This window comes from Varanus komodoensis, unplaced genomic scaffold (assembly GCF_004798865.1).
Source record: "Varanus komodoensis strain SLA01 unplaced genomic scaffold, ASM479886v1 scaffold1, whole genome shotgun sequence".
Classification (NCBI taxonomy): domain Eukaryota; kingdom Metazoa; phylum Chordata; class Lepidosauria; order Squamata; family Varanidae; genus Varanus; species Varanus komodoensis.
The window spans coordinates 4,487,554-4,559,642 of record NW_025335268.1 but is presented as its reverse complement, the minus strand read 5'-3'; the positions used below and the strand labels follow the sequence as shown (position 1 = coordinate 4,559,642).

The 72,089-nt window shown below is 43.4% G+C and overlaps 1 protein-coding gene across 2 annotated transcripts; it reads right to left on the bottom strand.

Moving 5' to 3' along the window:
* Positions 1-35,285: 35,285 nt before the first annotated feature.
* Positions 35,286-63,551, bottom strand: LYPLAL1 (lysophospholipase like 1). Of its 2 annotated transcripts, none has more exons than XM_044427721.1 (5): positions 63,458-63,551; positions 58,212-58,311; positions 47,890-48,059; positions 38,666-38,781; positions 35,286-37,038 (listed from the first exon to the last, which is right to left on the bottom strand). In XM_044427721.1, exons 1-5 carry the CDS (start codon positions 63,549-63,551, stop codon positions 36,814-36,816), a joined length of 705 nt encoding a protein of 234 aa, XP_044283656.1. In that variant the 3' UTR covers positions 35,286-36,813. The 2 variants fall into 2 exon arrangements, with proteins under 2 accessions (XP_044283656.1, XP_044283740.1); XM_044427805.1 differs by lacking the exon at positions 63,458-63,551 and adding an exon at positions 61,719-62,015.
* Positions 63,552-72,089: the final 8,538 nt, after the last annotated feature.

Below are 72,089 nucleotides of genomic sequence, written 5' to 3'. Positions count from 1 at the left end.
GAGTACCCACACAGAAAATAAGAGGTGGCATGCTTGAGTATCTGGTGAAGCTCTCAAATTCCTCAGCTTAGATAGATAAATCTTCCCTATATTCAAAAGTGTCCCATATCTGGTTCTTTCTATTTCATTTATGAAGCCATTTGTGAATTTTGGTAAACTCAAATCAAAAGACGGGCTCAGCAGAATTCTCACCCAGTCCTAAACTTAGGTTGTGTAACCTTGGTCACTGGTCATCTTTCTTTCTCCCTCTGCCTTTAGTATATTTTTGTCACTTATGTTTCTTAGCTTTGTCACTTATGTTTCTCCTCACTAAAGTGTGAGCTTACTGGATATGGGGACCTGTTAAATTAATGATGGTGAAGATGAGGAGAACATTTGTAAGAAGCCATGTTCACTGATTTTTTTTTAACTCTTTTGTCCTTCTCTAGTTTACCCGCAGACTGTGTCGCATTGTCAGGCTTTCCAAGCATCTCTGCTCTTTTCACAAAGTTGCTTATCGTGACTCAGATGTGCTTTGGCTTACCTCAGTGTGTTTCTTATATTTATAGCCCACCTTTTTTCCTTTCAAGGAACTCAAGGCAGCTTACATCATCCCCCCTTCTCTTAATCTTATCCCCACAACAACAACCTTGTGAGGTAGGCTGGGCTGAGAGTCTGTGACTGGTCCAAAGCACCCAGTGAGCTGCATGGCTGAGTGGGGACTAGAGCCCAGATCTCCCAAGTCCCGGTCACTCACTCTTAAGCACTACACGATGCTGGCTCTCTTTAATTGTATTTTCCCATTTCCAGTGTATTACATTGCTCATACTCTCTCCAAAATACAGAGTGCTTCCCTTGAGATTTGCATGTGCCCCATGTTACATGTGTAATCTTATTTTACTGTGAGAAAATGCAGTGTTTGTCCTTGCCAAAGGACATACTTTATGCTTTTACTTCATCCATGTCCCAGGAAACAATTCCTGAGCCATCTGATGGTTATTTATTTGCATCTGTGAGAGGGAATGAATCCTGGGTAAAGCATGCATTTAGGGACAGCTGACGAACGTGTGTCTTATAGGGTTGCGGAACTTTGGGTAACAAAAAGGCCATTGGGATGACTTTATTGGAGTAGGGAGAAGTGCATAAGTTGAGAGGATGTAATGGGTTCTTTGGATCATATTAGCCACACCTCCTTTGTTTAGAAACTAAACTAAGCTGGGCAAATACTTTGCTGATCACAAAATCTACTGGCAGAATTATTGTGTCCTTAATTTTGTACAAAAGGGAAAACAAAACCTGGCAAGGACTGCAGCTGTGGATATTTTATGTCAAGGCCAATAAAATGAGTACACATCAAGGCCTAGACTATACAAATAACAAACTCACTTTTGGTGGAAGTTTGAAAACACGTGAAGACTGGCCCACTCATCAGTTCTGAACTTCTGACAGCTGAAGGCTGGGCTCTTTAGCTCTTTAAGGTAGTAGCAGATGTGGCTGGAAGAGCAGCCCAGAAGAGTAAGCCCATCCCTACTCCCAGCTTACTATCACTACTACTGCTACCACCACCACCACCACCAGAAATCCAAACAACTGTTTACCATACCTTTGAAAAGATGGTCACTTGTAAATTGTCAAAAAAGAGAACACACATTACCAAAAAGGGGAGGAAGAGGACACCCATTTGTATAAAATGTATACATCCTAATTCATATGTATAAATGAAAAGGTAAATATCATGGCTATGATCTGATAGAAATATAGCAGGGGAAATGGCAAGCAGGTATCGCTGTCTCAGTCAGCATTCAGGAGCTTCTGGTGGCAACTTCAAGGCCCAGCTCTTTCTTTGGATGGTTTTCATCTTGAAAGTGGCCTTGTCCAGAGCAGCCCTCCAAGCAGAAGTAGGGGCAAGTCCTCTGGCACCCCTTCAAGCAAGGTTTCTCCTGGCTACCTTACTTGTGAGAGATGTTTAAGGGTGCATTCTCATAAGTGTCCATGCCAGGGGGTCATTTGATAGCTGTGGGAAACAATTGCAGTGTTTTCCTAATGGCATGGAGAGGATAACCCCAAGAGGGTGCCTCAATCTACCTGCTGTTCAGCACACTGCTGCATTTAATACAGGGTAGAGAGCAATTGTCTGGGGGCACCGGGGAGCTGCCCCAGCTGGGCACTCCCTCCAGCCTTGCCCCCCAGTGGCTGCATGCCTGGGGACCATGTGCATGGGGCACCTCTGGGCATGCAGCTAGAGGGGCAAGCCCCACCTCTCTGCACAGGGGAGGCCTGAAGCCAAAGACGCAGCTGCTGTGGGACTCACAGGGAGCACGTCCAGCTGTGTTCCCTGCACTGCCAGGATCTACACACTTTGAACATAAAAGTAGGGCAGTATCTGGGGCCATTCATTTTATTTTGTCTGTGTTTAAATAAACCCACCTTGCACTGAGTTCACAGCAATAAAGGTACAACTCCGATTCAACAGTACTTAAACATAGTAAAACACTATAAAAACAAGCACAATAAAACAGTCAGGAAAGTTAACATCAGTAGAACTGCTCAAAAACTTCAAGGAATAAAAATCTCTGCCTTCCTAAGAATTCAGGCAGAAAGCTAAACCCCAAAACAGTGCTCTGCTGTTGCCTGAACATTTCTTTTTTTGTGGGGGGAGATTTGAAGCTCCAGTCCTCTGCACACTTAGCTTGGAACAAGTGTCACAGTCCTCAGTGGGGCTCAAGGAATTGCATTCTAAGTGGCTTTAAGGTCCCAACTTCAGGCTGGCATCCTGGGCACCCTACAAGACACCTGCTCTGTCCAAATTAGCAGGACTTGTACCTCGATACACAGACAGAGGGTTGTGCTATCAGAAAGTGCTGAGCCCTAGAGCAATGACATGGGTCAAAATGACATCCCAGAAAAAGGAACAACAGCAGATTTCACTTAAAGCTCCTTATATTTCTGTTAGCCCGGCTGACCAAGCTGAATCCAAGATGTGACTTCATGCAGCACTGTGGCCTTTTCAAGAATGTGCTAAGTACAATATGAACTTGGGTGAATAAACAGTGACACACTGAAGGTCCAAAACATATTGAATAAGAGAACCTGGGACACAAGCTTTTCCCCAAACATGCTGCATTGCTCTGTGCCAATTAGCAGATACGTTACATCATCTTTTGAGCACAAATTCCTTTGTGCTTAGTACACTCACATACACACACACGCCCCTCCAGAGATGCACATTATACCCTGACATCTGTGGGTCATATATTTGCCTACTGAAGGACTTGTTGGTGGAACAAATTAATCATGTGCCAAATCATGCTGGTCCAATTCCAGTTTAAAAAGAAAGAACCACTGGAGCCTCTGTCCATCCAGAGTTAGCACCTGGAGACAGCAAACTGGATAGGTAGGTATGCAGGTCATCCAGTCACAGCCTTCCACAGTATGGAGACTTTGGCCAGCTGGCTTAAAAATGCAGGCCAAACCAATTTCTCTGCTATGCCTAATCCAGACTGAAACTGACAGCTAAATAAGTGCTGCCATATTTTTATGGTCTTAGTAATAAAGAGACTCTTCTTGGCATCCAGTTGGGTCCTCAGTTCACTTAATTTTTGCTACCAATTTGCCAAAATATGGAAGTTTTGTTCCATTTAGGAGAGCAAATCAGATAGAGCTGCCCATTCCTGAGGGGTCAAATGTGCCTTCAGGGAGTTTATTATTTATTCAGAACTGCCCCCCCCACCCCCATGCAAGCTTGGATGAGAGTTTTCCCTCAAAGTGAACTCCTATTCCTTCCAAAGAGCTTCTGCAGCCATGATGTCCAAGTGCATCTTGGGAGTGGTAGCCTGGAACTGTGCAGAGTCCCTGCAGAGCCCAGCAGCAGCAAGAGCGAAGCTGCTAAGGAGAAGGCAGGGTGCCTAAAAATGGAGGGCGGCGTTGTGGTGTCCTTCTTCTCATGGAGCCAGAGCAACCATGGTGGCAGCCACAGGATGCTGAGAAATGGAGAGAGGAGAGGAGCTGCTCAGGCTTCTGCGTCCAGGATCCTGAGTGGCAGAGATGGCAAGGAGGGAAGCACCAGATTAGGTCGAGAAGGACTCAAGCAACCAACAGAGCACATGCGCAGAAAAGGGATTATTTAGATGCATGCTTGCTAACTTGCTCCCATGCCAGCAAGTGCCAGGTCCAAGGAAAAGTACTGTTGAAAAGGAGCCAAAGAGGAAATCCAGTCCAGAGGTCAGACCACGGAATCCATCATGCCAAGCATACGGGTTCAGGAAAGGCTGTCCATGAAGTTGCTTTGGGGATGATGGTGGGGGTGGCAGCAGGTCAAAGAATCTGTTCATTCCAGGAGATGACGGCAAAGCACTGAGTTGAAACCCCGTCATCTGCAGCAGAGGCCATGCTCCAGCTGGGCTAATGTATAGCTGGCCATTGAAAAGGTAGCATTGTAAATGAGAGTAGTTCATATACTAGAGCCAGTGTGCTATGTGGTTAAGAGCACGGGACTGGGACTCAGACGATCTGGGTTCTAGTCCCCGCTCAGCCATGGAGCCGACTGGGTGACTTTGGGCCAGTCACAGACTCTCAGCCCAGCCTACCTCACAGGGTTGTTGTTGTGGGGATAAGATGGAGGAGGAGATGTAAGCTGCCTTGAGCCCTTTGTAGGAAAAAGGCAGGATATAAATTGAAAATAAATAAAAAATGTATAGTGAGCCAACTCATTACGAAATTTGGTGGCAGCACTACTTGTGGGTTGTTCCTCCCTTCTCCTTCCATCCACACTCTTCCAAGGGGTTTCTACTCCCTAAAATTGCAATATATCTAAAAATAAAAATCTAATCTAATCATCTATCTTTTTCTGGGCTTTTCTCCATTTGCTAATCCACAGTGTGTGATGGCTATTTTCTTTGAGCCTACATGGATAGCTAAAGCACTAGATATTCAACATATTAGAAATGAAGTGAAATGAAAAAAATAAGTCAGATGAAATGGGAAGGACTGTGGTAAAAAGTCAACTGTCAGGACCTGAATTTTGTTTCTGTGGCCACAACATTTGGCTAAGCTGAAACAGCACATGGCAATGTGATGTGATCTTGTGGTAGCCCTAGCTGTCGGGGCCAAGGAAAGACTCAGGGGATCTGGCCCATTGATCTGCTGGTAAGGGAGACTTCTTTGTGATTTTACCATCCTTCTTTTGTGTGGTTCAATGGGTCAAAGAGCCACTGAGAAGATGTAAGCATCTTAACAGGACTTAAGAGTGACTAAATATTCTGGAAGAAGGGTCAAGAGGAATCCAATTGACCTCTGATACTACAGAAGGAGACATATGGAACTGCAAACGTGGAGAATGGGTTGCAGTGGAAATAATGTTAACAGGGAATTCCTGTCTTGATGAGATTAAATAATGAACATGGGAAGGGGAAACACAGTTTTGGTAAATATTCCCTACGGTGATGAGATCAACTTAGAAGGAGCTGGAAGCAATAAGTTCATTGAGATGGTATCCTGAATTCTTATTTGAATTAAAATAGGAGGCACAACACAGTAGATCAACAGTGATGAAGTAACGGTATGTAGAGAGTTCTACTCACTCATCCAAGTGACTGCTTCTCTCTCCATGAAAGAAACTAGGAAGTCAAAAGGAAGAGAAAGCTCAGTCCCAGCATGGGCACCGGCTCACTGATCACCCATCCACTGCACCTGGAGGGTCAGCGAGAGCTGAGCCTCCCTGGATGAGTGATGAGTATGGCCTTAAAACTCTCTTTCCTTCCGTTCACATTGGGTTGCTTATCCTCTTTCAATGGGCTGTGTAGGTCATCAGGGTTTTGTTCTCTTGAGGATCCCCAGGTATGAATGTGTATGGATTATGTTTTGTGAATGGGTATGATTTGTGTTTGGCAGCATGGAATGGCAGCTGGAGAAGGGTGAGGGACAGAGAAATGCTAGCTGTGTGTAGGGTTGGCATGCATCCCTCTAGCATCTGTGGCATTCCTCTTATGCTTGACCTGGTCCTGCAAAGGGAGCTGAGCCTAGATTGGAAGTCCATGGATGCTCACAGACCCACAGTGGTACAACTGGCAACCTCCCCTGTCAGCAGCAGCTGCTGCAGGATGTGGGAGAAGAGCCCTGCGAATGGGTGCACCAGGACCCATTCCCTACAACCAACCCCCTTGCTTGCTCGCTGCTGCCAGTGGCGGCATGCATGGAAAAGGGGTGCAATGAGCAGGTGACTGAATCTCGGTTTTCAGTTTGCGAGGAAACGAGCACTTGGGTCTGTGGGAAAGATCAAATATTTGAACCTCTGCTGCTTTATTGATCGGTGCCCCAGCACCTGCAGTCATTAACAATAATGTATCACCGGGTTAAGGCAAACTCAACTACAAAATCACAGCCTATGTACAGACATTTATGACCTGCTATTCACATACACCAATCAGTTTAAGTTTCCAGATAATGTTGGTACAATAGCATCTTGATGTCTTTAGGCATGACATAATGTTCTAAATTGATCAGAAATACTCGGAACAATAGTATGGAAAACATTACTGATTTCTGTATTGATAGGTCAGTCTAGCAAATTCTTGACAGTTTAGGTCAGCCAGGTCTGTCTGTTTAAACATGCAGATGTGTCTGATGGAGGAAGCATTCAGGAAGTCTGGTTTGACAACTACACTCAGCAGGGGCTTGCCTCTGTGGGACTAGATGCTTAGGTGGGTCAATTCAGAAACAAATGAACAGCATTGTTTTAGTTTTTCACAGATATTACCTCATAAACAGTATTAGCCTCCAGAAGCGGCTCAGTCTGGCTAAGAATGCCATCTTCTTAAGGCAACAGCAATGCTAAACAGTGACCTGACTTGAAAAACTGGTGCCTTCTGAGAAAGGGGTGTAGATTTGATTTTATAATACAAAGGCACATATAAGCAACAGGATTTATCTGGCATTTCCCAGCAGGGGCATGTCAGCCTCTGTTCCTGGCCACCAACTTCTTCCTCCCCTACCCTGGTGCTGGCAGCAGTGCAAGCAGGAGAGGGGCACTCCTTTCACAGTGCATGGGGGCTGATTCCTGGGGAGCATCCATGGGCACTTGTGCACTTGCCAAGAACTTGGACTGTGACTAAGAAGTGGACTGGCATCCAGTGTGCTGAGCTCGGTGGATTTGACAGCGTGGAATGGCAGCTGAAGGAGGGTGAGGGAGAGGGAAATGGGTGGATCCAATGGGTTCCCCCTCCCAAGCAGATTCTTCACGTTTTGCGGGCAGTGTGCTTCACAGCAGAAGTGTATGTGTGACCCTCTGGAAGAGCTGAACGGTGCTGTCACAGACAGGGGATTTTGGAGGGGTTTATTCATGGCGTCGCCATAAATTGGAGACAACCTGATGGCACAGAACGCACAAAGGGTGCTCCCAGGAAGTCCACGGTCGGAGGCTCTCTGGCTGCACCACTCAGCAGACTAGCAGGTCCTCTAGTTGCAACCCTCTGGCCCATGGTGGGACATATTGTATGTCTGTCCAAATTATAGCCATCATTTCTACAGATTAGCATCTGCAACCTTCAGGCAAAAGTGTTCTCTTTTGTTGTGCCGTGCAAGTGGCCATGGTTGCCCCAGCTGGCCATGGGGACTGGCTCCTCGGGGCCTACCATGAACAGAACTGGCAGCCTGTGCAGAGCGACAGAGGTGCTTTTGCTCCAGTTGCACTTCTTTGAAAATCCCCTCCCTCCAGTATCATTGCAAGTAAGTGTGTCACAGGTAGAGCTTATTGTAATGGAGGTGGTGGGGCACCATTTTAAATATACTTGTCCAACAAGTCTTAGTAATCAGTCAATGCATGTAGAACAGGAGAACCTCCTATTAGAAGAAACTTAATAATATTAGATGGAGTCACTGGGGCAGTGGGTGTGAGCTTAGGTGGACTCTGAGGGATGGTGGAGGACAGGAGAGCCTGGAGGAATGTTGTCCATGGGGTTGTGATGGGTCGGGCATGACTTTGCGACTAACAACAACAAACCTGAGGCATTGGGAGTAACAATATTAGCACAAACAGGTAGCAGAAATAAAGGTAAGTAATGATCTTATCAAGGAAACCTCAAATGTTTGTGCTTTTAAAACAGAAAAAAGCACAGCCAGTCACCCCATCCTCTACAGCAAGTGTCACGGATGAGATGAAGGTTCCTCACCCACTCCAAGCTGGTCCCATTTGTTCATGTCCCCCTCACATAGGGAAGATGTAGCCAGTGTTGAGCCCATTTCTGCCTCCCCCTTCCATGCACCCCTTCAATCTACCTTTTCCCCTGTTGTAATGAACAGATCTAGATCCACTAAAAATCCTTAGTAACACTCTCCCTTTAAAAAACAAACAAACAACCAAAACAAATTCCTAAAAGAGACTTAATTTTTTTTAAAAAAACCCAAAGGATCCCTGGAGTCTTCCCAAATGGCCAGCATGCTTAATATCTTTCACGTATTCCTTTTTATATTGCAAGGTACTCTATATTTTCGTTTTATGGGGAACACTGATGTTTAATGACGTGCTCTTGAGCGCAACTTTGTCATTATTAAGCAGAAGATAATTCCCCCCTTGTCAAAAGTAAACAGGATCTTTCTCCGAAAGTTCCCCCTCACCCCCTGCAGCCCCTGCCCATCAACCCTAATATTAAAGATGATTGCAAAGGCATTTCTAGGGAGCGCGGATTTTCTTTTACAGGAGCCAAGAGTTAACAATGCTGTAGGGGGAACGAAAGAATCTATATGACAAATCTTGTAGTACAAGTTTTTGTGGTTAACCAGGAAACGTGCTATGAGTCAATCCTTTGGAAAAGGTTTAGTAATTAAAGACAAATGCTATGACATAATCATTTACACGCAGCAGAGAGATTTTTAGATTAAATCTGGCCTGACCCCATTGCTCAGCAAGTGTTATCTAGTATTCTGGAGAGTCACCCATTTATTTACATTCTAATTTGGCTCACATGTTGTATTATAAACAGGAGGCTGCATTTGCTCAAAGGAACCTGCTCCGGAGTCCGGACCAATTCTTGTTAATGAGCTCAGCTGACCTAGATCTGTTCCAGTGGAGAAACCCATAAAATAACAGCTCTGGCATTTGGTTATTTGCAATAACTCTCCCTCTGTCTTCCTCTCTCTCTCAAGGTGAGGTCAGTCTGCATGCATCATTCCAGATAAACAAAGCAGGAAATTGAGCTCTTGTGTTTAATAAGACCAGTTGCTGCATCAGCCCCATCTCATTTCACTGGCCTCTGTATATTAGCTTACACTTCTAACGTCTGATGGTTTGCTCTGGGAACAACACCCCCTGTCCATGCACACGGCACAGGACTACAAAGCTGCAGTCTTCCGATCTCGGATTGGTTTGCGGGCTAAGCATGGCTGGGACAGTTAGCAAGTCTGGGATGTGTATGGGTATAACTGACTCATATGGAAGGGAAAATAGTCCCTGACAGTCAAATATGCTGATAGAAATTTTACAGGGCCTTCCTGAGCTGAACAACACCATGGAAAGGGATTATTTTCTGTGGGTTCAATCCAGAAGCATTAAAATCAGTTTTGGATATAGCTGTAGCTTCTAAATTCAGCAACAAATGGCAGTTACACTCCAGGCTGACTCCAAGGGGTTTTTTATTTTATTTAATTTTTTATTTTGCAGGGAGATGGCAGACTAACTTGTCCAAAAGTGGACACAACTGCCAAGAAATGGTGGAAGCACGGCAGTGCTAAAGCATAAAAGATCACCCCAGATATCCTTACAATTTATAGTATCACAGGGGATTCTGGGAAGCACCACTTTCCAGCCAAAAAAGGGCTTTCCAGGAGGTGATTCACAGCAGTTCAAATTAGGCTAGGAACAGAAAGTCACTTGCAGTTCATGTTGTCTACGGCTCTTTGTAATGTCTGAATTTGACCTTGTGGAGCCCTATCCCTTCCAGAGAGGTGCAGAAGTTGTCCGTGTCCTGGAAGAAAACTCAGGGAGAGGAGCACTGGATGCAGTTGGATGTTACGAGGTGCCACAGGGAAGAGGAAAGGGGGCTTGTACTTCGTGTCCTCTTCTTCCACCCAACCCTTGTCACCTTGTGTTGGTCCAAAGCAGTCCTGCTGCTGTTCCTAATGCCAACATGAGCACAACAAGAATTAGCACGACTTGATTACAAGAGGAATGCATGAATGCTTCAGACCACTAGGAAGATTATCTCCTTCTGTATTTACCAGCTGCGAACCTGAGCTGAGGACCTTCACCAGATGAGGCAAGGCAGGTGGCGGAAAGGAGAGGCGCTTCTACTATGGATGACACCTGATCTGCCGCATGCTCTTCCCAGAGAGGCTCGCCTGGCATAGAAACTGTGGTCTTTTCAACACCAGATGGAGACTGCTTCATTCTCCAAGGTTTTTGAGTCATTCTGTTGAAAACCAGACCTGCAGGGTTCCAATTTTAGATCTGTACACTGTTGCTTAATTTTCATTTGTTTTGTTTGCAAGTTTAAAAACAGTTTTTCTAGTCCTTTAAATGTTTAAAGTCTTTTCTATTATGTGTCCTTATGCACTTGAACTTTATTGTTTTAGCTCTGCCAATTACCCTGAGAACTTTGGCTAATGGGAAGTACAGGAACTGAATAAACGAAAAAATATACTGAAGTCAGCTCAAGGAGGATGACATTAGTGTAAAATGGGCAAATATGAAAGATCATTGTCTGGACTGTACCTACACCAGCTGGGCTGGTCATAGGTTCTTAGTCTGTGTTTTGCTTTGGTTCATGTCCAGTGCATGGCTTTTACTGTATTGATTACAACTATGGCAAACCTAGACAGCATAGTGAAAAGCAGAGAGATCACCTTTCCAACAAAGGTGTGTATAGTCAAGGCTATGGTTTTCCCAGTTGCAAGGTATGGCTGTGTAAGTTCGACCAAAGGAAGGCTGAGTGCCGAAGAATTGAGGCCTTTGAATTGTGGTGCTGGAGGAGACTCCTGCAAGTTCCTTGGACTGCAAGGTGATCAAACTGGTCAGTCCTAGAGGAGATCAACCCTGACTGCTCTTTAGAAGGCCAGATCCTGAAGATGAAACTCAAATACTTTGGCTACCTAATGAGAAGGAAGGACTCCCTGAAAAAGAGCCTGATGCTGGGAACAATAGATGGCTGAAGAGGAAGGGGACGGCAGAGGATGAGGTGGCTAGATGGAGTCACTGAAGCAGTTGGTGTGAGCTTGAGTGGACTCTGGCGGATGGTGGAGGACAGGAAGGCCTGGAGGAATTTTATTTTATTTATTTTTATTTATTTATTAAAACATTTTTATGCCGCCCCATTCGCTGAAGCCTCGGGGCGGCTTACAACAATAAATAAATGTTGTCCATGGGGTCGTGATGGGGCGGACACAACTTTGCGACTAACAACAAGATACTTTGAGGTCCTCAGTGGAAAAGTGGGATCCAAATTCTCTGCACAGATGGATGGATGGATTGCACATCCCCTGTGAATTGGCTGTATGTGCAGTCATAGGAAAATGCCTTATGCAAGGTCAGGCTAGTTGTCCATCTAGCCCAGTATCGTTTTAATGTGCCCCATAGGCTCTCAAGCAGAGCTCAGTCACATGGTTGATACCAATCCATTTAGAGCACAATCCTGTGGCTATAAGGCAGCGACTAGACAGCTACAGGGACGCTCGGAGCCCAGCTCCAACCTTGGGGTGGCACTCTGGGGCTGGAACTGGGTGTCCAGATTCAGCGCCCCCTCTTCCACCTTCACACCTGCTGCAGATCCTGTGCTGGATTCAGTTCTGAAGTCACTGGGGAGACTTCAGCGCTGGCACTAGGGGGGGTTATATGGGGAAGTACGGAGGGGAGCAGAGAGGCTCTGCTGCAGCATGAGGAACCCTGGTGGTGTCTCAGACCCTCCTCCTCATGAACTGGGGTGAAGCAACAACATGTGCAACCCACACAACGTATAGTTCACCTGTGGAATTCACTGCCGTGGGAAGTGGTGATGGCCAGCAATCTGGATGGTTTTAAAATGGGATTGGACAGATTCATGAGGGAGGAGGAGGAGGAGGCTCTCCTTGGCTACTAGCCTTGCAGGTTATGTGCCACCTTCTTTACCAGAGGTGGCGCACCTGCACACACCAGTTGCTGAGGACCTTGGGCAGGTGGAGTTCTTGCACCCATCCTGTTTGAGGGATCCTGTGGGTTTGTTGCTGTGTGTATGGAGTGCTCAACTAGATGGACCTCGGGTCTGATCCAGCATGGCTTTTCTTATGTTCTTAGATTTATTTATTTAATGCACGTATTTGCAGGCAGGCCACCTATAACTGCGAGGCCTTCCTGGGCAGCTTCGACAGTGTTCTCAGTGTTTTGAAGGGCCAAGCCTTGCCTTTGCAGTCCCACCTTCCTCTGGATGCCTGTAATCCTGAGTTTCAGATTCACATTGAATGGGGATGCCTGACAGTGGCTGGACTTGAGGCCTTCTTCACACAAAGAACATGCTCTACCAGTGAGTCGAGATGCTGAAGAAATCCACTGACTCCATCTTTTAATATAAATTTACCCAATTTGGCACTTTTAAACCACTTTGTGAACCAAAACTCAGCTACCTGCCAAAGTTCACACATTTCTAAATTTTACCATTGAGTGCTGCATTTGAAAATGCATATGTTAGGGCATCTATGGTAAGATACGCACTGTGTTAAGAAAACTGTTTGCAAAAATTGTATATATGAGGCAGCAATGTCTACAAGTGGATGTATTTGAGAAATGTGTACAAGAATGCTTATCAATTTCCATGCAAACTTAACATTAAATTCTCAGAGTTCAGAGCAAACCAAACTTAAGACTTGAAAAATCCCAAATTTGAACTGAACTGAACTGAACTGAGGACTGGAAAAATGTGAAACTGAGAGGAACTGAAACTGTCACATTTGTCCATTGCTAGGAATGAACTATGGACTTTTGCTTATCATAGTCAACAACTTTACTTCAGCAGCATCTTGACATAGAGAAATGCACCAGCTTCCACGCCTTTGAGTCTTCCATGTCTTCTTCTTTGGGATGGATGAGAAATTCATTTTCATTCAGTTTTAAAAAACAATTCCTGAAAAGATGAGGTATTCACAAATTGCTTTAGAAATGAGATGGAAAGAACTTGATAGTTAAAAAAGAAATCAAATGTAGGAGAAAGCAAACATAGAAAGAGGTTTGTGCATCCAGGCCCTTTGCTCTTAAAAGTCTGGGTTTGAATTTTCATGGATTCAGCCATGTGGCGAAGCCAGCAAGGGCTGGTGCTGGTCTGGGGTCCTGGGAGATCTGGGGTCTAGTCCCTACTTGGCAGGGAACCTCAGGGGTGACTTTGGGCAGGTCATAGACTCTCAGCCTAACCTACCTTGCAGGGTTGTTGTTGTGAGAATAAAAATAGAGTGGCACAATACTATGTAAGCCGCCTTGCAAGAAGAAAAAAGGCAGGGTATAAATGCAACGTAATAATGTAATAATATGCAATTCAGGGCTGAATTTGGGTCGCTACCTCTTCTTTTCTCACAAGCTTTTCCTTTTTAACTGCTGCGTGGGAGGCATGGTCCTCTCCATGCTGGGAGCACTTACCTGTTGCAGTTGCTGATGCAGATAGGCATGGAATTTGTTTCTGTTCCCCTCATGAGGAATGTGTATCCAGATGAGATCTGGAACCAGAAATAGGGATGTTTAAAGCCCAGGGGAAGGAACATGCCTTCCTTGCAGAAAGGCAGGTGTGCGCAGGGCAAAGTGGAATGATCAGAAGGGATGTTTGATCCTGAGGCCTGCTGCTCTGCCAATCACAAAAGCCATTCGGCTGCTAGGGACTAGGTCGGGTGACCACTTACGCTTTTCCCCAAAAGAGAAATTGGAACACCAAAAAGAGGGCAACACGGGCAACCAATGTGTGTAATATCTGCACACCTAGATGCATGCATATTGGTGCAATTTTAGAAATAAGGATTGCAAATAGAAATCTAATCATAGTAGAGGAGACTGAACAGGTGAGCTGCACACCTGCTGATCGGTCTGCTCTTGATGGCCAACTTCAAGGCCTGTGTTGCCTCTTGGAGGGCTCAGACTGGTCAGGGGGCAACTGCTAGTAACACACTCTCTTCTGCCGGTTTTCCAGCAGGAAGGGCTGTCCCAGTACACGTACTAGACGAAGCGCTTTTCGGTGGCAGACCTCCACCCTTGGAACTCTCCCCATTAGCACTGCTGATACAAAAAGCAAGAAGCAACCCTGAAAATGCACGTGCTTCTGTTTTCATTGGATGCTTAAAAGGCTGCTGCTGCTCCGTGCGTGCACGGTAACTGCGTCTTCATTTTCGGAGAATTCCTTAATCCACCTTGTGTGGGCAGTACATCCTGAAAGGTGGGTTGAAAACAGCCATTCATAAATACAGTGACAGTAGTAATAATTCATGATAAGGTGGCATCTGCTGACTTCTTAGTCCTCTTGTTTTAAAATTTCCCTACTTAGGATAGCTGCAAGTCTGCATACAAAGACTGCGTTATTGTTTGGCGCTAGAGTGTAATGCAATGCAGATCTCTTCTATCTGTGGCACTGTTCACCTTTTCCACAAGCTTGTCATGGCCCAAGATTTACAAGCCAGTGAGCCTGAAGTAGACGATGCCCAAGTGCCCCACACTTTGCCTTTTTGGTGTATGCAGTAACTCAACCCTCACAGGGATTATGTGCTCAGGCTGTCTGAAGGCAGGTTATCTGTTGAAATACTTATTCTTTTGTGAGGGTGAATCCAGAGTGCATTGTGTAATGTATAATAAAATTAGGAAAGGGGAGGAAGGGAGAAGAAAGAGAGGAAAAGATAACACAGTAAAATAAGCTCCAATGACTTCACCATTCAGTAATGGCTCCTACCCTGTAGTTTTATCTTTCAAAACCAAGATTGTGTTAATGCTCTAAAATTAAATCTCTTGTGAAGTTATCTGGAATTTCTCAACAAGTTTAAAAGGGGGATTATTTTTTCATCCAAGGTCATGCCTCAAGAATTTGTAGGAATTCCGCCTGGAAAGTAATAATCAGTGGAAACTGGCAGTCAAAGCTAATTTATACTACTCTTCCAGATAAAAATTCCTTCCGTCTTAGACCTGCATTTAAAAAAGAAAGAAAGAAAAAGAAAGATTATTATCACTCTTGAGAGAATACATCAGTGAAGAAAAAAGTTTTTAGAAAGGAATGACTTAAGAGAAGTCTTTGCTGCATCTGTAACATTTCTTTTTTTAAATCAGTTTTTTGGAAATGGTTGAGTAATGAACAGAAGAAGAATGGCAAGAAGTGTGCATGGGAGGGAGGGAAGGAGCACCAGAGCAGCCACAGTGCTACGGAGCTGGGCTAACAGACCAGCTTACGGCCATGAAGTCATGGGTTCATTTGAGCAGGTCTGTGTGCCAAGACCGTGTCTGTCTTACAGCCTATCTTTTAAAACTGCCCACAATCTGAGCATGCTTGGCTGAAGTGCTTTTCCAGTTGGAGTTGGTTTTGCATTAAGGTAACAAAGTCAAGGGCTGTGCATACAGGATTTCAATGCACAGCTTTTGACCATTCACACCTGAGCAAGCATGCATGAGAAATTAATTTCTTTTAGCTTTTGAAAATTGGGATTTACCCAGTTCACACCTTTGCAGTTTGGACAGAACTCAGCAGCAATTTGCACTTGAATGCTTTCTACTTCCATGCGTGTAAGATGATTTGCAGACCCCCCCTCCCAAAATGACTCAGGAGCATGTGTACATTTGGAAAATGAGCATGAAAAAATATGTAGATTTGAAAAATGCACACAGATTTGCTTAAATTTATGGGAGAAGAATGAGTACATTTCAAAGATGTCTACAACTACATTAATATATGTGCAGAATTTTGTATGAAAAGCAAATGTGTGTCCTTTTCCTCCAAGGAGCTCCATATGGCAGACATGTTGTTTCCTTGACCCACCTTATAGTCTGAATGAAATACTGCTTTATTTATTACATTTCTATATCACCCCATAGCCAAAGCTCCTTGGGCAGTTCGTAACAATTAAAATAATAAAATACAGCATAAGATTCACCATAAATGTTTTAAACTGCAATATAAAATAGAAGTAAAAGCCAAAGGAGAAGAGAAGAGAAGAGAAGACCTCTCATAGTAATGCAATGATACAGATTTAAAACGACAGAAAGACTATAATGCCTGGAAAAATAGGAAGGCCTCCACCTGGTGCTGGAAGGAGCACAACATAAGCACCAGGAAATCCTTTCTGAGAAATTTGTTCCACAACTGGGTGCCATAATGGAAAAGTCCTCTTCTTAAATACCACCCACGCACCTCACTTCCTTTGGCAGGGCCCTACCAGGCAAGGACCTTGTGGATTATCTAAGGGTCTGGGCTGGTGCATATGGGAGGAGATGATTCTTAAAAAAAAAAAAAAATAAGTTTTATTCTTATTTTCTACTAGTTAACAAACCTAAAAACTAAAAAGTCATCAATCATCAAAAACATCAGACCTACTGGGTCAGCCCCCATATTTTTTCTTTTTATGGTAATCCATAAACATATTTAAATTTATGCATAGTCCCATTTCTCTAGCCGGTAATAGAAAGACTCCCAGGTTTGCTAGAAGCCTGTATCTTCTTTTTCCTTCAAAGGCAAAGTCAATCTGTCCATTTCGGCACAGTCCATGATCTTTTTTATAATCAGTTCGTCGGTAGGTGGCTCTTTGGAGGAGATGATTCTTCAGGTAAACTGGATCTAAGCCTTGGTAAATAAATGTCATCTGTGACTCATATCTGCCTTCTGTTGCTAACTAAACTCCCATGGAAAGGGTTGGGCCTTGAATATGATCCAACTCATTCAGCTACGTATTGATGCATACATCCGTGAGTATGTATGATATATATTTCTGCATTCAAAAACACATACAACACACAAGCACATTTCCTTATACATTTACCGATATCCACTGGTAAGAGATCAATACTCTGTTGAAATTTTAATAGTGAATTTTTAATCATTAAAGAAAAGCACAACCAAGATGTCATATGTTTAACCAAATACTGACCATGAAATTGTCTGCCAATGTCTAGCATCATTCTCGAAATGTCCAACAGTGCTAGAAATTTCCTAGAAAATTTCTCCAATGCAGGAATGGGAACAGTAACCTTACTGCTATTTCAAGCAAAACTCACAGGCTATTTTATTGTTCCTTCAACTCTTGTAGAATGTGTGGTCTCTGCTTGCTTGCTTGCTTGCATTTTACCTTGCATTTCCATTCAAAACATGTCAAGGAGGCTTCCAGTGATCAGGTAGGAGAAGAATACAATTGCAACAGGACCATGGCTGCAACCTTTAAAATGCTGAATTAATTCATAAAGAGCCATAGTGAACAACTAAGGGTGCAATCCTATGCATCCCAAGGACCATGGCGTGGTTGTGGGTTCTCCTCCCAGGCACTGCTGCAGGCACTGCTATGACCATGGGAGGAGGCCCTTGTCCCCCAGAGCTGCTACTGAAAAACCAAGGGACTGCTTCCTCCAGTTGCAAAGGCAATTTCAAGGGAGGGTTGTTGGAAAAATCCACAATGGATTCAAATGTGTTTGGATTTCTATGAATCCTTCTCACATACTCTGCAGTGGACTTGCACAGGTTCTGCAGGCTGTGAGGCCTCTTTAAACTTCTCATACTTCTATGCAGGTTTATTCAAAAAAAATTAAAAGCTCTGAAAATGTGCAGTTCCCTTCATAGACTAAAGCATGAAAATGCATATTTGGAGGGGATTTCCACATTTTGGGAAGTGCCAATATGAATGAACACTTCTGGGTGAAATCTGATTCCATCAAAGAGTGCATGATTGGACAAAAGGTGCCTGACAAAGGGGACTTCTGGTGAGTAGGAAAGGGATGAAGGAAGACAGCCCAGGATATGCTCGATCCTATGGCTTCTCAAGGGCTGGCTGCTGGGTGGGGGAAGGGTGGGAATGTAAAGGAGGACAGAGAGGTGAAACTCACCTCCATCACTTCTCCTGCTCTGCTAGCAACAGCCTGGCAGGGCAGAGGACCCTCTGAAGCCTCTAAGACTGGAAATTCGAGAAAATGAGGCCCTGACTTTACCCGAATGGGTGAGCAAGTGAAAGCACCGCTGACCTACAGTACACTGTACTTGAAAGTCTGTTTCAAAACTTCAGCAGGAAAATAACAAATGCCCTTCAACTTATGACAAATGAAAACATGCCACACAGGAAATAAGGAGCCAATTCTTCCCTGTAAAAGAATCAGTGCAAAATAGCATCACATGCAGAAGTAAAATGTGATGATCACGGAGAAATGATATTCGAGAAAGTAACACTGCAGCCAGGAACCGCCAAGCAGTGTGACTGCTAGGTGTAAAGATGCAGCCGTACAACAGTTTAACTTTTGCTAAGGCCCATTAGAAAACACAGTTATGGAAATGGTATCGGAAGAACATCAAATAGAACAGCCATGGCAGACAAAAGTTATGGTTGGCCAAACCAGCAGAAGTTCAAATGAGATGCATTTAAACTTCCACCAGTCTGAATTAGTTAAAACTTCCAGTTATATTAAAGCTCCCAGTTATATAGCAGTGCAGTCCAAACCTTCGGGGAAAAGAAAGTGGAAAATGAGAAGGAAATTATAGCTATCCATCCCGAGCAGACATTTCAGGGCTCCTGTGGACTGAAATGAAGGTTAGAGACCTTTCCCAAGATGCAGGACTCAGCAAAGTCCAGATGGGGAAAGTGGAAAAAAAGTTTAAAAATAGAAAGGGTGGTGAAGTCTGAACCTCACCAATGAATTCTCCAACTAAAAGAGTGTGGGGAAAGTGAATCTGTTTCAAATTACTCATGAGCCAAGTATCTAGCCCCAAAAGCCTAACTTGGAAAGATGGCCAGCAACAGCCTGTGAACCTGGTCAAAGTTAGAAAACATATCTGTGTTCTGATTGGGCTTTTTCTGTGTTTTCAAGATATAGAAATTTCAACTAGAAATGATGATGAGTTTTGGTAGGGGTGGTATTACTATTACCTTTACTAATTATCTTTCTAATTACTAATTATTATGTCACCCAATATTCAGGGCTATCTTAGATCACAGCGCTGTCACACTTATCTGAGACTACAGCCCACTTGACTCAATGGGAATTACTTACTTCAGATTGCATTGCTCAGTACACAAACTGCATATCTGAGTAGAGGCACTCCTGTATCCCTCACACAGAATGGAATGCCTCTTTTTTATTTTCCCTGCTATGTCAAGAGGGCTTTATCTCAATACAAAGAATTTTCAGAGCCTGAATCCAAAATTGCTCTATTTTGCTTTTGGAGAATGTGGCAAGTAAGATGGCAAAAAGTTAGTGGAATTTGAGGCAAGCCTAGCAAATCTGCATCCCTTCCCATGAAATCCAGGGGTGAATGTGGAATTCAGCAGTCACAGCAGCAAAGGACAGTTCATTTGTGGAGACAACCCTATGTGATCACCTGTGGCATGGGATTGGCTCACCTTCTTCCCATGGACCCTTTAATGCAGCAGTCATGATTGGCAGTTGTGATCTCCAGCCTCTGAATTGGGCCTTCGATCAGCTAGCCACATGTGAATGGCCCAAAAAGGATACATGCATCACCAAAACAGGGGATAAGATGGCCCTTTAGATCAAATCTAATTTATATGCTTAGCTGCAAACTCTGAAATAATGATACTTTAGATAGAAATATATCACATCTACCTTTGTGTGGAAGGCTGTGACAAGCTGGTTTTGTGACAGCACCTGCTGTCCAGGTGCTGTTGATGAGCAGCTTCAAGGTCCAACTGGTTCATTATCTTTAAACTGGACTTGGGCTGCACAGCTTCCAAATAGAGGATGCCTTTAAAATAGAGGACATTTCTCTGTATAAGGGGACACATTCTCTTCCTTGCTCAGTTTCAGTTAAAATGGGTTTGATTGCGTGCTTGCTTAATTTGTAAAATTTATACAAGACATAGTATTTTGCTTTGGTGGCTTTCTTTTGTTTATTTGCATGCTCAGGATATGTGTGTGTAATTCTGGGTCTGGGGACCTGGTTCTACTGAGGAAACTGTTATGTTTCAGCTGCCTGGGGACTGCTTCCAAATGCAGGACTCTCTCAGGAGGTGCCGTGCCACCATTCTGGCTTTTTCATTTGAATGGATCTTCATTGATAAGAAAAGTGATGGAAGAGGTGGTGAGAAAACATGTGAATTCTGAATCTCCAGGAAATTAAATAAATGAGGCCAGAGTTTATCTGGAAGACCATGAGAAGCTACATAGTATACTGTAGCTTTTTCCCCTTCACATTTTTCAACCCAAAAAGCACTTTTATGGGGGGTTGGATTTTCACAATCAAAATCACCCCCATGTACTTTTCAACCCACATCGTATGGGCAGAAACAGAGCTTGAGGACTGCATGTAAAGTGACAAAGGAGCTTGAGGTCAAAGGGTTACATAGCTCTTTTCCTGCACTTTCCCACTCTGAGTTGCTCACACAGGATTGCCGTCTTCACAGCTGCCTTGAGGGGTTTTCCTTTAAGTAGTCAAAAAGACACGAAGCACATTGTTGAGCCTAGCCTGAGCTTTTAAAAGTGCCCTTCTACGTGTTAGTATCTCTCCCGCATGTTTGCTGGGATTTCTTTCTCTTTTAGAAAAAGAGATGGGTGTAAGTCATAAATTCTGGAATGCAGGCGCTCTTGATGAAAGCCTGCAGCCCACAGCCACACCACCAGGGGTACACCTAAAATGTACAGGGCCATGTTGAATCATATCAACAAACTAATTCTAGGAGTTTTCATTCTAGTGGGAACATGTCTTTTATAAAGCTAATGGCCCTTAATTGCCAACATATTTCACACTACGGTAGCCAGTATATTATGTCTGAAAAAAAATTCTCCTTACTCCTACCATTTACTACAAGGATTACAGCTAAGCTCAAAAAGAACAGGGAATTCCGAAAGGGAGGACGGATGACACCACAAACCCTGTTAATGAAACAGTTGCAGCACTGTGCCTTTGTGAGCCTCAGAGCAACTACACCACTGGTTATAAATACTGTTATGCACAACACACACACACACACACACACACACAGAGAGAGAGAGAGAGAGAGAGAGAGAGAGAGAGAGAGAGAGAGAGAGAGTCCCTTGCACACTGTATTCTGCATCATATTTTTGTTGCAAATCCGCTTTTGAATACTGGAAGCTTTCAGAGAGTAGGTAATTCTTTAGGGGTGAAAACAGAAGACAGATTTGCTTCCAATTGTGAGCTCATTCCTAAGTCACCACTGTGAGCAGAGGGAGGAGCAGATTCCAAAATAAACTACTCAAAAGATACCCCCTCTTTTTTGTTACAGGGTTCCCCACTTTGGGTGAGACTATCTTTGCATACTAACATCAGCAAGTTGCAATCTGGCATTTCCACAAAGGTGTTGCCAGAGGAGTGTGCCCCGTGGTTTTGTGGTGCTCTCCAAAGGATGAGGATTACCTGCATCCAGGTCCCTCAGGTTCCTGTAGCTGTTCTGGAAAGAAAACAGAGTTATGATGGACAATCTGTTGTAACAGTGTTGTTAATGCAAGGAAGCCAGATAAGCCTCAGTGGATGCCAAGGCCTATAATTTGGTTGTAATTTAGGCTTCAATGGGATTGGTATTAACTAATGGATGAACTATGCACATGTTCCCTTCCCTGGGAATTTCTTGAAACAATGAAGGAACGTAAGCAAGCTTGCTTTCTACAATTGCACAGCACACAGGCAGAGTTGCAGTATTTTTTGAGGAAGTGGGGGCGGTTCATAGTTTTATGGTGGAAAGTGATTGGCTTTCTCTTCTTTTGCCTTTTTTGTGTGCAGTCAACTCCGTGCCCATGAAAATGGCACGCTGTGAGCAAAAGTGGTGCACACCTCTGGAGAACGTGTCAACCGGAGGGCCTCAGGCCTTTTCTTTGCAGCTATTCAAGAAGTCTCTGAAGACACCCCTCCCTTTTTCATCGGCCTTGCCATTATCAGTAGACTGCATTTTTATTGGTAAAACCCCTTTTGTGTGTTTTACAGCATGTTGTGCTATATTTGCCTATATGCATATTTTCTTATGGCTTTCAGTCTTGTGTAGCACCTTGAAAAGTTTTTGTTTCTTATAGACAGCCTTAAAACAATGGGAAATTTAAAGATCTGACATGGAAGTGTCTTAGGCAGGAAGCCTATAACATTTCAGAAGGATAGGTTGGGTTTGTGAGGAATGAGAAGCGGCTTAAGGCTTCTTTGTTTCTGCCACAGCCGGCCTCAAAGTCACCGGAGAAGTAATAGAACAGGTTTTAATCAAGCTGAGGCAGAAGGACTTGACTATCTGGCAAATGGACTGTCTCGTCCATTTCCCCCATTGCCATTCCCATCCCATTTCCTGCAGTCCCCATGACTGCATTCTGAAAATTTTGGAGGAGAGAGAACTATTGACAAGCACTGAGTGCTGTAACACTGTGATATAGTATTTTAACATCCCTTTCACAAAATACTATGAATAGACAGCTTTGGAAAAACCATTAACTATGATAAGAAGCTAGAGCTGTGAACCACAAACTTCCACCCTGGTGTTTTCCTTATATGGAGAATCAGGGGGTGCCTGTATGGATTTTTTGCAGAGATACAGTCTCCATTGCTTTATGCCCATGACTCTGCAAATCACCAACAAAGTTTCAGGAGTGTTCAGATTCAGATCTGGACTGTTTCAGAAAACCCTTGCATCTAAATTTTTCAGAATCATCTTGATCGGTGCTGGATTAGAGATTTGACCAGTTCTGATGGACACTCCTGCAGACAACCATGCACAACTAAACAAAGAATGAGTTTTCCCTAAACATTTAGTATATGAATACAGGTTCTTGATTAACTAACACAAGGTATGTCTGCAGAGGTGGGGGATTTGATGGTGGGTTGGGCAGGTGGCTTTTGCAGGCCTCAGAGGGCTACTTAGTTTCTCTCAGGTGGCCCTGTAATATGCTGTATTGTAAAGGCCTGAAGAACCCGTGATGGAAGCATATTCCAGAAGTGCAGAGCCACTGAAAAGACTCTCCCTTTTACTAAGCACATGCCATTTTCATTGAATGAAATTCTCCCTCCCTACTGAATCCCTATACTTCAAAGGATGGAGGGTTTGACCATTTCCATATTTATGGAACATGTTTGTATACTACTTTTTAAGTTTAGGTCCTGGGGACCCCTCAAACGGAACACCTATTGTGGACATTACATTGAATAAAGCCTTAGTAATGCTTTGAGAAACAATGTGATGAGTAACCATGAATAACTTAAGCTCCATTGATTTTAATGGTTTTACTGCAAGCACAGTAAGCGTGGATTTAAACCACTGGGTTAGTACAGAAAAAGTTGCTGAATCAACTTCTCAGCTCTATAATCAACCTAATACCAACTTTTTCATACAGTTGTTGGGAGCAGAAACATAATGAAGATTTTAAAATACTTTGAAGAATTTTAAAAAGCTCTGTAGTGCCTTGTTAATAACCTCTTGACTCTTCTCATGTGGAGAATCTACTCCAGTTTAATGAGAGCCTGCTCCTCATCCATTCTGGGGAGAAAAACCCGTATGGATCATTAATCCTATTTATTCCTTAGAGTAGATCCACTGAAATGAATGAGATCTAGCTTAGACTAAGGTTCAGTGCATGACAAGAGCCATACTGGATCTGATCAAAGTCCATCTGATCCAGTATTCTGTTCACACCAGAGACAAACAGCTTCCTATTTCCTGTTTACGTATGCCATTGAAGACTGTCACATTAATAAAAGGGCCTTGTGTATAGCTGTGGGCTAATAATTTCTGTATGGGCTTTGGCATGGAGAATAACATCTCTCATGATGTGGCTGAGAGACTTATTTGCAAGGATGCTCTATCGAAACAAAAAGTGCCAAGTTCGAACTCAAGTTAATTCTATTTTGTTTTCACTGAATTTTTGGCAAATGGAAAATCCTCACAAGGAGAGGAATACAGGGCAGAGAATCAAGATAGTTTTTCTTGCAAACCAGACCAACGGTTGGGAAATGACTAAATGCCATGTATGCATTAACAAAAACTGACAACAAAGAAAGACTTGGCAAACAGGCTGCTTTTTCCCTTTCCGATTGGCTGCTCCCTTTTGAAGGATGCCCCCTGCTCACCAGCTCAGAACTAGTACCACAATCCACTGCCACAAATTAGAAATGAGGTCCTTGCTGTCCATTTCTGCCCACCAAACTTTCTATAAAACCAGCTAGTGCAAGTAGCTATTTGTCCAGATGTTTATTTAAGGGCCAGCCTTTTAGAAATTCAAACAGCTTTCCTAAGAATGAAATGGGCAAGAGGTTGGCTTGGCCACTTCATTCCTTCAGGAAACCTATCGCCAAGCAAGAAGAAGCAGATGCTAATGCAAATAAAGGGGCAACTTTAAAGGAAAGGGGGAGAGTGAAAAAAATTGCAACAATTTCCAACCTTGGTTGCACATTTTGTATGAGTGCTTGGATGTTTTACTCTATGTAATATTTATGTGTACTTTTAAATAAGTGGAACAATTCTCAGCAGGAGGACTTTAGCATACAATTGTTGCCAAGACTGTCACTGCTGCATGAATTGCATCTTCTCCTCTTTTCGATTCTGCCACAACTGCTTCAGCACACATTTGTGAAAAACAGGTTTGCTGCAGACAGACAGCCTGCCAAAAGCAAAGCATGGATGGACGGAAGGGTAGTTCACCGCTTTTGGTTGGAGAAGCTAACAAGGTGACAAACTTCCCAATTTTCTGGCACAGAGGAAAGTGACTAAATAAGATTTCCAAGAAAAATAATCACTGACATAGCCTGAGGCCAGCTTTATTTGCTGACTTGGGCACAGACACAGATAGCTCTAGTAATATGATGCATTCTCTTGCACCTTTATTCGCTTGCTCAGTCCATGGTCATGCAGGATGAACATGGAACAAATGACATTGTGCAAGGCAGCACTGAGGCAGCATGCATACAGACATATCAGGGGTAAGTTCAAAGTTAGGACTTGGTAGGAGGTTAGAGACAGCCCTTCGAACAGTGTCCAGAAATGGATTGGTAGCTAGTGAAATATTGCAGTACAGGGGTAATATGCTTCCTACAGCCAGACTTGGCTGATAGGGAGGATGCAGCATGAATTGAACCAGTGGAAGTTTCCGCAGGGAATCCCTTGAAGAATGTGACTGCTTCCAGATGGAGGGCTCCTGGACTACCTACCAGAAGACACTGTACAACAATTCAACCTTTTTTTCTTTAACTGCTCTTCTGCAGTAAGACAATAAAGATGGATTGACCTGTGGCAGATCACAGGAGGCTTGTAAGCAGAAGACCACATCTGGAGTCTCTGTAATACTTGAGTAAATGAAGCAGGGTGATTGCACAATAAAGGCCTCATCTAGGAACACCCTGCGTTCCAGGCATGTGAATGAGATGCAACCAAGGGATATAATTCCGGATCAGTTTTTATTAATGTTTTAAACAAAAAGAGAAAGATGAGCTCTCTCCTCCTAAAGCCAGAATAAAGATAAGCCCAGTCCTCTTCAGAAGAATATTTGAGGCCAGATATTTCAGTAAGCCATCTAGTCATGCCCAACAGCATTTTAAGTATAAGCCCAAACTGCTCAGAAACGCACATCAGTCAAACAGGCACTGCCCTATTCTGTACTTCCCTTTGCCATAAAGGGGAAAAAGTGATATCACAAAGAGGCCCCTGAACATGAATGAAGGGTATTGAAATGGCCCCATGTGCAAACTGCTTGAGCTGGTGGGTTCCACATGACATCACTGCAAAGATACAAGACAGATTTCTTGTTGATACAACTGCTATTTAGTTCCAGTTTGTGAGAGGTATCGGGCCACTTTTAAGCCTTGCCTCATGGATGTTTTAAAAATGTTTACCTTTTTCCAGGCAATTACTTCACGGCCTCATGTAAGAAAAATGACTTCATATTTAAGGAGTGAATGTGCATTAAGTTGATTGACAAAGTGGTTACAAAAACATGGATTTAAAATAGGACAGGGCCAAAAGACGTGACCTTTGGGGAGTGACACAGGCCATTATTAATAACAAGCTGTTCTGCGCCGCTGGTCCCAAAGGAACATAAGAAGCAGCCTTGTACTGAGTCAGACCACTGGCCTACCTAGTGCAGTATCGTCCACTCCAACCTTCCTCCTGGCTGGAGGTCATGAAAGCTGTACTTCAACACACTGGAGGGTACTGGGTTGGGGTGTACACTACTTGGCAACTCCCAGGTTTCAGGCGGGGTCCTTTCCAGTGAAGCTGGAAGATGCAGAGGAGTAAGCCTGGGACCGGAGCACATGTTCTTGCCAAAGTGGGTCTGCAGCAACAGCCTGATTTCCAGTTTTACTCTAATAGAGGGACAACCTCTTGCTCCAACCCAGACCTTGCACAGATCAGAACTGCCTTCTCCGTGCCTACTCCAGAACAATGTTGTAGCAGCTAGGCACACCTTTCTAGTCAAGCCTGTTTTAGCTCTTGGTCCTTTTACAGGCAAAACATGGTTGTGTTCTCACGCCATGACAAGCCACGAGAGGAATGGATTCTTGGTATATGTGAATTCAGCAAGCATGAAGTGCAGCACATTTGGCTGAGTTCCTACAGAGAGTTGAGGGTTTGTTGTAAGGTTTCCACATTTCAGCATTGCTTGTTGTTATGCGTGAATCCAGTTACAATGTTTTTCTGTGGTTTCCGGGTTTTTGCTATCAAATTTGGTGGCAAGAGTGGCTGAGGTAGCAGCAGACACTCTAGCCTTCATTCCTTGCTGTCCTGTTCAGCCTAGCAACTGCTGAGGTTGCTGCAGCCATGCTCTGATTGGATGTTCAGGCTCCTTTTTCCCCACTGCTCATGCATTGCTTTCCCATTGCCCAGCTGTAGCTCTGGAGTATAGGCAGCAGCAGGGCATTCTGCCATGCCCTGTCCAGCAGCAGCAACTACAGAGGCAGCCACACTTGGCACTCCAGCCTGGTCACTGCCCTTTGCCGGAGCAGCACTTGTTCCACTCAGTGAGCCAATGCTCTTCTCTTGCAAAGGCAGCTTTATGCAAGAAGCGCTCGCTGGCACGTTGGGCCTCACTATCAGGATGACCACTCTGAGAAGCCCAGATTCTCACTCTCTCTCTAACCCTGCCCACCACTCCTGTCTTGCTCCTGGCTTTCCTCAGGGCTGTGAAACAGCCCCTCTGCCCAAACCCCACAACAGCTATGGGACAAACACATTCCTAGCAGCCAGTGAGAAATTTTTCCCAGGCAGATGCCCACGTCTCCCCCTGCAGGAAAGGACACACTCCTTTGTGCCTGGCATAGCCGGCCCATGCCGATGCTCTCTGGATAGCTGGCTTCAGGTGGAAGTGGCACCCAGCAGTGTGTGCGAGTCCTGCACACAGGGGTAAGCGGAGTGGGCATCTGCAGTGAGGGAGGGTGTAGAGGAGTGGGTGTTGGTGGGTGTGCTTACACACTGGTGCACAGAAGTGAGAGCATTCCTGCAGTGCTCCTCCACAGCAACAGTGCTTTGCAAAGCAGCAGAAACAAGCAAGCAAGCAAGCAAGCTGAAGCCGCACCCAGAGGAACGGGCAGACCAATGGGGAAGAGGTTGGTGGGGTAGGCAGGAGTGGTGCATGCTGGGATAGGTTTTCAGACATTGGGGCTGATGGAATGCTTCCTGTCATTTGGAGGGAAGATAGTGGTGCATGGAAATTATTCATGAGTAGCTATTTTGTGAATGTGCGACTGCAGGACACAAGGTAAGAATGCTAATAGCTTAGCATTATGTGTGAACAGCCCTGCTTCTGAGCTTTTGCCCTTTTCTTTGGACCTTTCTACACAACCGCAGGCCTGTTAGCTACAAATATGCATTCCTATCTTGATTGCTCCTCATTTCTTATTGTAGGATTTTCTTATCCTCTCTAGCAGAGATGCTTTTTCTTTGGGGATCAGAGTGCATTTTCTGAGCACTCAGATTTTGTGCCAAGGGTGGCATCTGATGGGTACCATAGATGCTTATGAAGAATTCTTTGAAACCATGAAAGAGGAACACATGTTCTGCTCCTACAGCATTTTTAGGTGTTCTAGATACAAGTGCCTGTTTTACTTCGAAGAGTACACAACCACACACCAAAAATTTAAAGCTAGTATAGAATATATTGCTGCATCTTTCAGAATGGTTAGCCATGGCTATAAAGATGCTTGATAACTGGAAACTTGAGGAAGATAAAGTAAGCCTCTCAGAATTTGGAGAAGTTTACTCTGAGTTTGTAACCTTACATGCAAATTAAGTAGCCATTTTGTTTTTGCTCTCCCATGAACATATAATGCTTTCCTACTTTCTCAGGATTTCACATGGTTATGATTGCCACATTTGCTTTAAAGTCTTTGATAACTTAATCCTATGCATGTTTCCTCAGTTCTCAGCTCCGCTTTGCCAGAGTTAGCAACTTGCTACCTCCAGGTGTTTTGGTCTACAATTTCCACCTGCTCCTGCCAGAATAATCTATGCTCAGAGTTGTAGTCCAAAACACCTGGAGGGTTCCAGGTTGCATATCTCTGTGTTATGTTCAGTAGAACATGTCTTCAAGCTCAAGCACATGAAGACTTGAACTAAAGTTCAAGTTCTAAAGTTTCATTGAACTAAATAGGACTTACATACAACAGGGCTCAATAAATGCAATAGGGGCCCTGCTAGTGGATTATCATCCGTGGAGGAGCCAAATTGTACTTGTTCCCTCAGCATTTCCTCAGAACGACACAAAAAATGAGACAAAATAGTTGGTCTTTTCAAAGATTTCCAGAGGAATACCCATGGTATTCTGCTGCAGCAAAAACAGCAAGAGTTGTGTGGTACCTCGAGCTTTTCTACAGGTGGCATTTGTTGCGTGCTCATCATTCCTACTTATGGCTGTTCTCTCGGATGAAGCTGTAAACTTCTAACTTCACTTCTGCTTGTCAATGGGGTATTGTTTTTTATGGTAGAAGAAAATACTATTTTGTTGTTGTTATGTGCCAGCAAGCTGACTTTGACCCATGGCAACCCTATGAATGAAAGTCCTCCAAAAAGTCCTGTCCATGACAGCTCTATTCCACTCTTCCAAGATCAACGCTGTGGCTTCTTTTATGGATTCAATCCATCTTATATTTGTCTTCTGCCTTCAACTTTCCCTAACATAATTGTCTTCTCCAGTGAGTCTTGCTGTTATACTTTGGGCACATCATGAGAAGGCATCAGTTTTGTCTTCTTACTTCTAGGGAAGGCTCTGGCTTGTTTGGATCGAGGACCCACTTGTTTGTCCTTCTGTTGGTCCATGGAATTTGCAAAACTCTCCTCCAGCACCAGGTTTTGAACACAACAGTTTTCTTATTGCCAGCTTTCTTTACTTTCCAGTCTTCATACTCATAGATTGTGGTTGGAAATACAATAGTTTGGATGATCTTGAGCTTGGTTTCCAGTAAAACATCCTTATACTTGATCTTTTCTAGTTCCTTCATTGCTTTCCTTCCAAGTGCTATTACCTCTTGTGCATTTATACTATTTCATATATCACAGTGCCATACAGATATTATACAGAGGAAAAGCAGGAAAGGAAACACTCTTGTGCAGTGCTCAGATCTTATTCTGTGAGAGGACAGAGACTAGATGCAGTGGATTAACAGTCCCATGTAGAAAAATCCATCAAAGACCAATCGCTGTATTCTGGAATAAATTTTCTACATCTGAGGAAGTGGTCAAATTCCATGAAAACTTATGCCAGGAGGAAAAAATGGCTACCCTCTAAAGTACCACAAGGCTCTTCTTTCCTTTAGAAATTATGAACCCCGAGTTATATAACATTTGTTTATAGGCTTTTAAAGCTTCGCATAGCTACTCCATGTCTGTGTTGCCTTAGTGAGATGATGGCTATAGATAGCATTTTACCAGGTGGTAATTTACCATGCTGGGTACACAGGCGTGCAAAGAGCTGGTGGTGTGGAGAATCCTGCAAGTGCCTGAATAAGTGGACAGAGGTGTAAGATGACCACTTCATTATTGGCCAAGCTGCACATGATGGCAGCTGGAAACCATCATCTGCCATTTGGCTTAAGTGGTGAAATAACCACCATGGAAAGTTACCACTTGGTATATGATCAGCTGAATTCCCTCACAGTCTTGCGCAAACCTGTTGATTGAATCAAATTGTCATCTCCAGGGAAAAAATATATTCTGGCGGGTACCTTTGAGGAAACTCCAAATCCAGCAACTCCTACTGGCGGGAACATAGGAATTGGTAAGGAAAGTGTTGTGACTTAGCTTTATTTTAGGTTCAGAAATGGAAAAAAACATACAGCGGCGCCATTCAGGTTTTGCCAGTGTTTCCATTATGAACCGCAACTTTCTGGAGCTTATAACTCAAGCTGTAATAGTTGGTTTTCGGATCAGATTTGAAATAAAGTCTGTCCCCATATATTTGCTCTTTCCCAGTTTTCTCATTCTTCATTTTTGGAGGTAGTGGGTGAGACAAAGCTGCAGATGACCCAACCACCCATGGGAAGAGATGCACCATTCTCCAAGGACAAAAATATTTGGTGCTACCTGGCTGTAGTTGCTTGGTAGCCTAGATTACAAGACAGGCTGTTTTCTCTTATGCTGTCCATGGACTCTTCAAAGAGCAACATCTGAAACACACCCATTCCAATGGCTGCCTAGTGAGTGGACATTTTCCAACAGTCTTCGTAAGTTGCTTCTGCCTGTTAAAGGATTATAATATGTGCCGTGTATTCACTCTCACTTACCACTGATCACCTTGTCAACAGAAAGGCACCTCGCAAAGACTGGGAATAATGGTTTTGGCAGGAACTATGCAAACCTGATCAAAAAGGCTTTAAACTAACTCCTGCGGGTTAGTTTAAAGCCTACTATAAACTGTGTATTCAGTGGAGATGGATCCCAGTGATTTGCACAGAAGTACAGGAAGTAACTCAGGCAACATCCACAGCTTCCCATGTCTATGAACAGAGAATGGGAAACAAACAGGATGAACTTGAAATCTTCACACAAGATGAGGAGTATAATCTGGTAAGTATCACACAGAATTAGTGGAGTGAAACACACGCTGGAAATAAAGCTATTGAAGTGCCTAATGGTTGAAAAGGCATAAAACCATTGGAAAGGAAGGGGAGCAGCATTACAGCTAGGGAATGTATTGGTGTGGGAGTTCATGATTTAGAAAATGGAAGCCGTGTTGAAAGCATCTGAATAAATACAGAGGGAGAAACAAGAGTGTTGTTGTGGCAGTTTACTACAGACTGCCCAGCCAGCCAGAACACACGGAAGGTGAAAACTTTCACAGAGGCAGTCAATAGTAATAATGGGGGATTTCAACTAGCCTGACATTTGCTGGAAGTCTGACTCTGCAGTGAATGGAATATCTTGTGAATTTTTGATTTGTCTTGCTAACCACATCATCTCTCTGAAGGCAGAAGGAAGAATAAGATTTGCTATAGCTTGGATTTTAATCCTGATCAACAGGAAAGAAATGGTAGAGGAATTGAAAGTGACAGGAAAAAATATTTATTTATTTAAAACATTTCTATCCTGGATTTATCCAGACAGATCTCAAGACAACTTAAAAGTAGAGTGTAACAGCATATAAAAAAACAACTATCATATATAAAATATACAATAAAATAATTCTACTGATAATCAACCCTTTAAAATAATGGTTAATTAAAGAGGTCTAGGCAGGGTGCTGAAAAAAATAAAGCATTGGTGCCAGGAGGACCTCTCTGAGGAGCAGATTCCAAAGCTGGGGCCCTGTCACAGAAAAGGCCTTTTCCTGGGTAGCTACAGGGACCTCAGTGGAAGATCTTAGTGTTCAGGCAGGTTTATATGGAAAATGTTCCTTCAAATATTCAGGCCCTAAACTATTTAGGGCTTTATATGTTAGAATTAACACCTTAAATTGGGCCTGGACTTCAACTGGTAACCGATGAACATTATTTGGAGTGGCATTATATGATCCTATCTGCCAGTCTAAGTGAGCATCTTGCAGCTTTATTCTGTACCAACTGAAGTATCTGGACCATCTTCAAGGGTAGCCCCACATAGACCATGTTACAATTGGGAGGTTAGCAGGCATGGGTTACTGTTGCTAGGCTCTGCTCATTCAAGTAAGGACAAGGTTGATGGACCAGCTGAAGCTGATGGAAAGTGCCCCTTGCCACAGCAGTCACCTGGAATTCTAGAGATAACTCTGTGTCAAGGAGCCCTCCTAGACTACACACCATGAAACTGACCATGTCACTTTGAAAATTATGATGGGGGGGCTGTAAAAATGAGCATAGTTAGATATGTACCTTCTTGGGCCTTTGGGAAAGCCAATTTCAGGAAGGTCAGGGAGAAGTTGGGTGGGATCAAAAAATTCCTGAAAGAAAAATAGTTTAAGAATAATGAGAGATCCTGAAACCTGAAATACTGAAGGCAGAATTACAAACTATGTCCATGAAAAAAAATCAGGGAACACTGAAAGAAGTGGCTGCATGGGGAGGAGGGACAGATTATTTAGGCAGAATAGAGCAGAGTAGCCTGAACCTTTGAGGATGGTTTCAGGAAGGTGATGGCCCAGAACATGGTTTCCTCCATTTTTTCTATGTGATACACAGTGAACCAATTCAGGAACTGAAGAATGCAGAATGTCTTGAAGGGTGGTGTGTGTGTGTGATGATAATGAGCACATGCCACCATTTTCATGGACCAGTATTGAATTTTGTGCAAGCAGAAATGAAATATGAAAGGATGAACCTGAGAAAATGGATTTTGGAAAAATCTAGGAAGTAACATCAGAAACTCAGAGAAGAGATTTGATCCTCAAATTGTGTATGGGAATGGAAAGCATTTATGAAGTCAGTGGCACAAGATGCAATTTCACCTTTGGATCTGGAAAAATTCCAAACACTATGATTATTTTTTACATCAGGTAGATGGATATTGTTCTTTTCTGACCTGGATCTTCACATGCAATAGTTTTGCTTCTTATAACACATTAGAAATCACTGTTAGCACCTCATCCTTTCAATGAACAACCTGAAAAACAACCAGTTTTCAGTGTGCAGACTACAAGCTATTTTATGTATTAGCCTATAATCATAGTCCTGACAACAGCATCACAAGTTCTTCTGTACCATATGAAGAATATTAGAGGTGTCAGTAGTCTGGCATTAAGCAAACACTTTCAGAACATTTGCTTCTCAGTACGGAAAAGCTTGTCATCCTAAGGACAGCAGCAGGCCCTGTCAGAGCTTACATATGTTGCTCATAGAAGTGCTGTCCTTAAAAAAAAGCACACTGAAGTCTGAAAGAGCCAAAGATGATTTCATGTGCATTTACAGAAAGTTTGCCTTTTAGTTCCCCCCAGCACCACTTTTATGTTTCAGGCGTTGGAATCATTCCAATATATCATCATCTTTTCAGTCCTGCTGACTCTAGAAATCAGTCACACTAAATTATATAACACATGCTACCTTCTCAAGAAGCCCATACAGTGTCAACTGTCTCCATCTCATAATCCTGCTTGATTGAAATACACTTCAAAACCACAGAATTACAACCAAGCTTTGTCTTCAGGTTGGATGTCAGGAAGTACTTCCTGATGGTTAGACGCCTAGGATATGGATGGGCTTCCATGGGAGGTGGTAGAGGCCCCATCAGTGAGGGCATTCAAGGAAAGATTGGACACCCACATGTTGAATATTATATGAGAGGAGCTGGCTTGTGCCAGGGGTTAGACTAGATGACCCAGGAGGCCCCTTCTGACTTCCTATGTCTCCATGTTAATAGGTGGCATACAAGTGGGACTTGCTACAAAATGTTGCCATGTGATGTGTTCTTGCTCATTGTTCCACCAGCTAACCATGCCCTGTTTCACCAGTCCATTCCACCCCTCCTGCCTCCTGTTTCCATTCTCCAAGGTCATTATTTCATTATCTCCTATCAATCTAATCTTTCTGGTATACATGCAAACCCGGGAGTGTCTCTCAAACTTACTGATATCCGCCTCATATTTATGGAAGGTGGTATTTTGGCTGGAGAGCAAGTATTAATGGTAGCTATGGTTAGGATCCACACCAGTGCAGGGAGCTACCAGTAACACGAGCATGCAGGAATTCCTTTTCCTCAGCATAGCAACCTGCTTGTTCACCTGCCTCCCAGTCTGACCCAGACATGCTTTGTGTGAAGGAAGCCCAGCCTCCTTGCTCACTGACTCTGCATGTCAAGCAAGAAAGTGGCAGCAGTAATAAGAGGGTGAGGAGCAATGATAGCTGGTGACAGTGGTAAGATAGATACACTGAAGGATGGGTCCCAGCAGGAGTCTAGCCCAGCAGCCCTTAAAAACCTGAAACCAGCACTGCCTGGGTATGTAAGGGCAGACACCGGAAACATTACTCTGCTAATAGTACACAGCTTTCCCCAACCTGGTGCTGTCCAATGTTTCAGCATACAATGCCCATTTTCTGTCCCCAGCCTTCCTCAATCAACCCCTGTCCCTTTCTTGTGGTACTCCTTTTCCTCAGCTCCGTTACCACTCTGCTTTTATTCTTACATCTCCTTCCACAAGTCTTCCTCTGCCACCACATAGCATAACATTCATAGCATTTGGAGGCAAGGATGGCCACCAGATCGCTTCAAAAGATTAGAGAATTTTGTGGGGATCAATAGTTCTCCAGCACAGCTACACAAAATCTCCTGAATCCCAGTGGCTCGGGCACAGCAAGGGGAGAGAGCCATCACTCGCATGTCCTAATTTTGCGTTTCACAGAAGAACCTGGTTGGCTACTGTGAGAAGTCTGGGTGCTGTTTGGATTTCAGTTTGTCCAATGCTGTGAAAGGCCCAGCTTTGTTCTCAGACAGGAATGCTTAGTTGTCAGTTGACTAGTAATTTCTTTGGCCTGAGAAAGGATTTTTCATCTCTAGTCAAAAGAAAAGAGTTTAGCTACATTGGATGGTCTTTGCCTTCATACAAGCATGGTTTTATGTTCTGCTTGCTTTACATATGTGTCTTTTAAGATAACTTTTGCAGGATGGCTAAAACTTGTACATTATTTCTTTCCTAAGGACCCCCAAGGATCTTCAGCATTTTTCATATTCCTTTCACATCTGTCCACATCTAGCTTCCCTTTTTTCTGTATGAAGTTAATAAAGGACTTGAGGATTATTTACTTTATTTTAAAAATCACTTGGCCATCAGATAATTTAGGAGGGATGACTCATTTAACTCTGAAACCTCTTCTTTAATTCCAGTTTTATTACCAATAATTTAGGCTTGATCAGCCGATTTCAGTCTTGCCTGTAATTGTTTTCCGGCTCCAGCTGCCTTAGTCAGGAAGCATTGCTATTCAAAGCACCAATTTATGCATGAAATGGAGCAACTCTCTTTTTAAAAACATACATTCATAACAGTGGAAGATTAAAATAAAAAACTCAACCACCAAACTCACACATTTGTTTCCAAGCAGAACAGAGAACCTTTACGGAGCCCAGGGGAATTGAAGCCTAATTTGAAGTCATTTTCATTTGCTTGCTGAATTATGTACTTTGCCAGCACAAGTGGCAGCTCCAGAAGGTATCATGAAACAGGCTGCTTAAGTCGGCTCATTTGTTTCATTTAGATTTGCCAAATGGCCTTCAACTCTTACAAATGAAATGCATGGCTGCATGATATATAGGTTTAAAAAATGCCCCTGGAAAATATACTTCTGAACATTAACAGCACATTGACTAATTGCTGTTATTATTGACAGGGAGCAGACTCCTGTGCTGTATTTTGCCAGAGGACGTATGGCTTCAAAGGTGATCAGATTCAGGAGAGCTCAAAGGACACACATACTTAAACTATGGAATTCACTGCCACAAGCTGTGGTGATGGCCACACCTTTGGAAGGGAACTGCACAAATTCATGGAGGAGGCGGCTGTCAGTGGCTGCTTGTGCTGGCGGCTACAGTAGTTTCATCTGTGACAGAAGTAACAGAGCAGAAGCAGGCCTCCTGAACACTGTCTATAGGCCAAGATCCAAAATGCTGCAAAGTCACCTCCGTGCTTCAATAAGGAATGGGATTTGTGCTTGTGAGAAAAGCTGCCTGTCCCCATGCTGGGTGGCAAACTGTCTCTGAAGTGAAGGGCATTCAAAATCTGTGTATGTGTGTTCTCTGTCCTGATCCACTCTGGTTCTGCCTTTAAGGTGCAACCTAAGCATGGCATACTAAGAAGCCCTGCACTCACTAGGACTCACTTGTCCATAAACATGCTCAGGTTCACAATGGCAGATGCTGCAAATGATCCTAAAGAAATTGTCAGGGCAACAAAAGGGTATGTGGGCTTACCAGGGATTATCTCAATTTACCATCGCTCAGCATTTAATCTGCAGTGATAAAAAACCAAAACTAAAATTAATAAATTCTGATACAAGCTTTCAGAGGGTACCCTCCAGTTGTTCAGTGTTAGCAGCTGCCTCAGCACAAAAACTTCTCCCATCATGATGAGATGGGATTCTGTTAGTGCTTGATAATTCATAATTCATTTCTCATACAATTTAAATCACATGATACATACAGTGAAGACTGTACAGCTCACTACAGTAATACATCCTGGTAAGGTTTACAGTTATTTATATTTTCAGGAGTTTTTAATATTCTCATCTGATCATTTTGGTGCAAAAGATGTTTCAATTAATAGGGAATACTTATAGTAATGGAACATAGAACCTTCCATGTGAAATGTTATTTTTATAGATCAGATCTGTCACTGGTCATTAATCAGGGCTCTTCTGGCAATTTCTTCAGAATCCAAGCTTGCAGTTTTTCTAGCTCACTTTTGTTCAGTTCATGGTAAAGGTCTGGCAAGCTCAGAAATGTTGTTGGTACTCCCAGGGATTTTAATCTCTTGTTGGTTTCTTCACCCCAAGAATACAAAACTAGCTCATCAGCAGTTCCATGACACTGGAATAACTCTGGGAGTCTTCCTTCATTCTTGTTCAGTGCCTGCAGGCAGAGGAAACAGCTACTCTGTTATCAATATTAAAAGAACAAGGCAGAGTGAGAATAACACAGAAGCCCAGTGTTAAATTATCTTTGCATTCAGCTATCAGACCATTGATGCAACATTCCACTGTGGTCTACTCCAGTGTACCCCAACCTGGGGCTCTCTAGATGAACTGGACTTCAGCTTCTGTTAAGTCCCTGCCAACATCACCTATGGTCAGGCTTGGAGAGGGGTGGTCTGCTGTGACTGGCTGGCACCTTATGCAGATACTCCAAGTGTTATGCAATTAGAATTGCACGGGGGACATGGCGGATGTGCTGGCTGGCTTTCCCCCCTTCCACTGAGTCCCTATCCTCCAGGCAACAGAGGGTGAAGTTCCGCAACAGGGAGGTCGGCTGTGCTCATGCATACTCTAGGACCTGCAGGGTCAGGGTTCCATACTGCAGAGAGAATGAGGGCCCCATGGATGCAGGCAGCCAGCCTTCATCACGCAGGAGACAGCAGGACTGGGCAACAGGAATATGACAGAAGGGCAGGGGTGGCTAGCATGCTTCCCCACTCCCCATACTGTGAGAGGGCATGGCCCGAACAGGGATAATGACTCTCCAAAATATAGCCAGAGATCTTTTCTAGCTCTGCTACTCAGGTTTCTCAAGATGCCAGACATGAATGCACAGCATGTGCTCTACTACTGAATATGTACATGTTTCTGCTGAACCCCAGGAAGGCTCTGCATTAAGTGTTTGCTCAATGGAAAGACAACTTTATCCTACTCTCAGAATACTAGAATCTTAGCTCATCCAATAAAAAAGAATGGTATGGGATTCAGTACAGACAGAAGACCACATACCACATAGTCAAACAATGGGATTCACTTCCACTCAACTTAGTTTCAAAGGAGGATTTAACAAATTCTCCTTTGGAGAATGCACTGGAGGTTGCACTGGGAAGCAGCAGTGAGAGGTGGCTGTTTCCCTTGTGTCCTACCTAGGACTTCCCACAAGCCTCTGGTTGGTCATTGCTGGAAAGCAGATGCTGGACTAGATAGCTGCTCCTTTGATTTGAGCTGATCCAACATAGCTATCTTACGTTGTCTAGTCAAGGATTATGGGACTGAATGAGGAATGGAGACAAAAGAATAAACAGTAAATGAACGTGTGCACACAGAGTGTGCACATGGGTACACACAGAGTGGAAACTGTGCAACTAGATGGCAAGATTAGATGATTGAACTATCTTAAAAAGTCACATAAGAAAAGATAGGCATTTTGTGTGTGTGCAATGAGCTGGAACAAGACAATCTGAAATATAGTACTGGATGACTTATGTTTTGAACTTTGAGGCAACTGATGTTGTCTAAAGAGTGAAAAGGTTTACAGACAAGGTTCTGTAGGGAAATCTCAACATATAGTAACAATGACAAAATACTATGTAGAGAAAAAAGTAGCAGGAGCCACAAATCTGTCTTAATTTACAGTTTTGCAATTTGCCTAATTTGAAGATACTAAATTGGATTAATTTAGGTGGCAGCTAAAAAAACGATGAAACAAAACAGATTTGATATTCATCATGGATGCTTGACCATGTGAGTTTTTTAATGATCAAAAAACAGGGGATAACACTTACCTGGTAAACAGCAGAATTCTTATTGAGGAAGCTTGAAAGTGCAAACACTCCAGCCACGTCTTGGTGGTACCTATAGGCTAGGTGCATTGCCATACCTCCACCCATTGAAAAACCACCTGTGGATATAATTTAAGGAAGAAAGAAATGATACAGGCCAAGTAGGCACAGACTTGCTATGATTTTTAGAACAGCTTTCTGCTTTCCAAGCAAAAACGGATATGTATGAAATACCTTTAAGAAAGCTAAATAAATTATCAACCTGCACAGGCTACAATTTTGGTCAGCCAGGAAATGAACTTGCCATATGTCACCCCAGTCCATTCCATGCAGATTTGTGCTAAAGAAAGCCAATCAAAAATATATTTATAGCATTGTATCATCTTAACCCTGTTTGCAGATCAGTGTTTTTCTCTACTTGCCCACTCGAAAGCAAGTCATTCACAACCCGTGTTGTTGGAGCTCATAGTCCATCATGAGAATGACTCTAAAGCAGGGGTCTCAAACTCAACTTACCTGGGGGCCGCTGGAAGTAGAGTCTGGGTGAGGCTGGGCCACATCAAGTATTCCACCACTGTGGTGGTGGTGGGCCGCTCACCCCGCGTCCAACCCGTCCCAGCAATTGGCCCGCGGGCCGTGAGTTTGAGACCCCTGCTCTAAAGTTTATTCCCTCTAGGATTTCCCTGGTGAAAGTTCCACTGAAATCAGTGGAGGTTACTTCCAAGTAAAGACATACAGGATTGTGTGATAAGCTTGGCTGGACCTTGGAGAAGCATGTTGCTCTTCTCAGTCTTGCTTTGGGTAAGTTATGCACCTCAGCGTGCACAATATTTCTAGGATTCTTCTTTCTCATATCTGGACAGTGAGTCTTGCTCAGGGGAAAAGGATATGCTTTGCCTACAGACAGGCCCTGGCTCAATTTGTGAAGCCTCCATTTAAAACATGAAATTGCAGGTGATTTGAAAAACCTTCCCGAGATGCCAGAAATATACTACTAGTCATAGTAGACAAAACAGCAACAAATTCCATAGGATAATACAATGCAGAGACTAAAGAATATGCAAAGCACTGATTGAGAATTGCTGGCCTGTGGAGGCCCCCATCTGGCTTGCTGAACTTTCATGGATTCTTCCACAAGGTGGGGCTTAGCCTCAAAGCAAAGGTAAGTTCATGAAGAGAACAGTGGGAGATGCAAGTAGCAGGGAATGTGGTCTTCCCAGTGTTGAGTAAATCTGTTCATGAGAAGCTCTAGGAACTCACCCATGTGGTGGCTTCTCCGTTGGGCAGGATGCCACTTGCGCTACTCATTTATTCTACACACTCAGAAAATCCTCAAACCCAGACTGAAGGAGTAATTCAGCTGCAGAAACACGCTCAGATTAGCAGCTGAGTGTTATTTTATATATAAACCACACTCAGACGTGGGCTGAAACCACAATTTGTTTCTGTTAAAAGAAAGGTCTTGACTGATCATGAGCCCTCTCCTCATTTTCCCGCGCCAGACAGCTAATGATGCCATCACCCCAAAGCTCGTAAAAACACAGTGGAAAAGATTTGCTTTGTACATATATGCACATATTCATTCCCAGCCTTTGATGCATGTTATACATACATAAAATTAAGTGCATGATGATGTTTCAGAATACAGAGGCAAAATGGGGCACACTGAAAATTCATTACTCAAATGATTTAATCTTTTTTCTTTTTGAAAGTACTTAGTCACTAGTTGGCACAGCAACGTGCAATTACTCACCAGCGGTGCCTGATAGCGCAGTCACCTTCTCTTTTAAGCAATGTGGCTTTTATGTGGCCCCTGCAGTTCAGGGAAAGCAGAATGCCAGGGTGGGTTTGTTGAATTCTGGGGGAATATCCACTGGTGGCATTCTGCACACCAAAATAACACTAGCAGAAATGTGTCAAACTTTTCTGCTGTGCAAGTGCTTCCGGTACACAAACTGAACCATGGTGGAAGTTTCATCTTGTACACAGTTTGAAGCCCAGCTGACGGAAGTCAACCGGATACATCCTCAGGGTGTTGGTGTGTGTGTGTGTGTGTGTGTGTGTGTGTGTAGGGGGGGAAACTGCAGCTGATATCCTTCAGTAAGTTGATGGTCTCCAGGTCAGTGTACCCCAATGCAGCAGCCAGGGACACTTCTAATAGCACCCATGAAACAGTATATTCCCTGCTCTCTTCATTTTTATTTATTCAACGTATATTCCGCTATACTAGTCTGCAAACTATTTTATTTTGTATTTTTTAATACAAAGCTTGAAAAACATGTCAGGGCAGACTTCTCTGTCCCCCTTTCCTCTTGAACCCTTTGCCTGCTGTTTCTCCTTCCCCCACAGCCGCTAGCTTGTTTCTCTCTTCCCACCATTTTTAGCTTACTTTTGACTAGCCAGCCTCGCATGGCAACTATTATAGAATTATGACTATCTTCATTTCTATACGATCCCCACACTCAAAGGTCACTGAATAATCTCTCTGATCAGGTACTTCCTCGGTGGAAACCATTCTGTGGTGGTGCCCATGGCACTTTCTCACTTTCCAAATGTGCCCACAGTTCCCAAAAGGTTAGACACCCCTTTGGAATGAATATTCTGAAGCAGAGGTGGGGAAAGTGTGGCCATCCTGATCACAGAGGACTGCAATTCCATTAACCCCATCCCACTTCCCTGGTGGAGTGGGATGATGGGAATTACAGTCCCTCAACATCTAGAGGGTCACACATTAGAACATATGAAAACTCATGCTGGATCAGTCCAGTGGGCCAACCAGTCCAGCACTCTGTTCACAAGGTGGCAAACTGGCTGCTCACAGGATCCCTCAAACTGTGTGGGTGCAAGAGTTCTGCCTGCTCAAGCTCCTCAGCTACAGGTATATGCAGGGATGCTGCCTCTGATATAGGAGGTTAGTCACTGACAGCCTCCTCCTCCTCCTCCTCCAAGAATTTGTCCAATTCCCTTTTAAAGCTACCCAAATTGGGCACTGTCACTGCTTCTTGATGCAGTGAATTTCATAGTTTTAACTATGTGTTGTATGAAGTACTTTCTTTGATCTGTCCTAAATCTTTCACCAATCCATTCATGGGATGATCCTGGGTTCCTGTATTATGCAAGAGGCAGAAACTTGTCTCTCTTTCTCCACTTTCTTCACACCATGCATAATTTTAACCTCCTCTATCGTATCTCCCCTTACTTGCCTTTTTTAAGCTAAACAATCACAGATGTTTTAACTGCTCCACATAGGGGAGTTGCTCCAGTCCCTGGATAATTTTAGTTGCTCTTTGTTGTACTTTCTCCAACTCAATTATGTCCTTTTTCAGGTGTGCTGACCAGAATTGTACACAATATTCTAAATGTGTTTACATCAAAGATTTGTATGTAGGCAGTAAGATCTTGGTGGTTCATTTTCAATTCAGCTCCTGCTCATGCCTAACATGGAGTTTGCCTTTTATACAGCAGCTGCTCACTGGGCTGACATTTTCATTGAGCTGTCCACCAAGATTCCTTTCTTGATCAGTCACTGCTAGCTCAGATGCCATCAGTTTATACTTGAAACAAGGAGGTTGTCCCAAAATGCATTACTTAACTTTGCTTACATTTAACTGCATTTGCCATTTTGACACCCATTCTCCCACTTGGAGAGATCCCTTTGGAGCTCCTCATAATCTCTTTTGGTTTTTTCCACCCTGAATAGTTTGGTGTCATCAGCAAGCTTAGCTCCTTCACTGCTCACTCCTAATTCCAGATCTCTTATGAATAGGTTGAAAAGCATTGGTCCCTATACAGACCCCTATGAGCCTCTGAATACTCTTTACATCTCTCATCAACAGAAATTACTCTCTCCTTTCTGTTCTTTAACTCCCTAGCCTGACTGCTCAGTTTACCCAGGAGTCTCTGGTGAGGGACTTTGTCAAAAGCTTTTGGAAGTTCAAGTAAGCAATGCCTACACAATCATCCCTGTCCTCATGAATTAATTCCTAGTCTGCCCAGTCTGTGCTGACTGCTTCTGGTTTTCTTTACATGATAGCCAAGATATTCTGGCTGCAATTATATGCACAATCAGACTGCTTAATTCCTAGTTACTTCAGTAAGATTTCAACAGCTAAATGGTGTACTAAATTATAGCTAAGTTTAAAACATCACGTTTCATGTTCTTGCCCTAGGAACCTATTTATACCCAAAGCTAAGGGATAAATCTGAAAACCTTGTCTATCTCAGTCTGTATGCTTTTACAATGATGTCATTGGTCAAACCATTTCATATTGTATATTTTGTCAATCTAGTGAAATGTTTCACGGGTCAAAGTTATTGCAATATTTATTCATTTTCAGATTTCACGTTAGATATTGAGAGTTGGCTAAAATCTCCCTTGACTTCCCTCTCTGTGTTTTATGTATTATGTTCAACACAAGCTTATACAGGACTAGCACAGGCTTATGCTGCTTTGAAATCACAACATTGGCCTACAGCTCTATCCTTTATTTCTAGGATTTGCAAAACTTCCACTCCAGCGCAGGAATGGGGACTCAGTGATGGGCTGGATGAGCACCAAAAGTCAAATCCTGGCAAGATGGAAGCCGTGTGGGTGAGCGGCTCCCGAGCCCAAGAGACGGGCTCAGTGCTGGAGAGCAGCTTCTCCCCTGGAAGCCCGTCCAGTCGCTGAGGTCACTGGAGATCATTCTCCTGGCTAAGACCCATGGCCCAACGGTAGTTCACCCACAGAAGAGCCTTCAGTGTGATGGGTGCCCTGCCTTGGGAAGCCAGGCAGGCACCAACACTGCTATGCTCAGTGCCTGCTGAAGATGTAAGCGAGCCAGTGTGGTGTGGTGGTTAAGAGCATGGGGCTGGGACTCAGGTGACCTGGGTTCTAATCCCTGCTTGGCCACGGAGCCAATGGGGTGACTCTGGGCCAGTCAGAGACTCTCAGCCCAACCTACCTTTGTTGTGGGGTAAAATTGGGGAGGAGGAGAATTATGTAAGTTGCTTGGAGTTCTGTCTGTCTGTCTAAGTTGGGCTATAAATCTAATAAATGAAGCACAGTACAAATACAGAAAATAGGTCGGTAGGTAGGTAGATGCCATCTAGCCTGAAGGGACTGATTGCTGATTCAGGCTGCCATTGTTATTTGAGAGCGAGAGCAAGAGATGTCCCAGTTTCAATAAGTCTGTTCTTAATTTTTCCCTTGCCTTATAAAATTGTAATAACTATAGTGGAATCATAAATATTTTCTTTTCAGGCAAAGTTTTCAAGGTTCAAAGGCTTTTATTCAGTTCCAGGATGTTTTAGATGAATCTAATTATTTTGGCCCACTCAGCCCAGCATCAGGCCCAGCCTTGGTTGCCCTGATGAAAGGTCTGTCTTGGGGAAGAGACAGGAATGCAACCTTGTTGAATCTTTTTGAGGGCTTACACCATTAAATATGGTATCTTCTTGGCCCACTGCTTTAAGTTCAAAGTGAGAAGGACAGACTATAGTGGTTTCACCTTAACCAGCAGGATGGGCCTAGAAAATGCTACTGGACGAATTCCCCTTGACCCCATGGTGCTTGGACTATGGAGTCCCACAAGGCTTCTCACTATCCATGCTTTAAACATCTCTATGAAGCTGCTGGGTGACGTTATCTAGGGATCTGGATTGTGCTAGTTATGCAATTCTCATCTCCAGATTTATGCAAATATTTTGATCAGTTTTGTGGAAGTTGAAAACAAAACCCCAAGTCAGCCTGCTTTTGGCCCTCAGGTCAGGAATGTGTCGAAAGTCTGGCAAATTCAAATAGAACAAATTTTCCACTGTTACACATCCATATCAGTAGCTATGAAAGAAGTCGAGCAATAAACAACCAAGTGGCTGCATGTCTTATGTTAGTGTAATGAAACAAGAGGTCAAAAACCACGCATGTATTCCTTGGCATACTGTTGAGTCTACGGCTCTGTCACCGAGAGTTTATTTTCACTGGCGGCTTATAAAAGTGACTACAGGTGGCAGAGGCCCATTGGCTTGGATCAGCATTTCTGCAGCATACCAAGGAAGCAGCAAGAGGAAAAAAAGGAAAACTGACTTGCAAAACTAGAAAAAAGGAAATAAAGGCTTTGCTGGTGGTAGCTAAAAAGAAAAGGGGAAAAAACAAAACAAACTCCATTGTGGGTTCTAGCCAATATTGAGCCCCATTTGTTGCAATGTATCTACTTTGAGTAGGACTAACATTGGACCTTGTGAGTCCTGCAAGAGTCAAACACCACTTATGCCTTCAAGAACGAGCTGTGCACATACCTTTCATGGATGTGGCTGGTGCACATCCTAATAAACTAGCCAAATAACAGTTTTTGTGAGGAATACTTTTTTAGGGCTACCATCTGTGTATTTATGATATTCATAACCTGCCTTTTCTCCTTTTGCAATGCACTCAAGGTGGCTAACATAATCCTCCTTTCCTTTTATTCTCACAACCCTGTCAGACAGGCTAAGAGTCAAAGGCCGGCTCAAAGTTACCAAGTGAGCCTCATGGTTGAGTGGGGACTAGAACCAAGATTTCCCAAGTCCCAATCCAATGCTTTAGCCACTGTTCCACACTGGCTTTTAGGATTGATTAGTTGTCCGTGGCTCCATCTGGACATCAAATGGACTCCTTGTTTCTCACTTTTATGAGCATTTGACATCTAGGCAAGTACTGTGTATTCTGAGCAGCAGTTCTCTGAGTTATCAGACAGAGGTCTTTTTCTCCTTTAAACTATGTATCATGTGCTGATCTTAGGACCTTCCAAAGGTAAGCTATATTCTTGCCATTGTGCTATGGTCTCTCCTCCAAGTACTCAATTTGCATCACTATAACATATATTGAAAACATTATATAAGGGACAAGAGAGATCAGAGAGAGAAATAGCAGATGCTCAGAATCTGGTACGTAAATATAGATATGAAACAAAATGTCAAAAATGAAGTATACTCAAAGCTTGGACTAAATTCATAATTTCAGTGTGACTGACGTATGACATGGTTGGACTGATGCTTATGGATCTGGCTGAATTACAGAACTTTTCTTTTTACTTATGTAAAACATGTGAGGTTTCAACCCAGGATCTACTAAGTTCATTACTTTATTATTGTTATTGTTTAAGCTGTGCCAAATTCATCTGCACTAAAAACTTAATTTAATTTAAATTAATTTAAATAATAAATTAAAATGTAAAGGTTTTTTGGACATTTGTATAAAGCAACACTGTTTCAAGCAGAGGCATCTTTCCCCAGCATGACTTTCCAGACAGAAATTGTGTCTCCAGAATAGAGATCTTGTTTTTCTATGACACTTTGCAAGGTCAAAGATGCCTTCCTGGCCACTTTGGCAGAAGATACCTGCTCCTTTCTATATGCCATGGGGCAGCAGGTGGAAAAGAAAAAGCAAATCAAATGGACTCTGATGAGACAACATATCCTGGAACCAACACAACAGGATGCCAAGGCAAAGAAAACAGGGACCTTCAAGGAGCGGTAAGGGGCTAGATCTAGAAAGAAAATAAGCAAAAAGGGGGTTCTGGCTGCAATGCTTAACATATTAGTGGCATCTGGATACAATTTAGATGTTCCCACATTAAAACCAATTTTTCACCACCTTGGATGGTTCACTGGTGTGCCTGTAGCACTTCTTTCCTTCCAATATGTTGAAGATTTAGGGCTGATTCAGAGAACATTTTCCCCACATAGGATCATAGGAGATGGGCAGACAGGGAACATAGAAAGCCCATCATATATGATCACTCTACATGTTAAAAAGCAGCTGTGGCTACCATGTATTAAGTATGCATGGCCAAATCAAGAACTGTACACATTTTACATGTGGAGCACATTTTCCAATGCTTTGGAAGAAAAGACAACCAAGAGTGAATGCTCACCTGCATTTTAATAGGCACACAGTTAAACAGCACTTGCTACAGCCAACAAGCACAATTTCCTGTTCAAATGCCATCAAAATGACCAGCAGCGATGGAAAAGGATGGCTGTGATCTTATGCTTGGCTGCAGAACTCTACTGGCTCAGATGGAACCAGTCGCCATTTTGCTTCCCCTTGCCCAGGACAGTGTCCTGCAGTGGCCATTCCACATTGCCATTCATTAAACCAGTCCTTCCCCACCATCAGGGACATTTGATTCTTAATCCCCACCCTCTCCAGCCAGTTTGGCCAATGGAGAGATTTACTGGCCAGCATGTCTGGAGAGCAGCTAACTGGGAAAGCTGCAGCATTAACTATGAAGATGCAGTGCTTGGATTTGCAGGTTCTCTCATTCTCCTCCCTGCTCCTTTTCGATTTTGTACCTAACATATTAGGGTATTCACTTGCAGCCAGGAAGCGTGTTGTTTTCTCAATCTTCTCCTTAGACACTATACATTCTATAGGCACATATATGTTGCTAGTGCACCTTAAAGCACTTACAGCAACTGGAAACTATTAGCAGTATTACAATACATGTATATCCTGCCATTCTTCCTCTTGCAAGGTGGCTTAAACAGTCCTCCTCCTCTCCATTTTATCCTTGCAACAACCCTGTGAAATAGATTAGGATGAGCAAATGACCAGCCCAAAGTCACCCAACAAGCTTCATGGCCAAGCAGGGACTACAGCCTGGATCTCCCAAATTCGCATCCCCACACTCTCACTGCTATGCCACACTAGCTCTCAAATGAGGAACGCTCATTTGTGGAATAGGGCAGGGCAGTAGAAATCCCAGAAGGAAGGTCTATTGACCTGTTCCCATCTGGAAACAAGCATCTCCACTCACTCACAGGCTTGCTTTCAGAATGCTAGTTACTGTAGTTCTAGCAGTGAGCTTTGTTTGTGCATGCAGTGATCATATAGGATATTATCCCCACTACTATACAAATATATGGTTCATAGCATTATCCTTCACATCCTAGCTATTTCAGTGGAGCCCTGTTCCTATGACTACTTAGTTCCTTAGCCCAACTGGGATGCAAATAAAAGATATGTTATGCCTGCCCTTTACACCAGAGCTGCTATGTAACAAGTGCTGCCAAAGCAGAAGTTGTTACCAATTATAAAAGAAAAGGATAGCACCAAAGAGACATTAACAGAAATCATACCGAAGTGTTCATGAATTCTTTGGCTGCTCAAAGCTCCCATATCAATGGACCACATTACCAAGGCTTGGCTGCATTCACCGGATGACCGCTCTGACCAATGTTAAATATTTTCTTCTTTTAAATCTTACCCAAGAGTATCCTGTTCTTTCTGATGCCATTTTTAACTTCGTCATCAATCAGACACGTAAGTGCTTGACACATCGAGTCAATGGTTTCAATATGTTCTGGGCAATCATTAGCGATCTTATATCTGTCAAACCACACATTGGACAAGGATCCTCTCATAGGTGTGTATGGTCTGGAATAGAGGTTGATGAAAAATGTGTGAGCTCAAAACCGTATTATAGCCATGCAAATTCCTGAGAAATTCTGCATCTGAGAGTCTTTTTTTCTGCATGCAGCAGGGCAGTGGTGGTATATGGCCATTGTTCAGCCTCACAGATAATTAAGACTCAAACTACATGGGACAACAGAAGATAGGAGGGGGCTGCTAGACAGAGCTTGGGGTGTCACCTTGGCCATGGGTCACCTTTTGCATGCCTGGTCTAAACCATTCTTGAAGAAAAGAGAGAAACCCTGTTTGGGCAGTCTCACGCTTGTAAATGCACAGGGAAGGAAAGCCTGCTGATTTTCCAAGGTTCCAAGTTGCATGGAGAGTTCCACAGATGGGACAGGTTCTTCCTCTTGGCTAGCCATTCTCCAAGTATAGAAGACACCCAAAATAGTTACAGTGGGGACAGAGATAGCATGTTTCTCCTTGCACTTTGAGAACATCTGGGTGTGCACATACAGAGAGACACAATTATGTATCTGCACAAACACACAACACAATTAAGTTCAAAAATACAAGCATTACACTATCACGGGCAATGCCCACGAACAGTACCTGGCTGTATGTACCCAGGCATCTAGAAACACAAAGGCTCATATGGGGTCAGCTTTGGTTCTGGTTGCTTTGAAAGGATGACTGCTTTGCTTCAGAAAGTTCCAGAGACATTTAGAAGGATCCCAACTTGACCTGAGTTTCAAATTACTCCAGTACACACCCCTAGCCAGTGTTATTACTGATCTGACAATATTGATGACCATATTGCAAGCATAGGCTGAAGAGTGCCTGATTTTCAGACCGTTCAGTAAATTTGAGGCACAGGGAAATAAAGTGGAACAGTGTGGATACACAGCATTGTCTCTGACCCTGTGCAACAGGGGTGGGCATAAAGTCGATCTCTGGTTGCTTTGGACTTCAACTCCTAGCAGGGCCAGTCTAGCAGGGGCTTCTGGGAGTTCCCAAACATCTGGTGATATATCTGTTGTCCATTCCTGCACTACTTTATACAAACTGCATAAAGTAACATGCTACACAGAGGGCCACCATGACTTGGAACATTTCCATGTCCTCACCAGTGGCTCCCATAAAACTGCACCTGGTAGCAGCTAACTGCATAGCATCCAATTTTAAATGTTGCAGCTGGGGACTGAGAGCTCAACACAGAGGAACAATTTCAGCAGCATCCCTCTGGCCACCAATATGCATATTCAGGCTCAATGATTTTAATGAGTCTTATGTCGCAGCAAATGTGCTTACAGATGTGGGCTTAGACATCAGCACTCAGTTCCTGTTGGGACAGAGCCTCAGCAAACAGTTTGCAGTGACCTGGTTGCTGGGAACCACAAGTCAGTACCCAAAACCAGGAGGAACTGGAGGATGGACTAAAAGGAAAGGCAGAAGAACAAGCAGGTACACAGGAAGACATCAGAGCTCAGAAAGATCAGGTTGCTAGAGGAAGGCTCAGCTGGTACATGAAGCTCTTTGTACTTTGTCTGTCCAGATAGCCAGTCTGAACAAGCAAAGGCAATCTAGGCATAGAAATATTTTATGGGAAGGTTATCACATGCAGTTCAGTGGCTCACTGCATGAGACAGCTTATACAGGTGTCCGGCAACTGCTGATATTTTATTCTCTTTGTGTCCACTGTCTGTGTTTAGACCACCTCACCAATATATTGTATATCAGTTGGAAAGGTTGTTCACCATAATTCTATAAGTTAGCCTAATCAACATATTAAAATGTGATGGTTCTATTGACCTGTCCTTTTGAAGGTCAAATTAATGACATTTTTTTTATATTTGGCTATAAGGGAGGCTTTAAAGAATTTTTGAAAGTGTGATTTTTAGCTGGAGATTATGAATGCACAAATAAAGGGATTCCATGCTGAAGTCCATGCATAATTATTCTTAATAACAGTAGGATATTGTTATACCCAAATATAAAGGGGTAGCCAGTGTGTGTGTGTATATATATTCTTTGTGACAGATTCATTCAGATTTCATGTAAGAGAACTAATACTGTATTGCTTTCAACATTTTTGGTTTTAAAATGGACAATAAAACATTAATTAAAAATAAATGTATCCCTTTTATAGCTAAAAACAGATCTGCCACTCTTTTCTTTCCATGTGACTGAAGTAATTCCATTCTGAAGCTGTGACACTATTAAAAATTCAGCTTTACTTACCCAGATATAAGATGTAGTATGACTTACTTATCCCAAACGACTGTATTCATAAGGACTCCCTCACCACATACACCAGTTTTTTTAAGCAAAGTAACATATTCATGGCCATTCTGTATCTGCTGCCTTCATTAAAATGCATAGTGCTACCTTAAAATGCATAAAAATTAAATGCATAGTACAAGATCTTTTTTTCTGAATCAGAATGCAAGAGAACATTTAGTTCAGAAAAAATGTATTTGGAAAGAGGGTGCTATTATATTTTCTTAAATAATCTGTGGCATGAGGAGGAATGTATAATCCATTCCTTCCAAGATGAAGCTCTGGAATCCAGCTCAGGTTCCAGGACTGTCAATCTAGTTTATCAGCAGAATAAAACTCTTGTCATATATGGGACAATGCAGTCTGAATCTGAAGTATAATTAGAATGGGCAATTAGCTTGTCAGACAATACAGAGCAGTGTACGCTGCACTTAAAAAATAGGTAGCAGAGTCTTTCTTCTAAAACAGCATGCACTAAATCTGGGTAGACGTGGCTATAGAAAGAATGCCATTTCTTCTAAAATAGAAGAAAGAGGTTTGTTTTCTTTTCCTGACATCCAGTTTTGTGTAGATTAATCCATTGGTACTAGCTCCTGATGTCTCTTGGCTCCCATCCCATTGGCAACAGAAGCATTCACCATCAGCATGGATGCCAGAGTTTTCAACTACCACTCCAAAGAACAGCTGTATGTGTGCATGCTTAAAAAAAATCTAAGTATGTCAGCTCAGCTTCTCTGCTGTAATAAATTCTGTCTGCTGAAATTTCTTTTACTTCCCTCAGCTATGGGCGCGATCCAAACGAAGTTAAGCATATGTTTTAACTATCCTTGATTTCAATGTGGGGACACTTAACCATTTGGCAAGATCCAATCCTTTTTAGTTTCTCTTACTGAAGATGGATGCATATCCTTAATTGCTTTCCTGAATCTGAGCCTAGGGCTTTTAGTAAGGGTTCACAACTTCCATCTTCATATAGTGTAAATCAGGCTTACTCCTACAACCTCACAATGTAATTAAGAATGAATTAATTTCTAAATACATGCACACACACTCATACCTATATATTTATGTATAGATATAGTCACCTCCCCAAAACACATTTTTAAACCTTTGCTCTGCCACTTCTTTGCTTCTTTGCTTCTAAATGCTGAACAAATTGAGCTTGTCAGCCTAAAGCAACTTGTCCCCCCCCCCCCCCCCCCGCCATTTCAGCCTCTGATTTCCTATCTCTCATTATAGGCTATGCTGGCTAAGGCAGATGGGAGTTATAAGTCCAAAATACATGGAAGGCCACAAGTTGCCCATCCCTTTTAAAGCATACTTTTCAGCTGCGTATTTATGTAAAGATTCAGTGAGCAGCATCTCCGCTTGCTATTTTGGGTTTCAAAAGTCATCTTATATTGCGATATATATGGTAATAATGTGTGGAACAAGAGATCAGGAAGTATGTTTCAGAAAAAGACCCATATATACTGGCGTACAAGGCAACTCGCGTTTAAGACGAGGCTGCAAAACTTCAAAAATATCCCATTTAATTATTGATGGCAAACTTGCAAATAATCAAATCCATGGAAATTAAACCCACAAAAGCTGAGACATGACTGTACGATAAGGACAAGGCGAACTGTAAACACACCCAAAATATGCAGTTCCAAAATATCCCAGACTATTTTGCACTCTTTTCCAAGTGCCAATGTCACTTAAGCATGTGTCACGATTTCTAGACACTGTACAAGTTTGAAGGCCCAATATGACCAGGGCTTGAATGCGGCTTCCATCAGCGGCATACAGTGCAGAGGGCCAGACTAACAACACACTGCATCTCTAAAGCAGGAGTAGGTCACCTCAAGTCCTCTAGGTGTTTGGGGCTACAATTTCCATAAATGCCAGCCAGTCCAACCAGGGATTATGGGAGCTGTCAGCCAGCCTATCTGGAGGGAGCCTTCTAGATTGCCTTCCCCTGCAATAGTGGCAAGAGAAACATTTCACCTGGGACATGTCCCCCTGAAGTCCAGTCCCATCAAAATAAATCAACTATATTTGCAGACCAGCAAAATCACAGGGCAGCATCCAAACCCGCCCACATACTAGCAGAACAAAACTGTAACCTATTAGTTCAGGTTGTGAACAGGGATAAGGATCCTGGATCAGAAGGATGAATAAAATATTTCCATGAAAGTCTGAGTGAGCACTACCCTGAGTATGTCTCAACACAATTTTACTAATTCACCTCAGTTATGATAAGCTGGGCTCCTGCAGATCAAGTAGCTGTTGATCTTTTTAAAATAATGCCAAGCTGATGTATGACTTCGTATGATGGTCAGAAAAGAGACCTACTATGAGAAGTTCAGGAAAGAAAGACTGAGCTCTGCAAGCTCAGAAAAAGGTTTCTACCTGAAGCCATTTTCCAGAGCTCCACAAATATTTACTTAAATGGAAGATCAAAATTCTTTACAAAAGGTATAATGAAAAGTGCATACGTTATTTGTTAGCTATTGAAAGAGAGACTTTAGAGTCCATTCATTCCTAGGTTAACTCTGGATCTACACTGGGAATAACTGTGAGAAAGGAATGCTGCACAAGACAGATTTTTTGGCCTAAATCTGTTGAAGGGAAACATAACAAGGTACAATATAGCTATTTCAAAAAGTTGAGAAAACATCATTTTAACTTGACCATGTTAGCATGTTCAATGTCAATTTAAGAGAAAGGCAAAGGGCAAGGGGGAAGGAAGCAGTATTCTCTCCTGATTTAGACATTCAGCAGAAAACAAATATTTAAATCATACCGCTAGCAGCTGAAACAGTATTTAATGTTGCGCCCATTCCTACTCAAAGGAGGGAGATTAAAAAAAAACACCCATTGAGTTTTGGGGAGAAAAGAAACAAAAAACCAAACTTGGACAGACATGGCTGCAGATGCTATTTTTAAAGCCCCAACTTAAGTTACAGCACATTTAATCACAATAATTGTGGGAGGTGGGGGGAAAGATGAGAAAAGATTAAGTTATATTTAACTACGGAAAGTTGATGATGTTGTTATTTCTATATCATAGGTAATTCAGTGACTCATTCAAACAGAAACCATGATTCCTACCGAATTCCCTACCAATAAGTTATCTAATCTCTGCAAAATTATTTTTTGGCCACAACTGAGCTTTCTACAATTCTGCCTCTGAAAAATAGACCCCTTAAATTTATCACTGGCATATAAATAACAAGCTCTAGCAAACACACTGCCCCCTTGAGGGCTTCTGGGCCCAACGGCAATGCAATCATTTTATAATTAAGGCAAGGCAAACTAATTACTAGCCATAACATTCCATGCACTACTATTATCCATCATTCCTGTCGACTGCATGGGGGTCTGGTTTTGAGCAAGTGACTTTGGCTCCTGTGTGCACCGATTCCTTAATCATGGTTAAGAGTCCAAAAACATTACATTTGCCCTGAGACTATTAGGAAAACAGGAAGCTTCTTCCTGCTACATCTCACTCTTGTTCATCTAGCTCTGACTGGCAGCAGCTTTCCAGGGATTCCAGCAGAACCTCACTTGCTATGGTAGCTACCAGATCCCTTTTTAAGAATAGAAGCCAAGGATCCTTTGACATAAAGCACACACACTCTACAACTGTGTTATTAGATGCTGGTACCAAAACATCTGCTGTTGAAGAGCATGTCATTAGGAATCCACAGTAGTCCAGAGCCCAAACTGGCTGCAGCGAGACTCCTCAAGTGTGAACAGCCAAGCTGTGGCGTTCTCGTGCAAACTTGCTATCACTACAGCATGCCGGCAAAGTGCTCTAAATGAAACATTCTGCTAAAACAAAGTACAGTAAGTGAAGCAAGTTTCAGTGAGATCCGAGAGATCACACACACTGGCCTTTCTTGAACTTTAGATATTATGGGTGTAGGCATTCCTTTCCTGGATAAAAGCTGGGAGGCTTTGGGATTCTCGCACTGAAAAAAGGTGCAGCTGTATTTTCTTGATCAGTTCCTTATGAGATGAAGAAGCATCATCACTACAACTGCTGGACAGCTCAGACCTCCCCTAGTGTGACCTTCCCCTTAGGTCCAGTTGCTCCAGGTATGCTTTGTTTCCTGGGCTGCAGCACTTCCTCCAGGATCCCGTCATGCCCATCAGCTGTAGCACAAGCTGTACCAGAGAATCCTTGTATGCCCTCCCTCCCTCCCTAGGGATGATGTTCTTAGCAATATGGAGAAAGAGACCTAGGATGCATGCTGTATTAACTGGGTTCGACAACATGATAACCCACACCCAAATGTTGAGTATGGGTTGCTGTGGAACTGTGGGCTGTCGCTGAAAGGTGAGTTACTCAGTTGCCTGAACCAGGCCAAGATAACAAACCAATGTGCAGCCCACAGTTCCCAACCCAACAAGGAACGATGGGGTCTTTTCATGAGTTGTTCATGGTTAACAAATGGCGGCTTGTTAGTGCAGCTAAGTTCAACAACATGATAACCCACATTTTAACTGGATCTGTGGTTCAACAACAACTCACACCTCTGTGGGTTATCATGTCACCTGCACCTGTTGCTGTGGCTTAGTCTTCAGCCCTTCTCCCAACATGCCCACCCATTTGGGCATCACAGACATGTTTCGGCCCCTAGCCCTCAGGGAAGCCCTGCATTGGGAACATTCCCACCTGATGTCCATCCAAGCTGGGCTGAGAAGATTCCCCCTCAAACAGCAGAGCTATAGCTTATTAGGGCAAGAGAACACTGCACAAACTATTCCAGACATTACATTGCTATTTCCCTTTTGATAGCTTGGGCCTTCTCCAGCACCTTGCTAAGAGCACAATCTTATGCCTGTTTAGACAATTTAATGTCCAATTTGCAAAATAGCTGGTGCTAAAGACCTTAACAAAACAGGCAATTTAAACACAAACATAGGAGCCCAGCATTTGTCTTGATCTTGTGCGGGCATGTGAATGTACGTGCATGCACATAAATAAAACCACCAGCACATAAAACCCCTCTCGGTAATTTAAAATCCTGAAATAATTGTAACTGTACTAATCAGTGCCATACACAGTACTTATAATAGACTTTGTTTATGCTTATAACCACCCCTAAAAACTAATTAATTTATTGCTTTATGACCTTTCACAGGCAAGAGCACATTCCTTCAGATGCAAAAGCCCTGTTTAGGCACCTATTTTTTAAATGAAGAATGAGTTCAAAAAGCAAGAATGATTTGTCCATTATCAGGCTGTGGTTCTGTATCGGAACAGAGATTTGAAGCCTGATCTACAGGTATAAATTCAAACCCTTATCCACAGGACCATATTGAGCAAACAAAAGGATTCTCTGCAAATCACCAAATCCTTCAAACAGTAAATACCTCGCTTACATCTGCTCTATTTCACTGTGTTAGTTAATAGGACTGTGATGTTCTGTGATTTACTGCCCAGTTACTAAAGTCAAATCCAAAGCAGGTTTTTTCCTTTGCACACGACCATTTTAGAGGGATGGGGGGAACAGCTTGCGGAAAGCCCACTGTGGTCTTGGATCAAATTATGCACAGTCAGTTTGCTGTCAAGAACAAGGAATGAATGCAAAAGAACAATCTTTACTGCCAAAGTTTAACACTTTAAACATTTAATCTTTCACAAGGGCCTTAAAATCTGTATCTTCTCATCAGTGAACAACTCACTAGAAAAGGCTGCATTTTAGATCCAATTCCATTATATTAATTCACCCGGTGGTAACTTAAATCAGTTGTTGCGAACCTTTTCTAGGTTGTGGATCCCCACCTTTTCTGGAATCCACATTTAAACTGAATCTGCTACTAGGGCCACCCATTTTTACCTTACTGTAAAAGGAGAGAGAGAATATTCTTTCTTCCCACCTCTGTCTATTGCACTTGTGGCCCTTACCCATATACAGATGCTAAATGAATTCAGTCATTGTAGATGTAGCATCATACTTTGAGAACCCAGGCCACGGTCAATTTCTCAGCCAACAAAATGAGATAGGATTGAGCTTTATGAACTTCAAGAACAGCAGCTCTGCACCTTCCCTTGCAGAAATGGGAAACAAGTCAGTAAGCCAAAGTTAATTATAGCTTCCTGTTGTATTTACTAAAAAATTATGGTTCACAGCAGTGTTGTTTTTGTAAGAAAAAAGGTGCCGGAACTCATGAAATTATTTACCATTCTTATGTAGTCAATCACTATACGTGCACCCACACACGTCAGTTGTGTAACGAAACATAACGGCTGCCACCCGCAGTAAGCTCAGCTTGCGACCACATGACCAATCACAAGCCAAGCAGCGCCACAAGCTGAGCAGTGCCATCACAACCAATGCGAACGAGGTACACACGTATCAGATTCGACACACAAGCAGCCTGCATGCACCGTTTTAATGATTTTGCCGCCGACCTGCTACGCTCGACAGGGCGATTCAAATCCACGTGGACCAAACATCGGATTTTCAAAAGTTACTTTTAAAACTTGGAAAATTTGTTGAAAAAAGGTGCCGGAACTCTGTTCCGGTGGGTTCTATGACAAAAAAAGCACTGGTTCATAGTGTCTAAACAAACCAAGATAGAAGAACAAATTTGAACAATGGATTCCTATTCTGGCTTGTCTGGAAGTGATCAGTCATAGTTTTCCAGGTATCTCTGGGAAACTGAATGCTTAACTCCAGCATTCTGGTTTGTTTCCCCTCTTGCAGGAAGGGAGTCCATGCAAGCCCATGAAGCTCTTCCAAATGAAGCCTAATATCCACTATATTTGACCTGAGGTGTTTTGCAAACATAGAGAAGAAAATCACGGCCCCTGGAAAACAGGAAAGATGAGGCCAGTAAAGAACTGGAGTAAAGAATTACAAAAAACCTTACTATCCCGCTTTGAAAAACAAAACACCGAGTTAAACCTTCTGTGGAACTTGTCATCTTACCAAAGGTGACCATGGACATCATTGTACAGTTGGAGAAAAACACTTTTGCAAATGCAGCTTAAACTGCATCTTCATCAGGATATGTGAGGAATCCATTTAGGGGAGAAAGTATGCTGGATTCCCTGGTTTCAGCTTCCTGGACTCTGGACTGTTTTGCAGCTGCCTAGAGTCTGAGAAGGAAGGACTCACTGGAGAAGAGCCTAATACTGGGAACGACTGAAGGCAAAAGGAGAAGGGGGCAGCAGAGAATGAGGTGGCTAGATGGAGTCACTGAAGCAGTGGGCATGAGCTTAAGTGGACTCTGGGGGATGATGGAAGCCAGGAAGGCCTAGAGGAATGGGGTCGCGATGGGTCGGACGCAGCTTCGCGACTAGCAACAAGAGTCTGAGTATCTGGCCAGCACACTCAAGGTTCATGGACTGCCACGAACTGAGTAGCATGCAGGAAAGAAAGTTAGCTGCTGGGATTGGAGGCAGGGGCTCCTGCACACTGCACCCCCTTTCCCTGTGTGCTGGTGGCAGCAGTGAGTGGGGAAGAAGGCTGGCTGTTGGGAACAGTGGCTGGGAGAGGTTGCTGGTTGTGCAAATGGGGGTCTGCAAATGCCTGCAGACCTCCTCTTGGCTTGACCTGCTTTGCAGGAGTGAGCCAAGCACAAGAAGCAGTCCGTGGATTCTGGAGGAGCAGATTCCAAAAGGATCCATCCCATTCTATTCTAGACCCAACTCAACTATACGCATTATATTCTCCTCTATAACTGTCTGAATTATTCCTGTTTCAGTGGTTACTACTTATTATACTCCCTCTTCTAGTGCGCAACAGAGAGACAAGTCAGAGAGAAGCTGATTCTTGCTAATTCTTCAAATATGTACAAGGAATCAAACTCTTGTGTCAAGTTAGTTACAATCTCAATAACCACATACAGTTAACAGAGTCATTTAAGATTAACTGAAAATGCACTGAAGAGTACCTGGCAGGAGCTGTTGGATAGATGACTTTTATATGTTGGAAAGACAAATCCTGATTCAAGACCTGCTTGATCCAGTCTCTCAATCCTTGGCCAGTATCACCTGAATAATACAGAAATATATCGTCTGCATTTAGTACTTATATAATGCCAAGAACTAGGCCTGGTTAGATTTCATGTCCAAGACGAGCAGAAACTGAACAACACACCTAGAAAGGCATGTTCAGTCTTACTAGTTATCAGGACTAACAAGCAGCACTTCATATTCCCTCCCTTGCCCCCAACCCCAGCTAAGTACAAACCAATTATATGATACAATTGTATTATAGGAACATGCAACTGATTCCATAAATTGTAAACCAATGTTCCTCTTCTATAAGTAACTTTATTTACCAGTTTGAGTGCACTGGAAATGAACATAAACAGAAAAGTGAAAAACAGGTTATAAAGCTGAACCATTGCTTGGGTACTTGAACTGTCTCATTTGGTAACCTGACATTATAGAACAGATATGAAAGGGGTGAAGCAAGCCCATAGCTCCCTGGTGGTTCCCTTGCTTTGCCTGCAAATGTTCCCAGGTTCAGTTCTGGTTCTGTGCAGGTAATGGTAGAAAAGAAACCCAATTACCATAGACCATTTTCCCCAACTTGATGACATCCAGAAATTGTGGCTTTCTACTCCTATCAGAACAGGCAAGGAGGGCTTAATGGCCAGTAATTTCTGGGAGCTGCAGCTTAAAACACCTATGGGTAGCATTTTGGAGAAGGCTCATGTAGATAACTCTTGGGGAGATGGATGAGTGAACTGAAAATGTAACCATCCTGTTTCTTCTGTGTGGCTAAACCAAGCCTCAAAGCACATAGATGAAAATTTCCTAATACACATTTCCTAGCAGATAGCATGAGTTTTTCCTATCATGCTTACCTAGCTGATAACTGTCAGGCTGCCATCTGAATGCAGTAAAACTGAGTGGGGCTCACTTCCATAAAAACGTGCAAACAATTGCTGTCCTTTTTTTAGGGTAGGCATGCTCCTATACGTTAGGGGAGGGTACGTATGATTAGAGTTTCTGCCTGTTCTCCTGCCCTCCCTACTGTGGCACGCAGGAACCTATGCAGCACAGTGAGGGAGGTGGGTAGATAATGGTCTGTAGCCAATCACACTCGGTGGATCAGGGAAGCCTCACGTTCCTGAAGTTCTCAGCAAAAGCTGATGTTTCTAGATCAGAAACTGGCAACTACAGCAATTCCAATTTCCATGAAAAATGATCCCTTGTAAACGAGAGTTTACACTAGGGTGATAAAACCATTTTAAACGGCTTTACAGTGCAATAACCCCAATAAGTTCCACAGTTTTAAAAAGAAAGGGGAAAAAAGTTATTTAAGACCATATAAAACCCAGCTTTGATCTAGCTCACCTAGTCAAATGCTATGAATTAATTAGCTGTATGAGAATAGCACCTGCCAAGGAGTAACAATTTCAGCATGCCTATGGTCAGATAAAAAGGCAACCCTAAGGTAATGAAAAACATGCAGCCATTTAAGTACACCCAGGCCATGCACATGTTCCTGCCCGTGTGACAACTGAAAGGCTACAGAAACTGAGCCGTGTGACTTCTTTCAGTACCATGTCTCACCCTCACCCTCACCATCACCTAGCCAGCAGAGAGTAAGGCAGGCCAACATACCAGTCCACATTAAGAAAACCCTTTGAGCCTTCCACTAGACTTCGACATCCAGCACTGCTAAACAATATGGCACAAAAACATACTCATACTTCAAATTAAAATGATTTGAAAGTGGAAGGCTACATAGCATCTGAGCACTAGGGAAATCTTGTTCTTTTCCCTCTCCTGAGGAATGTGTTATTTATTGATCAATTGACACAAAGAGGGTTTTACTTAATCATGGGCCTACTCTAAGTAGGACTAACACAGGACATGGTCCAATAATCAGGTGAAAAAGGACTGCATTCCACTTGTACAATTGTGATTGGTTGTCCTGAACAGATTTTGGAGGCTGCACGTGTGTAGCTCCCACATTCTACACCTGGCAACCCAGTCATGAGCCATTGTGATTTGGCTCTTTATGCTCCCTGGGTCTTTCAAAGAGAAACCTACACAGGTGACACCTATGACCTCTGAACACTGCCTAATCTCTTCTACAGGTACTGTAAGTAGCCCCTCATAGGAAGGAGTAGAAGACATTGCCTTATAGGCACTAGCTCAGTCTTGTTGACAGCAGGAATCAAAAGAAGTTGGCTAGCACTTGGACTCCAATCTCCAGAAACCATCCCTCCTTTGCTCATCCTTTCTCTACCAGCCCACTCATTCACCTGCATTCAGTTCCTTCTCACCTGTGGCAAATGCTTCAATATAAGACTATACAAACAATAGCACATGTTGCTGGAGTGACGATGCTACTTTGCGGATGGTTTGCTTAAAGGCAACACCAAAAAAATGAGCGCTTCTTCAAGTACTCCCTCATTCTGAGGCTTGCTGGATAGTAATAGGAGAGGGGCTTTTTTTGGTAGTCCTCCCCCCCCCCGCTCTGAAATGTTCTCCAAAATTAAGTTTACCTAGCATGCACACTATCTTTCCACTACCAAGCTAAGACTTTCATATTCTCCCACGCTTTTCTTTTCTTTTTCAGTGTACAGAGTAATCCTATGGCCATTTGGCAGCATCTAGATGTCCAGATTATTCAGATGCTCAGCTGCAAGGTGAAAAATTAGTCCAACCTCAGAATTGAGGATCCACACTCACACTTGTAGCTTGTGTGGAAAAAAAAACATGCCAGGTGCCTTTCTAAGATCCTACAAGAGAAACATTTTTGGGGGACAACTTTTGTCTCTATGTGTCTCCTGGAATGCATAGGGTGCCCATTACCTTCTGAGTTTGGAAGGTTATGGGCATTCTCATAGGAATGTGCACATTAAATGTTCTAAGGTGCAATCCTATGCAGCCTGGACAGAATAAAGACCTATAACTCATAGAAACTGTGGCATGTTGAGAGCTTTGTCCCTTTTTCCTGTGAAACTTGCATAGGATTCTACCTTCAGTATTTATTATCCTAGTTCATGCAGTATGACATTATTTTATGCTCTGTTGGCATATTTATTAATACTGTTGATTTTATTGTGATTTTATTTGTATTTTTATTATCACCATCATGTTATTATTACACTGTATTTATATTCTGCCTTTTCTCTTGCAAGGAACCCAAAGCAGCTTATATAGTTCTCTTCCAATCCATTTAGACTGAGAGTCCGTGACTGGTCCAAAGTCATCCAGTGAGTTTCATTACCAAGGACTAGAACTGGGATCTCCCAGTTCAACATTCTAACCACCATACCACACTGGCTCTCAGTTATTGTAAGATATCTAGAGAAAGTGATTTTACCTCTGACAAATTACTTATACACTGTAAAAACAAACTATAAACAGTTCCTATAAATTATCACCAGTGAAGTCACAGAACAATCTAACAGGTGCTTATGACACTCACTCACTCAAACTAGCTTCAGAGGCACATTTTTCCAGCATCAAAACACTGCTACGTCTGAGTGTGAATGCTGGACAGTGAAGAAAGCAGACACGAAGAACACTGCATTCAAAACATGTAACTGGAGGGAAGCTTTGCAAGTGCCTGGATCAACAGAAAGGTAAGAAAGTGGGTCCTAGATCAAATCAAGGCAGAACTTTCTTTGGAAGCAGAAATGACAGAACTGATGCTGTTGTATTCTGGGTATATAATAAGAAGGCAACTCTCATTGGAGAAGACAATCATGGTAGAAAAAGGCAAAAGACCAACTATGAGATGGATCCATTCCATAAAGGGAATCACAGCCTTGAGTTTACAAGAGCTGAGCAGGACTGTCAAGGATGGGACATTTTGATGGCCAGTCATTCATAGGGTCACCGTAGGTCAGAGGCAACTTGATGGCATGTAACAACACACAAAAAGCTTATTGTCACATACTCTGTAAATACAACGTGGAGAAATGTCTAATATGAATTACTGTTTCTTATGCAGAAGCAGTCAAGCCATTCCTATGACTCAGAAAACTTGAAGGTCACAGAAATGGAAACAGAGCTCACTACAACAAACAGAAAGCTCACATTAATGCTCTCCCAGCAATACACTGCTAGGTATACATGGGACCCTTGTTTCTTGTCACAGATAGCTGAACAGAACTTTCTCCAATTAAATTTCCTCATCTAAAGAAAAATGGTAAGGGCAGTGTGAGGCAATTAGCTGTCCTTTTCATTGTAATTGTTTTGCATCTAGTCCCACTATAGCCAACACACAATACTAGGAGCATTCGTTTGCGCTCATGTCTTTTTGTGGGTTTCCTGTGGATAGCCTCCCACTGTGTAAACAGAATTCTGGACTAGATGGACCACTGTTCTTAATCTGAATTAAGGCTTACTCTAAGGCAAGTCAGTGATGCAACTAGTAATGGGTCCAAATCCAAAACGCTGCAGCTCAGAGGGCCTCCAAACAACCATATATAAGGCAGCAGGTGATGAGTGCAGCAGAAGCAAACCTCATGTCTGTCCTGCTGTCAGAATTGTGCTATGAATCTAAGATCAGTGGTAAAGCACGGTATTATGGTTGGGGGAGAGATGCTAATAGTGTGTCCAGTTGCTCCCCACTGCCCAAAAACGGACAATTATACCTAGAGTTTAAAATGATCTAGCTGCACCACTGAAGCATGTTCTAAAGTGGATACAGACTGATTAAGGGCACAATCCTATGCTGGCTGGGATATGGTGGAAAGTGCAGGGCCTTTTCTCTGTGCAAGCAAGTAAAGTTTTGCACTCTAAACAGTTTTGACAATTCAAAAAAAAAAAGGGGGGGTAGACATAGCATAAAAACAGGCTAATCCAGCCATCCCCAACCCGGTGCCCTTCTGCTATGTTTGACTACTACTTCCACAATCTTAAGGCAGTATGCACATTGAAATCTCCAACACATCTGAATTCAAAATAAAGATGCTTAAGGAAAGCATCTGGGATTATGAGGCAGGCTTTCGGGACCCGAAATGCAGGGGTTCTCATTTGGTTTTCTTTAGCACTGAACCCTCTGCACCCAAAATAATTCCAGCCCTCCAGGAAGATTCCACTTTTGCGGGCAACTGCTGCTCTGTGAAATGGCATTCGTAGCAGCCCCTTTTCCTTTGGGGCAAGCTAGGCCGGTTTCCGCGGCGGAGCCCCGGCAGACGGTTTTGGGCTTGGAAGCATCCACCTGAGCCGTGGAGGAAGAGGACAGACGCCGTGTGTCTCCCCGCCGGGGCCGCCGCTGCCACGCTCCGCTGCAGCGCACTCCCGGCCGCCGCCATGCCTGTCGCTTCGTCCGGCGGAAGGGAGGGAGGAAGAGAGGCGGCCGCGGCGCACGGCGCAGCCGCGGCGCCGGGCTCGCAGGCGCGTTCGCGCTGCGCGGGGCGCGAGGTGGCGCGGATTTGCGGCGCGGAGCGCGCGCCTCGGCCTCTGCTCGCGACTTGCGGGCACGATTGGGAAACGCAGGTGCGGAGGCGCCCGAACAGCCCAGCCCGGTCGGGTGTCCTCCCGACGTGACTGCAGCTGCCATCCTTCCCAGTCGGGTTGATGCTGGAGGATACCCTGCTGGGGCAGGCAGCGCTCGCATGCGGTTCCTCGGAGCCTCTGCGGGTTCTGGTTGGTTGTTAACTGGGAGAAATGCCCTTGCTTTGTGCTTGCGCACGGGCATTTTCGGAATATGTTAACGCGGTTTTTCCAGGCTTGAACCCTGACAGCGAAAACAGTTGCTGGGAGATGAGCCCTAAGCTCAATTCCTGTTGAATTAATAGGAGTTACTTCTGAGTAAGAAGACGTCACCTCAGGCTATAAGCCTTGCAAAGAGAGAAAGGGGGAGCCATGATCAACTCAGGGCAGCAACAACAAACAGTTCAGGGCATGGATTTTCTTCATGGGCTGTTGCTAGTTTGGGAGTGTGGCTGGGTTCAGACAATTCACATCCATGTGGGAGCCAGTGGTGTATCGGTTAAGAGTGCAGGACTGGGACTCAAAAGATCAGGGTTCTGGTCTCCATTCAGCTATGGGTGACTTTGGGCCACTCGCTGGGTCAGCCCAACCCGCTACACAGGGTGGCTGTTGTGAGGATGGGATTGAGATGAGGCAGAGGCTTATGTAAACCACCTTGAATTCCTTGGAAGGAGAAAATGTGGGATATACATAAATAAACCCACACTCAGCCCATATCCATCCCTTCAGTTGGGGTTGTTATGCTGTGCGAATGCAATATTGGAAAGGGGATGCCAGTGAGAGCTGCTTAGAACTGCTTCTGGGATGCTATTCCTCTCTTCCTGGAGGCTTGTTTGGTTAAATCGTGCTCAATGGTTCATCTAGAGGTGAAGGATTCTGTGCCTCAGAGGAGCATAACTAGAGGTCTTCCAAATGTTGAACTACAACTTCTATCATCTGTTATCATTGGCCTTGGTGGCTGGGCTGTTAGAATTGTCTGAAATGTTAACCATCACTCATATTTTTGTGTCAGCTGCAAATTTGGTAAGGATTTCTTAAATTCCCGAGTGATTGATATCCCTGGGGCAGGACGGTGGGAGGACAGAGCCAGGACAGAGCCCTGTCCTGTGGTACCCCAGCAGAGAAATATCTCCAGCATTATTTGATCACTTCTCCCCAGATTACTTTAATCCCTTGGATTAACCTTTCCCTAACATTTAGGATCAAGTCAAGGAGAGCAGATCCTTTAATCAGTGATGCATTTCAGAAATTAGTTGAAGAATTTATAGTGAGGTGTGCCTTCAAGTAAATATAATAGTTGCAAGTTCCTTATAACTCTAAATTCTTGCTTCCCTGAAACCTCTGATGTGTGTTTCATCATCATTCATTTGGCATGTTTGGTGTGGCCACATTAGCAGAGTATAATCTAGGTATGCTGGAGAAATCTGCAGTGCATTCAGATGAGTTCCACTTTCTGTGAATCCATCCTATCAGCTCTCAGTGGACTGATTTTTCTGTGTAGCAAATAAAGCCAGAAGAGCTTTGTCGACTGAAACTGAAAACCTGCTTGGTCCAGCATTCTGTTCTCACCACAGCCAGTCAGACACAGCCATAGCTTTTGCACCAACTCAGCAGCACTTATCCCCGCTGGACGGGGACAACGTGTGCTTCTGTGCAGCTCTGAAGCCCCAGGGCAGTTGCCAGAAAGAGCCAAATCTTTCTGTCGGGAACAAGCTCTTCATGTGCTTGTGTTGGGGAATGGATGGGAACAAGTCACTTTCCCCCTTTCCAAGATGGAAGAGACTGCAACTTGCAAGGGCCCTTACACTGGGCTTCTGTACGCAAGACATTTATTATGTGCTCATGTCTCTTACTCACAGAAGTCTGCTGGACCTTTTCATGATGTACTCATCCTCCGGGCCTCTTCCAGACATATTCTGAAAGGTCTTACTCACTATAAAGGCGAGTGTATTTTGCAATTGCTCTCTGCACCACAGCACCACCTTTTTTTGTGGAACGGGATATCCAGAAAGGCAGGGAGGAAACCCCTGCAGGGGAAAAAGAAAGGCTTGTGTAAAGGATACTTTAATCCTCTTACAAAGAAATTGGAAGAAGTCTTGGCAAAGCACCAGGTCATATGCCTCATGAGGAGAAGTCTGCTTTGTCCCCATCCATCCATGTACTTCCCTTCCGCTCTCCAGATCCAGGGCGATTCAGGGACAGCATATTGTGGGGAGGTTTTGAACAATGATGCAACAGTAAAAATAGTCATGCCATGAGGGAGGGAGAGAGGCCCACCCCATCTCTTGGGAGGGTGCTGTTGCACTCATGCTGTGCTGGTTGGCCACTGTATGAAGAGAATGCTGGACTAGAAGGGTGTTTGGTTCAACTTGTGTTCTACTCACATGTTTGCTACCTTCCAACAAGAATGGGCCAAACTAAGGTTGCAGGGCTAAGCACCCTTACAAGGGAGTACGCCCCCCCCCCCCAAAATAAGGCCCTCCATTTGCAGTAGCTAGGCAGATGGGCCCAAAGGGCTTACAGTACCTGGCATCAGCCTCTTTTTAGCTGCTTTTAAGAATCCTTTTCAAGAAGTCCCAAACTCCTGGTGCATGTCCACCCCACTGCTTGACTCTCTACCCTCTTAAGTTTTTTGGGGTTGGTGGAGCCACCAGGGTGATACGATCATACACCTGATTAGACAGAAGAGAGTTGTACAGCTCCCAGCTTTGGGTTGTAAGACTTGTTTACATCTAAACATGCACAGGAATTCACCTTAAACGTGTTTGCAGTCTCACAGGGTCAGGTCTGGTCCTCTCATTTGGCAGCCTAGCATCTGTCTCAGGTGGCCGACTTAGTGGGGCTGCAGGGTGGGAGACAGGTGGTGAAGGTTGGAGTGCAGAGATGTGCGCACCTTTGGCTTGCCCTGCACTCACTAAGCTCTCCTGCTACCCTCAGGTGTGGTGGAGGATGTTGACCTATCAGCGGTGCAGCTAGGTAATTTTAGATGCTGGATTTAATGCTGCAGTGGGGATGGGGCTTTGTATGTTGTTTCAGTTGTGATGTACACCACAGGAGTTTCTCTGCCCCTTTCCATCATTCCATGACTTACACCTGCTTCTTCATCACTCCCATGTCAGATTGTGTGCCAAACCTGATAAAGGCATGCAAGCGAGAATGAGAGGATGTGCAGCTTTGCATTTTAAGCTCACTCAAATCACCCCACTGTCATGGCTAGAGGAATAAAATGGAATTCAGTTCTGCTGTCCTGGTGTGCTCCAACCAGGGTGGGCTGGTTTGCAGGGCCCTGGACCACTACCAGTTGTTGCCCAGTGCTAGCCTTCAGACTGGAAGGTTTCTCCATGTAGAATGGCAGGAGGAGGCACCAGGTTTGCCCCAGGTAGCAAAATCCACCAGGTGGGCCCTGGTCTGAATGGATGCTTTCATATGTCATGTTACCTGCTCCTGTCACCCTTCTTCCTCCTGTTTCTTGCCTTGGTTCCTGAGTTTTTCTCAGCCTTCCCTTGGCAACCACACTTCCTCAGTGCTTCCTTTGAGAGATGCCTCTTGCAATTTGTAGAAGGCCTTTTCATTTCCTATGTACAGTACATGGCTTGGTTCAGAAAGCACATGCGAAGTAAGCAATTGTCCAGCATACGCAGTCCATTCCCATTTTCATGCAGCTGGAGCCGCATGTTTATGGCTTCCACATTTGCCATTTATTTGTCCAAAGTGGGGGTAGGGATGTATTTTGCTCTGCAGTTTATGTGCTGCTATAATAGCAGCTCCCCTTGCCCCATCCCCTCCACCCTTCATTTTTCATCACTTATTAGCTCAGCTCCCCAGCTGGGTAGCACCACTCCCCAGTGTGAAGTACAGAGGCATAATTCTGACAAGTTTACTTTGGCCCAAATTGACAGCATTTCGTATGGGCGAATGAATATCTTGTTCGCATTTCCTTTGCAATATACTTCTGTTGTGTGACAGCGTCTGTCTGCTGGGAACACTGCAAATGTGGCATTTTTGGAAGGTGAAAATGATGTGTGGGGCAGCTTGTGTGTCCCAAGAACAAAAAGATAGTTAAACAAAAGATGGAAATAAAACTTGCTGGCTAAAGCATCACGTTCCTTGCCAACACCAGGCGTGATGATCCTTCCGTGGAGAAATACTTCACATGAACTTTTCAGTGGTGAGTTATGTTGATTTAATCATTTTTATGTCCCTCTGTTGGGAAACTCACAGTGCTATGTTATCTCACTTTTTACTTGAAGCAGTTCTGCAATGTAGTTTAGGCTGGGAGAGGATGACTTGCCCCGAACCAGGAGTAGACAGGTGGGTATGAAGGTCTCTGCAATGCAAGCATACAGGTGTTGATCATCTTGGTTCCCTCTTGTCTAGAGAAACTCTGAATCGGGTGCTGAGCCAGTTTCAGCCCAAGGGCCAAATTCAGCTTTGGAGAAGCTCTTGACTGCTGCATTCCATTAGTGGGAAGGACCAAAGGGAAAGGGTGTGTGTGGCCAAAATAGCAAAGTGGCAACCTATTTTAGTTTCAAGCTCTTACTGCCAAGAAAGAAAAGCACTTCAACTTTTTCAACTGATGGTTGAAGGGAAATGCACAAAAGCCAGGTAATCTCCAAACAATGGCTGGAGAAAGAAGATGTGGGCCAGGAAAGGAGGTGTAGCCCTTTGGGAACCACAGAGGCCTAATTTGGGCCTGAGGTTTAGCACCCTTGGGAAGAAGTTTGGTTATTTCATTGCACAGTCATTTTCTGCTCTAAATTCATGTATAGTTTTGGGAATATAATAATCAAGATGGATGGATGGAGCAAGCAAACACTCCACCATTTTAGCAACACAGTCAATGGACAGTGGTCAGAAAGAATGTTTTAAAATCATTAAAAAAGAGAAACACTGTACTGTTATTATACTTTAATACTCTTTCATTTAAGTGGGGATTTGATAAATTCTACTTGGTTAGATTATGATTTAATGACAACCACCTTAAAAATTATAGTGGATGTGAGCTGAGCTTAAAATGGCTGCTTGGGTGAACTGGACCATCTCCTCTACCCTTACACCAGTCTGTCTGTCTGTCTGTCACATTTCTGTACTGCTCCATAGCAAATAGGGCTCTCTGTTATGCCACATTCGATGATGAAAATAGTGTAGTGAGTCAACTGCCATTCTGTTTTTTACTTTACAATGGAAGAAGTGTGATGATTAGCATGAGGAGCCATACATTTGGCAACAGTCTTATGTGAGAAAACAATACCTCCCTCCCCACTGCCCTTTGCTCTGCTTGTACTGAGGCTATATCAGGGAAATGCAGCTGGACTGGAGCTCAACTCTGGGCTGCACCACCTCCCAAGCCCCACCTCTGATGCACGAGCATTTGTTATCTCTAATCAGAGCAGCAACAAGAAGAGGATTCCCCTGCACCACTTCCTGTGTTGCTTTAGCCTGAATGGGGATGTGTGTGGGGTGGGAAGAAAGACCCCAACAGCTGGAGCTATTAGGAATTGGCTCTGAAATTGAATTGGCTTGCAATGGAAGACTCACTGGAGAAGAGCCTGATGCTGGGAACAATTGACAGCAAAAGAAGGAGGAGACAGCAGAGAATGAGGTGGCTGGATGGAGTTGCTGAAGCAGTCAGCGTGAGCTTAAGTGGACTCCGGGAGATGGTAGAAGACAGGAAGGCCTGGAGGAATGTTGTCCATGGGGTCATGATGGGTCGGACGCAACTTCACGACTAGCAAGCAGGCTTTGAAAGGCCAAGAGCTGTGCTTAAAGTTCAGGTTCGGTAGGTACATGGAGATACATGCACCTGTATAGCTACACCCAGTGCTCTGCCCTTGTCATAGAAGTGGCTGATTGCAGTGTGACAAGTCCTACTTATGCCCATCAGGGAGTCCAGCCTTTTAGACGCTGATGAGCACATTTGGGAATTTGAGAAATTGGCATCTGCACAAAAGGCTCAGTGGATTGCTGCATTGGCACCCCTCTTGCCTCTGTGGGTCTTAGGCTCAGCATAAGTGCTTCTTTCACAACTGTTGGACACTGCAACATCTCTTTCATTCATTCAGTTAATTGCTGGTAGAGCAATTCAGCTATAGCTTATTTTAAATGCACTGTTTTGGCACTATCCAGTCATTGCCTCTTTTGGGGTGAAACTTACTACAAAAGTTAAAGCAAACATATTAACAAGAAAAGTAACAAATTGTCAGTTTAAATGGCCTTTTGACTTCTAAAAGTCCAATAGTACAATATTAGATGGATAAAGGCTTGCCTCCTCCTATATATACCTACCTAAAACCTAACATAATCCTCAGCTGTCTTTCTCAGGGAGCCCCTGTGAATGGAAGTCATCTGGGTGGCTACTAGGAAGAGAGTCTTTTCTGTTGTGGCACTCCGATTTTGGAACAAATTACCCAGAGAAGCTCACCTGGCAACTTACGTTATATTCTTTTTGGTACCAGATGTAGACCTTAATTTTAGCTTTAGTTCATTTTTAATTCTATATTGTATTTTAAATCTTTGTCCCATAGCTAGATTTTACTCTGGTTTTAACTTCTCTGTATTGCCATCTTGACTACTTAAATTTTAATGCTGTGTTCTATACTGTTTTATGTTTTCAATTGTTTTAGATATTTATGAACCACCCAGAAAGCATCAGCTATTGGGCAGTAGAAAAAGGTAATAGATAAATAAAATCTATAATTGAATGGATTGAGAACTTTACAGTGCTTTCGATGTTTGAATACATGGTATATAGATGATAGTTTCAAATGGCTACTTATTTGGATATTTTGTTAAATTTTATTAAAGCTGATGTATAATTGCTAGAAAGGTGAACATATTTCACACAAATCAATCTATATTTTGTATATTTTCCAAAAGGGGGAAAAACGTTAACAATTTCACATGTTTGTAGGCATCACATGAAGAACCTCTACCTGTGCACCATTGGAGACGCTATGTTGGGGAATCTCAGGTGTATCTGATTAATTAAGCTATTGTAACTGTACAGGTAAATCATGGACTGACAGTCATGGGCAAGTGTAGAACTGAGACCGCTTTCCTTACTGGTTGGAAAGTGGGCTGTTTGCTCCCAGTCCTGCATGTCCTCATCTAGAATATAGGATGCCTGCTAGTCTGCCTGCCTAGCATCACCAGAGCACCAAGACTGTGAAACATGGCGTGCATGCTAAAAAGACACCATTTTAAATTAATTTTTATTAGTGCAAATATGTCCTGCAGAAACATCTTTGGCCACGATGGGCTGACCGACCAGCACATAGCTTTGCAAACCATGCAGTCTGAAGCTGGGGAGAGGAGCAGGCTGAGAGATAAGTAGGCCTGCCATTGGCAAGGGAGCTGAGTGGGCAGATCCATCCCTCAGGGCTATTGCCACTCATTGGGATGCCAGAGGGATGTGAGAGGTACCATGTCCATTTCGGGCAGCTGTGTAAGTTTCCTTGCAGCCTTTGCTGCATCCAACTAACAACTTCCAACCCTTGAAAGCTGGGCCTGTTTGCTAGTTTTTTTTTTATTAAAGTATCATGCAAATGAATCCATCCTTAACATAATTAGGTGATTTAGGCTGCATTCCTAGGCTGCATTCACACTTGGAAATATATCCCACTGAAGTCAGTGATGTTTATTTCCAAGTGAACTTGCATAATAGTGAACAAGCATGTACCTCCAGATGTTCTGGGCTTCACCACCCATCAGCCTCAGCTTGCACATCAGGAGGGTAGGGAAGAGTGTTTAAGAATCTGCAGTATTACAAGGGGGAAACTGAGTTCAGACCAATCGTGCTGTACTAGGCCAATTTTGCCTTCATCCCTGCCACGAAAACAGGCAGATCTACGGCCGTGAGTTATTATGCTCAATTAGTTGCCCAGTTAGAGTTGGAGCTCTCTGTGTGTGATTTCCTGTGAGTTACAGTATTTTGGAATGGGAATATAAACAAAGCTCCATAACTGAGAAAATTCATAGAATACATTTGAAATGGCTTGTCTGGAGACTTTTCACATTCCATCCTTTTGTTCCAGGAACAAGCATCCGTTCTCCTATGAGTGACCACAGAAAACCTGGCTTTGACGAGGTTCTCACACTTTTATTAACATAATGGACCCAGGAAAATGTCTTAAGTCTTTTTGTTAGTTTTTTTTGTTTTGTTTTAAATTCAGATAGATTTTTTTTATTAACTCTGGTTAGAAAAATCCTGTTGTAATGTTCATAAATCAAGCTGCAGTTTCTTGAAGGCACATTTTAATTCTGCTATTTGCAAATAACATCTACTGACTTTTGTTGGGGATCTTGCAAAACAGCCAGGGTGAAGATTGTATGGTAACACATCTATTAGCAATAATTTC

Bases quoted from the DNA above. Each gene is read 5' to 3' on its own strand.
- LYPLAL1 (XM_044427721.1), bottom strand. From the start codon at position 63,551: ATGGCGGCGGCCGGGAGTGCGCTGCAGCGGAGCGTGGCAGCGGCGGCC. The intron at 58,312-63,457 runs GTGGATGCTTCC...TGTATTATTCAG, and splicing joins CCTCTTCCTCCACGGCTCAG to GTGATACTGGCCAAGGATTG. The intron at 37,039-38,665 runs GTAAGTGTTATC...CTCTGCCTGCAG, and splicing joins AGAATTCTGCTGTTTACCAG to GCACTGAACAAGAATGAAGG.